The sequence below is a fragment of the Oryx dammah genome, unplaced genomic scaffold, assembly GCF_014754425.2.
Source record: "Oryx dammah isolate SB20612 unplaced genomic scaffold, SCBI_Odam_1.1 HiC_scaffold_2, whole genome shotgun sequence".
NCBI classification, from domain to species: Eukaryota; Metazoa; Chordata; class Mammalia; order Artiodactyla; family Bovidae; genus Oryx; species Oryx dammah.
Window position 1 is genome coordinate 30,147,568 of NW_024070186.1, and position 72,089 is coordinate 30,219,656.

At 43.1% G+C, this 72,089-nt stretch overlaps 1 protein-coding gene across 1 annotated transcript; it reads left to right on the forward strand.

The window, feature by feature from the left end:
• Positions 1–6,263: 6,263 nt before the first annotated feature.
• GRK7 (G protein-coupled receptor kinase 7) lies at positions 6,264–45,910 on the forward strand. Its single transcript, XM_040233975.1, has 4 exons — positions 6,264–6,875; positions 8,440–8,877; positions 34,002–34,276; positions 45,091–45,910. The coding sequence occupies exons 1-4, from the start codon at positions 6,264–6,266 to the stop codon at positions 45,422–45,424; spliced, it is 1,659 nt and encodes a 552-aa protein (XP_040089909.1). The 3' UTR covers positions 45,425–45,910.
• The last annotated feature ends 26,179 nt before the right edge of the window (positions 45,911–72,089 follow it).

Here is a 72,089-nt window from a genome sequence, read left to right on the forward strand (position 1 = left end):
TGTAAGACAAGAAACTATAAAACTCCTAGAGGAAAACATAGGCAAGATACTCTCTGACATAAAGCAGGATTCTCTATGACCCACCTCCCAGAGTAATGGAAATACAAGCAAAAATAAACAAATGGGCCCTAATTAAACTTAAAAGCTTTTGCACAACTAAGGAAACTATAAGCAAGGTGAAAAGGCAGCCTTCAGAATGGGAGAAAATAATAGCAAATGAAGCAACTGGCAAAGAATTAATCTCAAGAGTATACAAGCAGCTCATGCAGCTCAATACCAGAAAAATAAACAACCCAATCAAAAAATGGGCCAAAGAACTAAACAGACATTTCTCCAAAGAAGACATACAGATGGCTAACAAACACATGAAAAGATGCTCAGTATCACTCATTATCAGAGAAATGCAAATCAAAACCACAATGAGGCACCATTTCACGCAGGTCAGAACAGCTGCTATCAAAAAGTCTACAAACAATAAATGCTGGAGAGGGTGCAGAGAAAAGGGAACACTCTTACACTGTTGGTGGGAATGCAAACTAGTACAGCCACTATGAAGAACAGTGTAGAGATTCCTTAAAACACTGGAACTAGAACTGCCATATGACCCAGCAATCTCACTGCTGGGCATACACACTAAGGAAACCAGAAAAAAGACACATGTACCCCAATGTTCATCGAAGCACAGTTTACAATAGCTAGGACATGGAAGAAACCAAGATCTCCATCGGCAGGCAAATGGATAAGAAAGTTATGGTACATATACACGATGGAATATTACTCAGCCATTAAAAAGAACACATTTGAATTAGTTCGGTACATATACACGATGGAATATTACTCAGCCATTAAAAAGAACACATTTGAATCAGTTCTCATGAGGTAGATGAAACTGGAGCCTATTATACAGAGTGAAGTAAGTCAGAAAGAAAAACACCAATACAGTATATTAACCCATATATATGGAATTTAGAAAGATGGTAATGATGACCCTATATGCAAGACAGCAAAAGAGAAACAGATATAAAGAATAATCCTTTGGACTTTGTGGGAGAAGGCGAGGGTGGGATGATTTGAGAGAATAGCAATGAAACATGCATATTACCATATGTAAAATAGATCACCAGTCCAAGTTCGATACTTGAAACAGCGCACTCAAAGCCGGTGCACTGGGACAACCCTGAGGAGGGGATGGGGAGAGAGGTGAGAGTGAGGTTCAGGATGGGGACACACGTACACCCATTGCTGATTCATGTCAATGTATGGCAAAAACCACTACAAAATTGTAAAGTAATTAGCTTTCAATTAAAATAAATAAATTAATTTTTTTTAAAAAGTTAATACCTTTTGATCACTTCTTTTTGCCAGTTCAGTACAGTTCAGTTGCTCAATCATGTCCGACTCTTTGCAACCCCATGGACTGCAGTACGCCAGGTCTCCTTGTCCATCACCAACTCCCAGAGCCTACTCAAACTCATGTCCATCGTGTCGGTGATGCCATCCAACCATCTCATCCTCTGTCATCCCCTTCTCCTCCCACCTTGAATCTTTCCCAGAATCAGGGTCTTTTCAAATGAGTCAGCTCTTCCCATCAGGCGGCCAAAGTATTGGAATTTCAGCTTCACCATCGGTCCTTCCAGTGAATATTCAGGACTGATTTCCTTTAGGATGGACTGATTGGATCCCTTGCATTCCAAGGGACTCTCGAGTCTTCTCCAATACCTCAGTTCAAAAGCATCAATTCTTCAGCACTCAGCTTTCTTTATAGTCCAACTGTCACATCCATACATGACTACTTGAAAAAACATAGCTTTGACTAGATGGAACTTTGTTGGCAAAGTAATGTCTCTGCTTTTTAATATGCTGTCTAGGTTGGTCATAGCTTTTCTTCCAAGGAGCAAGCGTCTTTTAATTTCATGGCTGCAATCACCATCTGCAGTGATTTTTGGAGTCCCCAAAAATAAAGTACATCACTCTTTCCACTGTTTCCCCATCTGCTTGCCATGAAGCGATGGCACCAGATGCCATGATCTTTGTTTTCTGAATGCTGAGTTTTAAGCCAACTTTCACTCTCCTCTTTCACTTTCATCAAGAGGCTCTTTAATTCTTCACTTTCTGCCATAAGGGTGGTGTCATCTGCATATCTGACGTTATTGATATTTCTCCTGGCAATCTTGATTCCAGCTTGTGCTTCATCCAGTCCAGGATTTCTCATGAGGTACTCTGCATGTAAGTTAAATAAGCAGGGTGACAGTATACAGGCTTGACGTACTCCTTTCCCTATTTGGAACCAGTCTGTTGTTCCATGTCCAGTTCTAACTGTTGCTTCCTGACCTGCACACAGATTTCTCAAGAGGCAGGTCAGGTGGTCTGGTATTCTCATCTCTTTAAGAATTTTCCACAGTTTGTTGTGACCCACACAGTCAAAGGCTTTGGCATAGTCAATAAAGCAGAAATAGATGTTTCTCTGGCACTCTTGCTTTTTTGATGATCCAACGGATGTTGGCAATTTGATCTCTGGTTCCTCTGCCTTTTCTAAATCCAGCTTGAACATCTGGAAGTTCATGGTTCACATACTTTTGAAGCCTGGCTTGGAGAATTTTGAGCATTACTTTGCTAGTGTGTGAGATGAGTGCAATTGTGTGGTAGTTTGAGCATTCTTTGGCATTGCCTTTCTTTGGGATTGGAATGAAAACTGACCTTTTCCAGTCCTGAGGCCACTGCTGATTTTTCCAAATTTGCTGACATACTGAGTATACACTTTCAGAGCATCATCTTTTAGGATTTGAAATAGCTCAACTGGAATTCCATCACCTCCACTAGCTTTGTTCATAGTGATACTTCCTAAGGCCCACTTGACTTCACCTTCCAGGATGTCTGGCTCTAGGTGAGTGATCAGGCCATCGTGATTATCTGAATCATGAAAATCTTTTTGTACAGCTCTTCTGTGTATTCTTGCCACTTCTTCTTAATATCTTTTGCTTCTGTTAGGTCCCTACCATTTCTGGAAAAACCAAAGCTTTGAATAGACAGACCTTTGTCGGCAACTTTGTGCCAGTAACTGTTTGGTATTTAATTCTCTCAAGAACTTACTCAAAACTCAACATTGATATAAACGGAGTATTAGTTAGTTAGTTAAGTCGCTCAGTTGTGTCCGACTCTTTGCGACCCCGTGGACTGTAGCCCAACAGGCTCCTCCGTCCATGGGATTCTCCAGGCAAGAATACTGGAGTGGGGTGCCATTTCCTTCTCCAGGGGATCTTCCCGACCCAGAGATCGAACCCAGGTCTCCCGCATTAGAGGCAGACGCTTTAACCTCTGAGCCACCAGGGAAGCCAAAATTGGGAATCATTATATTGTATACCTGCAACATATAATATTGTATACCAACTATAATTTTTTAAAAGGATAAACATAGATCATCTCTCTTTTCTCATAATTAGATTGAGACTCAGAGAAGTTAACTAACTTGTAGAAGGTCACACAGCTAGGACTTGCTAGAACCAGGACTCAGCTCTCCCAAGCTGTGCTGGAGTGCTTATAACCATAGGGCCACATCTCCAGTCCAAGATTTCTGATGATTTTCTCCACTGGTGCAGTGTACCTTGAATGTGCCCAGCACTTGGCTCTGCTTCTAAGCTAAGGATTTAGTGCTGTTCTTTAACTGATCTACAATTACTGTTTCATCAATTTGGGAAAAGCCCAGAATCCTAATTGTTAGTAATCACATCAAGTGTTCTATTTTTAACTAGACCTCTTTTTTGTTTCAAGTGGATAAAATTTTAAAAATAATGGTACTCTTTAAAATTGCAGTAGTTGATGTATAATCATTTTATAAATTCTAAACTTTGTAACATACTATTTAAATTCCATTCTCATCAGTCAGATCATGTTTAATTATTAAGAGAGTTTTTTTACCCAGATGGTCTATAGTATTACTGATTAGAAAAAAAAAATAAGAAAAACTTTCTCTTATTTATGAATGACAAAGCTACATGAAGAAAATTTGTCCATACTGTCCAACAAGGTGGCCACTGACCACACATGGCTACTGACCATTTGAAATGTGACTGACTTGAATTGGTAAGTGTAAAATACAAAGTCAATTCTGCAAATTCAGGACATGAGAAAAGATGTAAAATATCCCATTAGCAATGTTTATATCAATATTCAATATAAGTTGAAATGATATTAATTTGCACATATTGGGCTAAGTAAAATATCTTATTAAGGTTAATTTCACTTGTTTCTTTAATGTGGTTGCTAGAAAATCTGAAATTACATCTGTGGCTTTGCATTTATCTGTGGGACAGTGCAGGGTTAAGTGATCACTCAGTGATTTAAAGTAAGTATCCGTGCCAGTGGAATCAAGCAGCTTATAGCAGATACAGGCATCAGTGAAAAACATCTTTTTTTCAGTGAGGTTTAATAGTGATGTGATGACAACTGTACTATTTGCTCAAAGTTCTGCCCTGTTGGATTGCCACTATATTCATAAGAACCATAGGAAAGACTTCCCTGGTGGTCCAGTGACTAAGATCTCAAGCTCCCAAAGAAGGGGACCCAGGTTTGATTCCTAGTCAGGGAACTAGATCCCACATGCCATGACTAAGACACAACACAGACAAATAAGTAAACATTTAAAATAAATAAAAGATCCTTACCCTAAAAAAAAAAAAAAAAAAAACAGGAAAGTCATTTCCCACTTAGGGGAGAGTCTCCGATTGATTTTTCTCTACTCAGAAATGTGAGCCTGGGATGACCTGTGAAGGACAAAAAAAAAAGTACCAACATTTTTAGTGTGGGTTGCAAAGCAGATGACGTGGTTCCAAACAGTGGTCACTCTTGCAGACCCTCCACCTCTGCACTGGTCCGATGGTTTACAGCGCAGCGGAGCAGAGCCAAAGGGCACCCACGAGTTCATTACATAATTCTTGGTAGCGTGAGGCCAAGCGCATATCTGCTCCGGGGGCCAGGCGGCAGGCTCTGCTCAGGCCGACCGTGGCCATCACAGTGGTGTTTTGACAGAGAGTGTGCTAGAGGTTGTTTGTTTGGAAAAAGACTGACCAGCTCTTTTTTATCCCCCCGTCCTCCTTCCTCTCTCTCTTTTCTTTCCCTTTTAAACACTCTGGCATAATACTGAATGACTTTGTTTTTAAGCTGCCTTAGCCTTGCTTTGTGAAGAAAAAGCCCGAGAATTCTCTCCCTGGAGGACACAAGTGTTATTTTTGGAGCAGAGATTCTTAGCCTGATCTCTGTCTAAACCAATTTCTGTTCTTTGTGAGGTCGTGGTCTGGGGCAGCTCAGAGTCATCTCCGTGGAGGGAAGCTTCCTGGTTTCGTGAGGCAGCCTGGGCTGAGGTGTCCAGGGGCCATGCCTGGAACATCCCTGCTTGGGGTCTCCACACACAGCTCCTTCGCTCTCAGGTCCCCCTCATTAGGCTTGTGCCCTTGGGACAGTCTGGGCCACCTGCCGTGAAGTGGGCGACTTCCCTGCTGATGTCATTTCACGGGATGTTCTGGGTCAAGGTGACCCTCCCCTTTTAACATGGTACTGTAGGTCACAGACTCCTCAGAACTAAGGCAGCCATGTCTTGAGGATCTCCACAGGCACTTGAGGGTGCCACCAGCCATGGGAGAGCCACAGGCCCCCCTGAGAGTCACGACCTGGGCCTCTGGGAACATGTCCAGTGACTCGCAGCTCAGAGCATCCCCTTCTGTAACCTGCTCTGTATCAGGCTGCTAGACCGGGGGAAGGAAAACCTCTCCAGCTTCTCACAGCTCCTCTTCCTGACCTATCACTCCTAGGAGTTTACAGAGCTTGCACTTGCCGAGAAATGTAAAATCAGACACAGTTGAAAACGCTGCTGTCAACAGCAAACAGCGCATCACCGTAGAATGAGTCCTTTCCTTTGGTGACTGGTCACTGTGGATGCAGGAAGCAGGTCTACCTGTTCATCCCCCATGGCCCGGGGATGAACAGGTAGACCCTGCAGGTGTTCCAGGTTGCTGGGTGATCCGTGATGCGCCTGTCCCTGGCAGCTATACATAGCCAGCAAAGCTTCTTACTAGAGAAACCTCTTTCCTCACCCTCCACCAGTCCCATCCTTCACCCCAAAGACTCGCTGTAAATCCCCTTGAAGTTACTGCGTCTCGGATCAGAGAGCCGCCAGCTGGCCCCGGGCCTGACCGCAACCCCACCGCCGCCCCTCTCCATCCTTCCTTGTCTGTACGGGGTGGGGGAGCACGATCGATCGGTGCTCAGCCATGGTCGACATGGGGGGCCTGGACAACCTGATCGCCAACACGGCCTACCTGCAGGCTCGGAAGTCCTCGGACGCCGACAGCAAGGAGCTGCAGCGCCGGCGCCGGAGCCTGATGCTGCCCGGGCCGCAGAGCTGCGAGCAGCTCCGCCAGGCCCTGGCCACCGACTTCCACAGTCTTTGCGAGCAGCAGCCTATTGGCCGCCGCCTCTTCCGGGACTTCCTGGCCACAGTGCCCGCTTACCAGGAGGCCAGGGGCTTTCTGGAGGAGGTGCAGAGCTGGGAGCTGGCCGAAGAGGGCCCCGCCAAGGGCAGCGCGCTGCAGGGGCTGATGACCACTTGTGCCGCCGCCCCTGTCCCGGGGCACCCACACCCCTTCTTCAGCCCAGCTCTGGTCACCAAGTGCCAAGCGGCCACCACCGAGGACGAGCGAGCATCCCTGGTGGAGCTGGCCAAGGCCGAGGTCATGGCCTTCCTGCAGAACCAGCCCTTCCAGGAGTTCCTGGCCAGTCCCTTCTATGACAAGTTTCTGCAGTGGAAAGTCTTCGAGATGCAGCCAGTGTCAGACAAGTACTTCGAAGAGTTCCGGGTGTTGGGGAAAGGTGGTTTCGGGGAGGTAAGTGTCTGCGAGGAGCCAGGCTGAAAGATGAGATAGACGGCATAATAGAGTTCTCTTTGGCTTCTTTTTGTCTTCTTCTTTTTAATCTTAGGGATCTTAGAACTAATTTCAGTGCCACACGTGGAGAAAGCATTCCTAGCTTGCTCTCACCTCTTCTTTCTGGTTGCTGGGTGAAATAAAGTGAGAATGCCATAGGGAAAACAAACAAGATGTAGAACTGGCCAGGAATTGTGATCATGGGGTTTCCCGGAGGCAGGAACACTCTGAAGTGCCCCTTTGGTGAATGATATCAAGATATCAATACAATGGGAGAGTTCCCTTCCCCTTTACTTGTGCTCATGGAGGTAATTTGAGAAAAACTTCAGGTATCTAAGAAAACAATCATCTTGAATTAGAGTCTATAAATCTGTTTTGCACCACTGCTGTGTTCAGCTTTCTTAAGAAGAAAAAAAATTCTTTGAGATGAAATTTGCATAAGATTAGCCATTAACCATTTTCAGGTGTACAATTTAATAGCATTTAATACATTACAATGTTATGCAACCATCAGCTCTAGTTCCATTTTCAATACTCCTGTGCCCATTAACAGCTACTTCCCCACCCCAACCCCCAAGCTCCTGGCAGCCTCTGGGCTACTTTCTGCCTCTGTGGACTTGCCTATTCTGATGTTTCATTTAGATGGAGTCATACAATACGTGAGCTTTTGTCTCTGGATTCTTTCGCTGAAAAGTGTACTTTGCTGAGTAGTGTTTTGGAGGTTCATTCACCTTGTAGCGCGGATCAATACTTCATTCCTTTTTCAGGCTGAGTAACAGTCCATTGTATGGGAATACTACATTTCATGTATTCATTCATCTATTGATGGACAGTTGGGTTGTTTCTGCCTTTTAGCTATTGTGAATAGTGCTGCTGTAAATATTTATGTACAAGTATTTGTTTGAATACCTGCTTTCATTTCTGTTTCATATGTGCCGAGGAGTGGAATTGCTGGGTCTTATCTTAGGGCAATTCTATGTTTAACTTTTTGGGAAATCACCAATTTCTTCATGTTTTAAGTTCCTGCCAGCAATGCATGAGGGCTTCCCTGGTGGCTCAATGGTAAAGAATCCATCTACCAATGCAGGGGACATGGGTTTGATCCCTGGATTGGGAAGATCCCCTGGAGAAGGAAGTGGCACTCCAGTATTCTTGCCTGGAAAATCCCATGGACAGAAGAATCTGGTGAGCTACAGTCCATGGTGTCGCAAAGAATCGGGCACAACTTAGCAACTAAACAACAACAAGCAATGCATGAGTGTTTCAATTTCTCCACATTCTGGCCAACACTTGTTATTTCTTTTTTTTTTTAATGGCCCATTTAGTATGCGTCACATGATACCTCACTGTGGTCGAAGCTCTTTCTCCAAGAACCCTCTCACTCACAGCTTTCCTTTCCTCAGAAGCCTGCCATCTTGCCACCTTGATTGGTTTTGCCCCTCCATCCTCTGTATCCTCCACTCCCTCCCTCTCTCCACTGCTGTCTATTTCTACCTCTTTTTTTCCCTTTCCTTCTCTCCTTAAGGTATGTGCTGTCCAGGTGAAAAACACCGGTAAGATGTATGCCTGTAAGAAACTGGACAAGAAGCGATTGAAGAAGAAAAATGGTGAGAAAATGGCTCTCTTGGAAAAGGAAATCTTGGAGAGGGTCAGCAGCCCGTTCATTGTCTCTCTGGCATATGCCTTTGAAAGCAAGTCCCATCTCTGCCTGGTGATGAGCCTGATGAATGGTGGAGACCTCAAGTTCCACATCTACAGCGTGGGTGAACCAGGCCTGGACATGAGCAGGGTGGTCTTCTACTCAGCCCAGATGACCTGTGGCGTGCTGCACCTCCACTCCCTCGGCATCGTCTATCGGGACATGAAACCCGAGAATGTGCTTCTGGACGACCTCGGCAACTGCAGACTGTCCGACCTGGGGCTGGCCGTGGAGATCCAGGATGGTAAACCCATCACCCAGAGGGTGAGTGAGCCTCCACTGGCCCAAAGGTGGGCCACAGAGTTGGAGAGGAAGGGAGAAAGCTGTTCTTTCCCAGGGCAGACAGAGCCTTGGACTTAATAGTTCTAATTTTCTTGTTCCTAAACCCCTTGTGCTGTCATATGCCTTAAGTGGTGTAAGAGGATTAGCTTAACTGGCTCTTTGAGGTCTACTTTGCTCTCCTCTCATTGGAAGCAGAGGGCAGCCTTCTTTGTGAATTGGAGGTGGTCTGTGCCTTCACCATAGATGGCAAGAGCTGAATCCATAGCCGGGAGCTTGGTATGTCCTGCCCATAACCACCTCCCTGGTGCCATGTTCCTTAGTCAGTAGAGCCTTGATTTCCTCTTTGGGAAAATTTTAGGGGCTGGACCTAAAAGGTAAAATTTAATAGGATAATAAATAGAAGAAACCCCAACACTTAGCACATTAAATAGCTCCCTTTCCTGTTGAGTGCACAATGGAGAAATGTTTTACATTGGACAAAGGTGAAATTTTAAATGAAAAGATATATACAAGTCAACAAAGGCAACTGATGTTTATTTTGATCAGTTTGGTCCAAAGAGACTTGCAGAGAATTCTTTGATTAAAAAAGGGATTATAAGAATTAATCAATTATGTTAAGTGCTCAGTACAAAAATCTCTCGAATTCTGACAGGTCTTTACTGTTGAGTTTCTTTGCACAAAGATGGAAGAAGTCCCAGGAAGATAAAGGCTCAAGTCAGGTTCTTAAATATACACTTAAAACTTTGTTTCTGCACAGTTTCCAGCTTGCAAGGCGGAGAGGACAATCAGGCAAGGAAGTGAGAAAAATCATGGCAAGTATGGGAAACTGCAGGTGATTTTATGTGGCTATAATGGAAGGAATGTTGACAAGATGTGTAGGGCTCAGATCAAGCAAAGGCATTGGAATTCTTTTCTTGTGAGGGACAAGAAGCTATTGAAGGAATTTTTGAAAAGGAACAACATGATCAGATTTGCATTTTTTTAAAACACCAGTTTGATGGTAGATGGGAAGCAGAGGAGCTAGCATATGCAGTGCTGGAGGAAGAAATGATGGCGCCCGTGTAAGACATTAGGATTCACGACATTGACATTGAAGTCGCTCAGTCGTGTCCGACTCTTCGAGACCCCATGGACTGCAGCCTACCAGGCTCCTCCGTCCATGGGATTTTCCAGGCAAGAGTACTGGAGTGGGTTGCCATTTCCTTCTCCAGGAGATCTTCCCGATCCAGAGATCGAACCTGGGTCTCCCACATTGTAGGCAGACGCTTTACCGTCTGAGCCACCGGGGAAGTCAGTAAATCAGAGCTGTTGGAAAGAAACTTGTTGGGATTTCAGGACCAGCTGGGTATGAGGGTGAGGAACAGGGAAGGTCCCTAGCTCCAGTGACTAGAAGGAAGAAAACAGTTATGGGAAAGCTGGAAAGTTGAATTGTGAGTGTAGTATATATAAGGCTCTTCTATGACAGGCAGGTGCTGCGATGAAAGGTCTGAGTTGGACATTGGAATTTGGAGTCATCATGGCTTGGGAAGCAGCAGACACCACTGGGTTGTTTGAGAAACAGTGGAGGAAGAGGACCAAGAAACAGCAACGTGTAGGGGTGTGGAAGAAGAGGGATGTTGAAGAGGTTAAAGAAGTAGGATGAAAATGGCAGAGTCATTGGAGCTGTATCAGTTAAGTGTTGATTTCACTAGCGATAATAGAAAACTCAAAGAACAGTGGATTAAACAACAGAAAGGGTTCTTTTTCTTATGTAACAAGTAGTGTAGAGATAAGGATGACTGATATTAGTTCTGCAGCTATGGGATAATGGCAGAAATCATATCTCTGTGATTTTGTCCTTTTCCATGTGTTGCAAAATGGCTGCTCTAGCCCCAACCATCAAGTCTGGGCAGAGAAAGGAGGAAGGGTCAGGAGTAAATAGGGATGCCCACAGCAACTGAATATATCTCCTTCTAAGGAACTTCCCCTAGAAGGCCCATCTGACAGCCTCCATTTAAATCTCATTGACTAGGACATTTATCTGGCCACCCCACCTGCAGGGGCAGCTGATAAATGACTTTTTTTGTTTTTGCTTTTTTGAGACGGAGAGAGGAATTCTAGTTACTAAGGAAGGAGAGCAAGTAACTACTCAGGGATGTGGAGCAAGTAACTGGCGGCCTCTGCCACAGGAGCCAAAGAAAAAGAGGATTTAAAGGAGGAGTGAGGTCAGCACTGCCAAGTGCTGCTGAGGGGTCACGCAGACTGTAGGGTCTGACAATCTGGAAACCACAGTGTCCTCAGGAAGAGAGACTTTCAAGGTCAAAACGCAGATGAGAGAGGTTGGATTGACCTGGAAGTAAAGAGTGAGATGAAGGAAGGAGCAGGATGGAGTTTTAAGGAGGGAGACTGGAGATTTAGATGCTGAGACTAGAAGCAGAAGAGAGGACTTCCCTGTCAGTCCAGTGGTTAAGACTCTGCACTTCCAAGGACAAGGGGGCCTGGGTTCGATCTCTGGTAAGGGAACTAGGATTCTACATGCCTTATGACCTAAAACAAAAAAATAGTGGGGAAAATAAAAAAGGATCTGGAGAGAAATTGCTGGTCGTGTAGGAAGGAAAGAGGCTGAGCGAAGGTGGAGAAATCGAGAAAGCGGTGGAGAAGGATGGAGAACTTCAGTATCACTATCTCCTAAGTAGAGGTGGAGGAATCAAGAAGATGGGGAGAAAGCAGAGTGTTTGCCTCCTCAGGACTTCACTATGAAAAGAGAAACACCATGAATGCATGTCTGTCAGTGCACAAAAAATTAGAAGTGTATTACTTCAGTATATTATTTTGAATTTGTATTGCTGATTATGCAGAGAGGAAGTGTTCCTTCTGAGCGTCCCATGTGCATACATCATGCTGACTGGTGGCACCATCTCCACCTTGCTGAAGGATGAGGAGACACATAGCTCAGTCTCTTGTAAATCCCTTCTCAGTCTTCCTCCATCTCTGTTCATGGGCCAAGAGAATATTTAAGGACAGTTCCTCCTGCATCCAGCTCTCTGGCTCTTTTGGAACCTGCAGGAAGCTTTTTGTGCCTCTTCAATATTGTCCACTATAACAAAGTCAGTTGGTGGAGTTTAGGGCTTCCCAGGTGGTGTTAGTGGTAAAGAACCTGCCTGCCAGTGCAGGAGACATAAGAGATGTGGGTTCAACCCTGGGTTAGAAAGTTCCCCTGGAGGAGGGCATGAAAACTCCAGTATTCTTGCCAGGAGAATCCCATGGACAGAGGAGCCTGGCAGGCTATGATCCGTAGGGTTGCACAGAGTCAGACACAACTGAAGCAACTTAGCATGTGTGCACACAATGCCTAGAGGCCTCTCACCCTTTTGCCTTTTCTGAGTCCCTCTTTGTCCCAAGAGACCAGACTTCTGGGTTTAGACCACTTGTCCCATTCAAGAAAGTTTATGCCCTGGTCCTTGGACCTACCTCTGAAGCCCAGGGGGATTTTCAGGAAGGATGGAGGGGAAAAGGGGGTCAGAGAGAGGTTTAGAAAGCCACAGAAAAAAAGAAAAAAGAAAAGCATTCCTCCTTCACTGTTTACCCCTCTACATAGCAAAGTGAAGCCTCTCAGTATCCTACTTACTGCAGTTCCCACACAATAACTGGGCCCCCAAGTGGATTTTAAATCATTATACTCACAATCCATTTCACAGAAGAAATGAAAAGGAACATATTTTATACAGCTTCTGTAACTAACTAATGTTTTGACGTCAAGAAACCATATAAAGAATTACTGGGGGAAAAAAAAAAAAAGAATTACTAGGTCTTCCCTGGTAGTGCAGTTGCTAAGACTCTGCACTCCCAATGCAGGGAGCCCAGGTTTGACCCTAGTCAGGGAGCTAGATCGCACATGTCACAGCCGAAGACCCTGCACGCCACAATGAAGATCGATGATGCCGCATGCCCCAACTAGAACGTGGTGCAGCCAAATAAAAACAACATTTTTAAGTACAGATCTCACCATATTGCCAGAGTATGATCAGCTGAATGAAGGTAGAACTGTAAAGAAAAGTCTTGCTAAACTTTTGCATAAATGTAAGGAAACCCACAAGAACATTTCGACACCGATTGAATCCTATCAAAGGAAGGAAAGCATGTATCATTTTGCCTTCCAGGGAAATTGCATTTGTGAGATAATTCTATAACGTGATTTAAAAAGACTTTGAACAACAGTTGTGCAGAGCTGAAGGAGCAAACTCAAATGGCGAGGCATGCAGTGTAAGAAGTGAAGCGAGTGCCGTGGACCTCAGAACAGCATGTGCACTTCCATCTAAGGAGGGAAACCACTCCTCGTGTCCAGTGGCCACACTGTGAGAACAGAGATCCAAAGCTCTGGCTCTTTTTACCTTAATATTTATTCACTCATTTATTTATTTTGGGCTGCACTAGGTCTTTGTTGCTGCACACAGGCTTTCTCTAGTTGCAGCAAGGGGGGCCACTCTCTAGTTGTGGTGCTCAGGCTTCTCATTGCTGTGGCTTTTCTTGTTGGGCAGCAGGGACTCTGGGCTCACAGGCTTCAGTACTCACAGTGCACAGGTTTAGCTGCTCTGCAGCATGTTGGATCCTAGTTCCCAGGCCAGGAATTGAACCTGTGTCCCCTTCATTAGGAGGCGAGTTCTCATCCACTGGGTCACCAGAGAAGTCCCCTGACTTTTTAAAAGAGAAACTGACACCTGTGAATTTTTAAGAAGTGTCTTGCTTTTAAAATGGGGACAATTCATTAAAAAGAATGCATTTGAGTCAGTTCTAATGAGGTGGCTGAAACTGGAGCCTATTATACACAGTGAAGTAAGTCAGAAAGAAAAACACCAATACAGTATACTAACGCATATATATGAAATTTAGAAAGATGGTAATGATGACCCTATATGCGAGACAACAAAAGAGACACAGATGTAAAGAACAGTCTTTTGGACTCTGTGGGAGAAGGCGAGGGTGGGATGATTTGAGAGAATAGCATTGGAACGTTTATACTATCATATGTGAAACAGATCGCCAGTCCAGGTTTGATGCATGAGACAGGGTGCTCAGGGCTGGTGCACTGGGATGACTCAGAGGGATGGGATGGGAAGGGAGGTGGGAGGGAGTTTCAGGATGGGGAACACATGTACACCTGTGGTGCATTCATGTCAATGTATGGCAAAAACTACTACAATATTGTAAAGTAATTAGCCTCCAATTAAAATAATTAATTTAAAAAATAGATAAATAAAATGAGGACAATTAAGCAAAATGAGCCCAAACCATAAACTAACAACAACAACAAAATCCTGGTGAGATTAATCACACTACCCGCCATCTGTATTCATGGAGTTTGTTATCACGCTAACCATGTTGACAGTCTCTGAATATAAAGTTCAATATAGATGCTCTGAAGGCCACTATATCTTACAGGCAAGAAAAGAATGTGATCTGCACTTAGTATTGAAGATTTTTTTCAACAAGAAAATGGCATGACCGGAGTGATTCTTCTTTTTTAAAAAGTTTTATTGAAGTGTATTTGATTTACAATGTTGTGGTAATTTCTGCTATATAGCAAAGATGTGTGTGTGTGTGTGTGTTCTTTTCCATATTCATTTCCAGTGTGGTTTATCATAAGATACTAGTATAGCTCCCTGTGCTATAGTTTATCCATCCTGGATGACCTAATTTGCATCTGGTAATCGCAACTTCCCAATCTTCCTTCCCCCCACCTCACCCTCCTGGCAAACACAAGTCTATTCTCTGTGACTGTGAGTCTGTTTCTGCTTTGTAGAAACATTCATTTATGTCGTATTTTAGATTCCTCATATAAGTGATAGCAAATGCTATGGCATCTATCTTTCTCTTTTTGACCTTTTTCACTTAACATGGTAATCTCTGGGTCCATTCATGTTGCTGCAGGTGGCCTTATTTCATTCTTTTTTATGGCTGAGTAATATTCCATTGTGTATTTCTACCACATCTTTTTTATCCATTCATCTGTCAGTGGGCATTTATGTTTCTTCCATGTCTTGGCTACTGTGAATAATGCTTCTGTGAATATAGGGGCATGTATCTTTTCAACTTATAGTTTTGTCTGGGTATACAGAGAGATTCTTTAAGAAGATGATCAACAGTATATATGATGAATTAAAGTATGATGAATTACTGTAATAATCCCCACATGAGGTAATGAGAATTGAAGTATGGCCCTGGGCTCTGAACAGCCTTACTTCCAGAGTTCAGCTCTCTGGCTTCACCTAAGTTCCATCAAGACCCACATCTGTGTTTATTTCTCTTAAATCATGGCTGTCTTCAGTGGAAGAGGTGGGGTTATTGGGGGAATGCAGCCACTTCTAGAAGGTGATGCCCTTTGTCCAGTGGCTCCCCTTGGTTGCGGGCAGTTGGAAAATGATTCAAGAAAGGAAAGGTGAGGATAGTTCTGCCCGAGTCTGAGAAAGACTGAGGCAGACATACAATGAGAGGCAAGGATGCTTAAGAGCACCGGCTGGAATGCAGAAACCCTGGCTTCCTGTCCCAGACCTATCCCTGACTCACGGAGTCAGCCATCTCAGGCAGGCCCCAGGACATCCTTAATCGATAAGATTTCATGAATCTATGAGATACTCTTTGAATTATTTATAGGAAAAGACTCATGAACTCAGAAGATGAACATATGGCCTACATTTTACTATGACTTACTGGGCTCTCAATCAGGGTTCTTAAGGAACAAAGCGAAGTTACTTAAGAAAATGAAATTAATGGTTTTCATAACTGAGAAGCCTAGCAGTTTGGCCTGATCCAGGGTCTGAGCAGTGTCGCTGAAAGCTCTCCCTCTGTGTCCCAGCTCTGCCCTCCTCGATATTGGCCTCACTTTCACTCTCAGGGGCTCCTACGTGGAGGCCACTGGCAGCTCCACACATATCCTAGCAACCAAACAATCTCATGGAAAGGGAACAGTTCTTTACAAAAGGTCCTTCAAATTCCCAGGGAAGACTCTCAATGGACAACTCAAGTTACATGCCCAATCATCCAAGTCCACCGGCCAGGACTAGGTCTCTGTTCTCAGGAGCCAGGGAGAAGTTCTGTCCTATATAAATATCAGGGACAGAGGAAAGTGTTCTCCAATAGAAAACAGGGAGAGAGGGACTTCCCTGGTGGCCCATTGGTTAAGACTCTATGCTTCCAATGCAGGGACCTTGGGTTTGATCCCTGGTTGGGGAATGGAGATCCCACATGCCGCACCACAAGGCCAAAAGAAAACAAGAAAATAGGGATGGAAGAGAATGGGAATGGAATTCAGATAGACAGAAGCAGTGGATGCCCCTAATAACTGCACGATGGTTTGGAAACTTTCTGACCTCTTAATTAAGTGATGACGGCATCTAGATAGAGCCTTTACAAAAAGATGTTACAAGGTAGGGGCTATTATTAGCTCCATTTTACAGATGGAGAAGTTGAGACTCAGGTTAAGTTACCCATCCAAAGTCACATTGCTCATATGTGAGATGAACCCAGGTATGCCAGATTCAAGAGCACTTACAGTTTTGACTCCACCTTGTCAAATTCACACCCAGGGCAGAATGTTGCCTCTGGTGTATAATGCTGTAAAATACCCTCCACTGAATAAAACTCAGAATGAATGCGTGTGATGACATATAACTTCCTGAGTCTGGTCTGACATGTACACTAATCTCAGGCCTAGTTGAACCTCTGATGGAGTTAAGACTTTGGAAAAGGAGCCCAACCTTTACAGGGAAATGTGTGACTAATGTTTCAGAATCAGCCTCCCGCAGCCCAACACAATATCATTAACCGTGGTCCCAGCCACTGTCAGTATTCACCTATAAGTGTGAGAAGCACTCCAGCCTGCTTTCAGCTGATATTCACATGCACACATTAAAACTAACTCTTGGCAGTTTTAGAGATACGAGGTAAACATAATAGGAAAATCCGGCAGTGGGGCTTATGCTAGGACTTTTCAAGTTCAATGTTCTATGTGGAGAACAATGACCTTCAGATTTTAAGGAACATGAGTCAATCCTTAAAACTTGCTATTTTGTCAGGAATTAGAATGAAATTAGCAAAGTGACCCAAAAGCTCGTGACATGTTTGGTTGCCTTGCCCTACCTCTGATCAGTTCTTCACACTCAGGAGGATGGGTGACAGAGTTCCAGCATTACGTTTATTTTCTGAATATTTATTTATTTGGCTGCATCTTAGTTGCCGCATGTGCGATCTTTATTGAGTCATGTGAGATCTTTCAGAGAAGGCAATGGCACCCCACTCCAGTACTCTTGCCTGGAAAATCCCATGGATGGAGGGAGGAGCCTGGTAGGCTGCAGTCCATGGGGTCGCTAAGAGTTGGACACGACTGAGCGACTTCACTTTCACTTTTCACTTTCATGCCTTGGAGAAGGAAATGGCAACCCACTCCAGTGTTCTTGCCTGGAGAATCCCAGGGACGGGGGAGCCTGGTGGGCTGCTGTCTATGGGGTTGCACAGAATCAGACATGACTGAAGCGACTTAGCAGCAGTGAGATCTTTTGTTCAGGTACATGGACTCTCTAGTTGTGGCATGCAAGCTCAGTAGTTGTGGTGAATGGGCTTAGTTGCTCTGTGGCACATGGGATCTTAGTTCCCCTACCAGGGATCAAACCTGTGTCCCCTGCATTGCAAGCAGTATTCTTAACCACTGGACCACCAGGGAAGTCCCAGCCATCATATATATTTTGAAACTCTTATTGTGTTGAATAAAATGCTAGGGACACACTAAATAAGTGATTTTTAAAAGATCTCTGAGTGTGTTTCAACTACTTGCAACACAGCAACAAAGACCCAGCATTGCTGGGTTGGCAACTACATATGTTACAGCCCTTATGACTCTGCTCCAAGTGTTTTTCTCTTTGAGAATTTACTTCTGAAAACCACACAGGACAGGCATTCTGGTTACTTTATTGTCACATGTTGGTCTCCACCAAAACTCCCTCAAAAAACAATAAAATAAAATAAGGCATAGAGTCATGAGCAAAAAGAGACATGATTTCTTGCCCTCATGGAGCTTACAGTCTAGTGAAGGAGACAGAACTTCATTTCACCCCATGAATGTAACATTTCGGTGATGACAAGTGCTGTGACGATGTGGTACACGAGCTCTTCAGGGAGGATTTGTTAACATGTGAGACTCTGGGGCTTCCCAGGTGGCTCAGTGGTAAAGAACCTGCCTACAATGCGGAAGCCACAGGAGGCACAGTTTCGATCTCTGGGTCGGGAAGATTCTCTGGAGGAGGGCATGGCAACCCACTCCAGTACTTTTGCCTGGAGAATCCCATGGTCAGAGGAGCCTGGCAGGCTACAGTACATAGGGTCACAGAGTCAGACACGACTGAAGTGAGCCCACTGGCATGTGAGACTCTGAGCATCAGCCACAGGGGAAATACAACGTACTGACATCAGAAAGAAAATAGAAATTCACTCCGCAAAGCAGTTTGGGTGGTGTCTTGGTAGGCGTCACTAGAAACTGACTCAGAAACAGATTTCCATGTGGAGGATTTATTTATCTATTTTTCAAAATTTTATTGTTCATTTACAGCAACGCTGGGTCCTCGCTGCTATGAGCGGGCTACTCTCTAGTTGTGGCGTGTGGTCTTCTTATTGTAGCGGTTTCTCCTGTTGCAGAGCACTGGCTCTACGGCGCAGACTGAGTAGTTGTGGCCCACAGGCTTATTGCTCCAAGGCATGTGGAATCTTCCTGGGGTAGGAATCGAACCCGGATCCCCTGCATTGACTTCTCAATCACTGGACCACTAGGGAAGCCCCTGGAAAACCTTTGAAAGTGTTTAACCAAAGCAGGCAAAAAGTTTAGAATTCGTTTTGGAACCAAATCACTCCATCTGAAGTGAAAGCAGATCAGAGGGGATTCATGTGGATTGTGGTTGTTTGCAATCCCGGTGAAAGATGATGGCAGCTCAGCCCACGTGTGTGATGGGGTGGAGAGGGGTGTGAGGGGTGATCAGAGCACAGTGTTTGATTTGGAAAGAGATTCCAGAATGACCTGGCTTCAGTAATGGTTTGGATGTGAGCTAAGGGAGAGAGGGGGTCAAGGTGATTTACTAGGTGAGGTCATGTCACAGGTACTGATTTGGCCCCGAGAACAGACAAATGCCTGTCTTCATGAAGTCCAAGACAGGGAAGAGACCATCAAGCCACAGGGCAGTGACAGTACAGCGGGCAAGCTGTCCCAGTTGGGTGCACAGGAAGGTCACCAGCCCCAGCACGTAGTCAGGAAGGGCTTCCGGGAGGAAATGACAACCCAGGGCAGACTTGCAAGGCAAACAGAAGTGAGCCAGGTGAACTGAAAGGAAAATGGGCTTGGCACAGGGCTCAGCATAGGGTGGTGGTCTGCAACCGAGAGCAGTTTGGGCCCCCAGAGCATTTTGAAAATGTTTGGGGACTTTTTGGTCATGAAGAGGGAACTGCTACTGGCTTCTAGTGGGCAGGCTTCTAGCCTCCAAAGAGGCTGTGAGCATCTTACGATGCACAGGACATCCCCCTCCCCTCCCCGCCCAAAGAGCACCCTCCATGTCCATAGTGCTTCAGTGAACAGCCCTGATCAGAGGCTTAGGGCTCAGCCACAGAACAGACTGACTTTGTAGCTGCCTCGAGTGTGAAGTCACAGGGCGTGAGGGGTGACAACAAGTGCAACTGGAAAATGGGCGTATGTCAGGCCCTAGAGGGCTGGAGGAGTCGGACAAGGGCATTCGAACCCAATGCCAAGGGTACTGGGGAGCCACTAAAGATTTCCAGGCAGAGAAGTGACAAATCAGCCTTGAAAGGACAGTCAGGAAGAGGGAGTTGAAGGTAAAGAATAGGGGAATGCAGTGTTCATCAGTGAAGTCAGTGAAGTCACTCAGTCGTGTCCAACTCTTTGCGACCCCATGGACTGTAGCCTATCAGGCTCCTCCGTCCATGGGATTTTCCAGGCAAGAGTGCTGGAGTGGATTGCCATTTCCTTCTCCAGGGGATCTTCCCGACCCAGGAATTGAACCCGGATCTCCCGCATTGCAGGCAGATGCTTTACCATCTAAGCCATTCTGGAAGCAGTGTTCATAGTAGTACTATTTACAAAAGCCAGGACACAGAAATACCCATCAACAGTCGGTTTAAGAAGTGATGTGTGTGTATATATATATATACACACACACATTTATATATGTATATATACACACATACATTAGAATATTACTTCTTCATACAAAAGAATGAAATCCTGCTTATACGGGGAAAGTAAAAAATTATATGGGCTTCCCTGATATCTCAGACAGTAAAGAATCTGCCTGCAATGTGGGAGACCTGGGTTTGCTCCCTGGGTTGGGAAGATCCCCTGGAGAAGGGAATGGCAACCCACTCCAGTATTCTTGCCTGGAGAATCCCATGGATGGAGGAGCCTGGCAGGCTGCAGTTCATGGGGTCATAAAGAGTGAGATACAGAGAACAACCAGTAGTTACCAAAGGAGAGAGGAAAGAATTTGGCAGTCTGCATGGCTTGGTGTGTAGAGAACAGGTTGGCCCTGGGTCTTCCCTGGGGACTGGGCAGGCTGGCACATTGTCTGTTGAGTTGTGGCTGTGAGGAGAAAGAAGAGCCGTGAGGTCTGCAGCCTGCAGCAGGAGGGGGCTGTCTTGCGAGATGATGCAATCCAGAGAACAACCAGTTGCTGCATCTTCCAATTCAACGTAGACACGGGTTGGAGGCTCAGAGCATCCTTTCAGATGAAGTGCAGCTGATGAAATGCGGTCCACAGGATCAACGAGATGGAAGGACAGTGAGTTTGTCAATCTGGTTCTGCCATTTACTATGGCTGCTGTTTATAGAAGCACAGGCTGCCCTCACACCTGGGGCACCTGGCCGTGGGGACAGTGAGGACAGACAGACAGCCAAGCCAGGCAGACTGCCTTCTAATTGGCCCAGACTTGCCACTTAGGCTGGTCTCAGCCCTGCACTTAACCCCAGGCAAGTCATGCCTCTTCTCTGAGCCTGGTTAATACTGCTCGCCTCTCAGGCTTGATGAGAAGATTAAGGTAGATAAGTGCCTAGCAGAGATAAGCCACTTGGTAGGCGCTCAAAAAATGATTGCTGGGATTATTCTACAAGAAGCCCAGCACCGAACCCTGTGTCGTGATCCCCACTGTTGCACTGTTTCTGCCTCACTGGAAAGGCAATGGAGCTGCTCCAGGGACCTTGGCTGCTGTGCTGCTTCTCTGAGGGACGCAAAGAGCCAGCAGGACTCCAAGGCTGCAGCGGGGCGGGCAGTGGGTGAGGGCACCGCTCGCCTGGAAGCTGAGCCCAGCAGGCACACACCATCATCTTGCTTCCTCATAGCCACGTGGAGCTTTGTGATTTTATTCTGATGCCTAGTGTGAAAGGTGCCAGACTTTGAAAAAGCACTCAGTGTGTCTTATGGTTTTAATCTTCATCACGATCCTATGAGATCAGAGCTGTGAAGCTCAGAGAAGTTGAGTAACTGGCCTGGGGGTGACCAGCTAATAATGAGTAGAGCTGGGATGTGCACTAGAGGATTCGTTCTTGCAGGGACCCCTTTTCTGGATCCCCTCCTCCCAGGGATGTCAGGGAGAGCAGCAAGGCCCCTCCGATGAGGCTCCCGCCCCGGCCCAGGAAGTGGCTAGCAGAAAGCAACAAGGCAGGCGGACGAGGAACAAAAGTTAGGCCGGCGGCGATCTGGAGGCTGCAGCCGGGGGCGCTGAGCACACAGGGCGGGGCCTCGGAGCAAAGTCCCCTGGGGTCCAGGGCCGCATTCCTCCGAGGTCTGCAAAGGCCACCGCTTAAAGGCGCAGAGGAGCAGCTGGGAACGAGAACAAAGCGGCCGGGCCCCCCTCGGAGGAAGGAAGGAGTGAGCCCCAGGAAACAGCTGATAGCGCTAAGCTCAGCTTGTTTTTTTTCCCTCTGCTCAACAGTTCTCCTGCCACGGCAAACAAAAGATGTACATTCTGATTCCCTCTTCTGTTTGGATTGTGCTGTCGAGTGGATCTGGTCTGTGATAAACTGGGGGGAAGAGGATCCGCGGGCGGTTTCTTGCTCCGCTGGCCAGTTTGCTGGGCCATCGCGAGACGCGGAGATAGCTTCTTTGACCGCCTCTTTGTCCCGCGCGACTCAGTAAATCCAAGCCGGCCTGGCCGCACCCGGGGCCCCGCGAGACAGGCATTTCTTTTCCTGATGGAATTGGAGATTGCCAACTTTGCAGGTTCACTGGGAACTGGCAGTGACCTTGACCTTGAAGGACCTGCACGTACACACGGCACCCGTGCTTGGGGGACACACTTTTTTATGGACGTGTAAAACTATTAAGAGAAGAACTATGCCCTCTCAGCCCCTCTGGAAGTCCACTCCCTGTTCTCACCACCGTGGCTGAGGTCACAGTTCACTCCTGCCCAGAGCCACCCTTGGACTACTCAGTGTGCAAATTCCGCCCAGCCTGGACCCAGCCATTTCGCTCTCAGGGGCCCAGGGGTGAGAGTGACAACAGCTGCAGGGTCAGGGGAAGCCAGCATCCAACAGCAAGAGCAAGGCAGGCAGGAGGTGTCCACACAGGTCCCCGCAAGCCGGCTGGGATCCTGATGCTAGCCTGGGGTGTCCACCTTCCTGCAAGTCTGGATACCTGTAGGTGACAGGTGGCCCTGATGGGACTGAGCAACCCACGTGTGATGACAGTGGCAGACGCACCTCCTGCTGCCCGCTCGCAGCTGGGTGGGGATTTGAACCTCCATCTGGCTTCCCTGGTGGCTCAGTGGTAAAGAATCTCCCTGCCAATACAGGAGAAATGGGTTTAACCCCTGGGCGGAAAAGACCTCCTGGAGAAGGAAATGGCAACCCACTGCAGTATTTTTGCCTGGGAAATCCCAAGGACAGAAGAGCCTGATGGGCTACAGTCCATGGGTTCGCAAGAGTAGGACAGGACTTAGCAACTCAAGAACAACTGGCTTCCTAAACCCTATGAGGTCTGATGCTTGATATCCTGAATGCTGGGCATACTGTGTTTTGCCTGACCAGGTGTTGACAGAGTGAACCCATCCAAGGGCACTATAAAACCATAGCAAAACAAAACAAAATGAATCAAAAGAAGTTGGTAAACTATACACAAAAACCTCCACTGAGTCCTGTTGCTGCTGACACTTGGGTGATCCCTGCAGCCCTCGCGATGGCGGTTCTGGTCACACGGACTGAAAAAGATTGTTTTGATGCCATAGAGACTGATGTGCGGGGGCCCTTGGTAACTGCAGGAGTTAAACTGAGCTGCGAGAGGTCAGCGTGGCTGGACCCTGCCCCGTGCTGTTTGGCCCAATCTCTCCTCCCACCCCGTTATGAGGAGGCAGTTCACATGCAGAAGACAAATGGCGTAAAGGGCAGGCAATTAATTTTTTCAGCTGGAGGCTGTGATGGAATTTGGGTGCTTAGACTCTGGCATGCACTGCTAACTCCATTCTTCTCTGTGAAACACCTCCACTCTGCAAGGGGGTGGTGCCCTTCAAAATTCCATCACTGATATTTTCTGCCTTTAGGGCCAAGAGGTAAATTCATTGTTCAATCACTGAGTTGTGTCCGACTCTTTGCGACCCCACGGACTGCAGCACACCAGGCTTCCCTGTCCTTCACTATCTCCTAGAGTTTGCTCAAACTCATGTCCATTGAGTCAGTGATGATATTTTCTGTCTTTAGGGTCAAGAGGTAAATTTAGTGCTGAAAATTATTTGGAATGAGTCTGAGGTTACCCTGCATACTATTAATGCTTCAAAACACCAAGAGGCTATAGTGCCAGCTGGCTGATTCTTCCCTTATTTCCTGGAGAGGGAGCAATGTGGTCCCAGCATGGTTCAAGGTCTGGTTCCCCACACCTAGCAGCCTCTGGTGTGGAGCAGCCCAGCCAACCTGGTGAGCAGAAATGCAGGCAGGGAACAGAGAACTTGCTGGGAAAAGGGGAAGAGAGGTAGCTTAAGCAAGAATGGACTTATGAAGACTTAGTACTTGGCAGATGGGGAGAGGGAAGGAGGATACTCTAGAGGGAAAAAAGAAATCCTGAAGGGAACTTGGAAGAGTAAGAAAAAGTTACCTCAGCCATTTCCACAGAGGCAATGTAATGTAGTCTGTGTGTAAATCTTGGGTGGGTGACCTTGGGCAAGATTTAACCTCTGTGGTTTAGTTTTCCACTCTGCAAAATGGGTGATAAAGTAGTCTCTATCTCATAGGGTTATCATGAAGACTAAATAAGAAATTCACAGAAAGCACTGGAGAAAATATTTAGCATGTAATAAACACTCAATACCTATTTCCCATTATTATTAATATTTCCAATTTTTCTCCCAGCATGCGTCTCACAATCCTTTGTTCAGGACTGGGATATGCTCTCCACTTTTACCGTAAAGCTTCTACCAATCAACTGATGTTTATCCAGTGTCCTGATTAGTGATTTTAATCCTTCAAGTCACTTGCCTCTGAATTCTGTTCATTGGAAGCTTGCCACACACACAGCAAGCTCACAATAAATGTAACCAAGTAGAATTTACCCATCATCACCATCTGAAATGCAGTAGGATGTGGTTTATAGTCTTTTTTTTATGCCTTTCCCACCCCAGCTCAAGAGATTGAACAGAGAGAAGCCTGACCCAGGAACTTATAGCCCAACTCAGAGCTGTAGAGGATGAAATACTACACACAGGGAGACCTTTAGCGGCTTTCCATCTCAGCACCCATAAGGAGGGCAAGCAGACTGACACCTCTCTTGTGGGGTATTAGAGGATCTCCCTCTGGGGACACTGAACAACTAACAAAAAAGGTCTACAGGTGAGATCCTTGCTGACATGGCTTGGCATAATCACCCTACAGTGAAATCCAACAGTTGACAAGCTTTTGTCAGCTTTTTGGTGTCACTGTTAAGCATAAACAAAGATTGTTTGTCACTTGAAAAAAATCATCCAAAATGAAAGACAGTGCCAAAACAAACATAAGAAAGAAACTCGTAGCAAACAGGAACAATTCAGGGAGTAAAAAAGGACATTTTTTAAAACCTACAGTTCTTACCTTTGAGATTTAAGGGAAGATATTGCATCCATGAAACAAGGACAGATGCTGTAAAACAAAGAACATTCAGAGAAGAAAAAGAACATTTGGAAATAAAATATGTGTAAATATGTCTGCAGAACAGCATGGATAAATCTCAAAAAAACATTATGTTTAAAAAAAAGAGAAGTCAAACACAAAGGAGAATCTGTCTTACAATTCCATCTATATGAAATGCAAGACTAATTGACTGCGACATGGTGACAAATCAGGAAGTGGTTGCCTGGGAAGCAGGGAGGAGAAGGAACCAGAAGGGACACAAAGTAGCTTTCTACGTGAATGGAAATGTTCTTTATCTGGTTTGGGTTCTATTTGCGTGGATGTAGTCAATTATCAAAACTTACTGAACCAACAGTATAAGATCCATGCACATTATTCTGTGTTAATTATGTTAATAAAAACATATCTGCAGAAATGAAAAGTTCAGTAGAAGTTTCTAGATCTAGCTATCAACTTACAGGAAACACAAAGAACAGAGGAACATGTTAAATGACATCACAGGAATGCAGTTAGCAAAGTCTGACTGTGGGAAACTCTAGAGTTTAACCAATTTTTTGTTCTAATAAAAACTTGCAAGCGTGGGTGGTGAGAAGAGACAGAAAAAATTAATTGTCACAGAGATTTAAGAGACATATAATCAATCACATTGTGTGAACCTTGTTTGAATCTAAATTTAAACGAACTGTTTAGAGGACAAGTTTACTGAACAATAGGGAAAGTGTAAACATGTCCAGATATTTGATAATGTTCAAGAATTATTGTTAATTTTAAAGTGAGATAATGGTGTTTGTAGTGGTTTGGGTTTGTTTGCTTGTTGTTTTTTTTTTTAAGTGACCTTTGTCTTTTAAAGATTCATAGTGAAATACTTTAAATAATATCTGAGTAGAGTGGAGGGCAATGAGAGTGAGTAAAGACAAAAGAAACAAGACTGATCATGTGTTGATAATTGTTAAAGCTGGGAGTAGAGTACACTGGGTTTATTATTCTAGTGTCTTTTCTTTTGTGTGTGTTTGAAATTTCCCATTAATAAAGTACTTTTAAAAAAATAGAAGAGTTAGAAAAAAAACTGAGGAAGTCTCTCAGATTAAAAAAAGAAGGAAAGAAAAAGACAAAGAGATGGAAAACAGAAGCAAAAGATAAGAAACACAAAGAATAAGTTCAGATTTAAAGAGAGAGAGCAGGAGAGAGAGAAGAAAGAAAATGAAGAAAATGAGCAAAGAAATAATTTTAGCAAATTTCATGATACTGACCACCATTAGTTTCTAGACTGAGAGGCCAGCCAGTAGCCAACACGGGATGAAAAATACCCCACACCAAAGCCCATCATAGAGAAATTTCATGAAGCTGGTGTACTGGCTCACAAACCTCACACACTCTGACAGTCTTCACTGATGCCTCCTTTTTCTGTCTCTCTTGGGCAGTACCCTGTTGGCACCGCTTGTAGGCCAAGTTGCTCCTCCACTTTTAGAACTGGATGAAACATCATACTTTGGTATGATGCAGGACCTGGTTTTCAGGGCAACTGCTAAGGGTCTGGATAACATATCTGGAAATATAGATAAGCTAGCTTCAGTGTAACTGTCTTTTTCTTTCATGCTTTAACAATTCTGTTTTTTGTTATATTTAGTCATTATATAATTTCAAAATACAGTTAAACATTTACATGTCAGAGAAAGAAAAAAAGAAAAAAAGAAAAAAAAAATTTACATGTCAGAGAATTCAAAATAACATTTTCAAATTGAAATATAGTTGGAATTTCCCTCTTGGGCTAGTGGTTAAGAATCCGCCTGCCAATGCAGTGTACACAGGTTTGACCCCTGCTATGGGAACTAAGATCCCACATGCCACAGACTACTGAGTCCTTGGGCTGCAACTAGAGAGTAACCTCTGAGCATCACAACTAGAGAAAGTCCACACACAGCACTAAAGACCTAGCAGAGATTAACATTAAATAAAATTTCTTTTAAAAATGAAATATAGTTGATATACAATATCATGAAAGTTATAGGTGTACAATATAGTGATTTTCCATTTTTAAAGGTTATACTCCATTTATGGACTTCCCTGATGGCACAGATGGTAAAGAATCTGCCTGCAGTGAAGTAGACGAGGGTTCAATCCTGGGTTCGGGAAGACCCCCTTGAGTAGGAAACAGCAACCTACTCCAGTATTCTTGCCTGGAGAATCCCATGACAGAGGAACCTAGCAGGATACAGTCCATGGGGTTGCAAAGAGTTGGACAAGACTAAGCAACTAACAGGTCAGGAAGCAACAGTTAGAACTGGACATGGAACAGACTGGTTCCAAATAGGAAAAGGAGTACGTCAAAGCTGTATATTGTCACCCTGCTTATTTAACTTCTATACAGAGTACATCATGAGAAATGCTGGACCGGAAGAAACACAAGCTGGAATCAAGATTGCCGAGAGAAATCTCAATCACCTCAGATATGCAGATGACACCACCCTTATGGCAGAAAGTGAAGAGGAGCTAAAAAGCCTCTTGATGAAAGTGAAAGAGGAGAGTGAAAAAGCTGGCTAAAGCTCAATTCAGAAAACAAAGATCATGGCATCTGGTCCCATCACTTCATGGGAAATAGGTGGGGAAACAGTGGAAACAGTGTCAGACTTTATTTTTTGGGGTTCCAAAATCACTGCAGATGGTGATTGGAGCCCCGAAATTAGAAGACGCTTACTCCTTGGAAGGAAAGTTATGACCAACCTAGACAGCATATTAAAAAGCAGAGACATCACTTTGCCAACAAAGGTCCGTTTAGTCAAGGCTGTGGTTTTTCCAATGGTCATGTATGGATGTGAGAGTTGGACTGTGAAGAAGGTTGAGCGCCGAAGAATTGATGCCTTTGAACTGTGGTGTTGGAGAAGACTCTTGAGAGTCCCTTGGACTGCAAGGAGATCCAACCAGTCCATTCTGAAGGAGATCAGCCCTGGGTGTTCATTGGAAGGACTGATGTTGAAGCTGAAACTCCAATAGTTTGGCCCCACTTGATGCAAAGAGCTAACTCATTTGAAAAGACCCTGATGCTGGGAAAGATTGAGGGCAGGAGGAGAAGGGGATGACAGAGGATGAGACGGCTGGATGGCATCACTGACTCAATGGACGTGAGTCTGAGTGAACTCCGGGAGTTGGTGATGGACAGGGAGGCCTGGCGTGCTGCGATTCATGGGGTCACAAAGAGTCGGACACGACTGAGCAACTGAACTGAACTAAACTGAAGCAACTAACACATACACACACTCCATTTATAGTTATTATAAAATATTGGCTATAATTCCCAGTGTTGTACAATATATCCTTGTAGCTTATTTTATATTTAATAGTTTGTACCTCTTAATCTATCGCTATATTGCCCCCTGCCACTGGTAACCACTATTTTGTTCTCTATATCTGTGAGTCTGCTTTTTTGTGGTTGCTGTTGTTATAGCCACTGATTTGTTGTATTTTCTTAGATCCCACGTATAAGTTATAGCACACAGGGTTACTATTGACTAATGGCAATGCTAGGCAGACAGATGCCCCTCTCCTGTGGTTCCTCCTTGTGACCTTTCTGGAAGAGTCTCACGTACCCATTAAACTAGCAGCCAGTATGGTAACATCTGACATCACATTCTCCTGCCCCTCTTTCCTTTTTTCCCTGTGCATTCTTTTTTGTCTATATAGTTTTATTTATTTTTGGCTGTGCTGGCTCTTCGTTGCTGTGGGGCTTTTCTCTAGTGGTGGTGAGTGGGTTGGGCTTCTCTTGTGGTAGCTTCTTTTGTGGAGTGCGGGTTCTAGGGCACAGGCTCAGTAATTGTGGCACACGTTTTAGTTGTTCCTCGGCATGCGGAATCTTCCCAAGATCAGGGACTGAACCCGTGTCTCCTGCATTGGCAGGCAGATTCTTTACCACTGGGCCACCAAGGAAGCCCTCTCTGTACATTCTATTATGAAAACTTTCAAACTTAGAGAAGTTGAAAGAATTCACAATGAGCGCCTGTATACCCATTACCTAGATTTTACCATAGACATTTTAAACAGCTTTCAGTTCAGTTCAGTCACTCAGTTGTGTCCAACTCTTTGTGACCCCATGGACTGCAGCACTCCAGGCTTCCTTGTCCATCACCAGTTCCTGGAACTTACTCAAACCCATGTCCATCAAGTCAGCGATGCCATCCAACCATATCATCTTCTGTCGTCCCCTTCTCCTCTCACCTTCAATCCTTCCCAGCATCAGGGTCTTTTCTAGTGAGTCAGTTCTTCGCATCAGGTGGCCAAAGTATTGGAGTTTCAGCTTCAGCATCAGTCCTTCCAATGAATATTCAGGACTGATCTCCTTCAGAGTGGACTGGTTGGATCTCCTTGCAGTCCAAGGGACTCTCAAGAGTCTTCTCCAACACCACAGTTCAAAAGCATCAATTCTTCAGCACTCAGATTCCTTTATAAACAGCTTTATTGAGATATAATTTATTTTTTTAAATAGGCATTTGGCTGCATTGGCTCTTAGTTGCAACATGCGGGATCTTTTGTTGTGGCACGTGGGCTCAGTAGTTGCGGCTCGTGGGCTTACTTGCCCTGTGGCGTGTGCAGTCTTAGTTCCCTGACCAGGGATCAAACCCACGTCCCTGGCAGGTTCTTAACCATTGGACCACTAGGGAAGTCCTGAGATATAATTTAAATACCATAAAATTGACCCATAAAAAGTGTACAATCCAGTGATTTCTAGTATATTCACCGATATGTGAACATTATCACAGTTTTAGAATATTCTCTTCACCCCTAAAAGAAACCACCTGTCAATTAACAGTCACTCTCATTCCCCTTCTCCTAACCTTGCATGCATGCATTCCTGCCCAGTTGCTCAGTCGTGTCTGACTTCTTGCAACCTTATGGACTGTAGCCTGCCAGGCTCCTCTGTCCATGGGATTCACCAGGCAAGAATACTGGAGTGGGTTGCTATGCTCTCCTTCCTGACCCAGAGATCCAATCCTCACCTCCTATGTCTCCAGCATTGCAGGCAGATTCTTTGCCCACTGTGCTACCTGGGAAGCCCTCTCCCAGTCTTAAACAACCACTAATCTATTTTCTGGATCTATTGAATCACCTATTTTAGACACTGCATATCAATGGAGTTGTACAGTAAGTGGTCTTTGGTGACTGGTTTCTTTCACTCAGCATAATGTTTTTAAGGCTTATCCATGTTGTAACATTTATCCATACTTTATTCTTTTTTATATAGTATTTCATTGTATATTATTAACATTTTATATGTGCTTTATCACCTGTGCATCCATCTATCCTTCCCTCTATGGATCCATGAATCCATCTTATATCTTTTATGTATTTCCCTTTTTTAAAGTCTTTCCACAACTCTCATTGCCTTTGCCTTGCACACCTTTCAATACAACTCATATCACATTATCACAAGGCCACGCTGGGAGCTACAGAGGCTGGGAGATGGAGTACTTAGCCTTCAGGCTCTATATAGAGGGACAAAGAGAAAAGGGAGCCTGGGAATGGATTTTTGTTACCTTGGCAGACAGCATTTCTCAATTCCATCCACATCTACCCCTCCAGATTCCCCTCCCACCATTGCATTTCACAGATTTTATATTCTAGAAATCCGAAATTCTTTAAAGTTCCCTGGGCACCCCACATTTTTCTGGACTCCAACTCTTGCACTCATCCTTTACCCGGACAACCTTCTCTGTGTGACAGCTTCTTTCCTTATAATTCAACTCAGCTGTCACTCTTCAGTGAAATATCCCCAACACACAAACACACACACACCCCTCTGGCCTCCCTTTGTTTGTTTTCCACTCCCATTTTGGCATTTACCCTCCTTTATTGAATTAACCTTTTGATCTGTCTCCACCAACCTGTAAATCCTCAAAGGCAGGGGCCAGGCCTTGTATATCTTGGTATCCCTAGAAATCACTGCAGGGGTGGCTCCACAAATATTTGTTGGATATTGAATGGAAAAGGTCTGGTTACCATTGTTACTATTGTTTACCTACCAAACATGTTTTGGGGCATGCAGGAAAGGAGACTTGGGAGTAAATACCTGGTTTGATACAATGATGAGTAAGACTATATCCTGGGCCTCAGAGGACCTCCAGCACCCTTTTGTTCTGGGCAGATGTAACACTGGACAAGATGCCAGGACAACAGATGTAAACTGGGACGGTCCCAGGCAAACCGGAACATAAGGTCACCCAAATTACATGTCCACGTCTATGAAAACAGCAGTGCCACGCTGACTCATGACCAGCCTGTCAGACCAGTCACTTCCAGAATTTTCTTGCATGGGCCAATTACTCCTAATCAGTGCTTGGGTTATTTGTGTTTTAAATTGTTCTTATCCATGTAAAAAAATCACCCATGAAATTTAATATTCCTAAGGTAGTACATACATTGTGCACATAAAAGAAACGTATACTTGGGCTTCCCTGGTGGCCCAGTGGTTATGAATCCGCCTTGCAATGCAGGATACGTGGGTTAGATACCTGGTCCGGGAAGATCCCACATGCCATGGAGAAGCTAAGGCTGTGTGCCACAATGACTGAGCCCACGGCCCCATGAGCTCCGCACACCATGGAGCTCGTGTTCTGCAATAAGAGAAGACGCTGCAACTAGAAGCCCACCCTCCACAACAAGAGAAAGCCCATGCACAGCAATGAAGACCCAATGCGGCCAAAAATACATTGAAAAAAAAAATATATATATACTTATGCAACCAGACAGAAAAAAAATCACCCAATGAACAACAAAAATGTTTTTCAACCTTTTGTGATGTACTGAATTCACATTTACAAACAGTATGCAAAACCCATTACATAAATACACTTCTTGGTATTAACATGTGACTCTGGTCTGTTGTCTTTATTGAAAGGTTTTGGGTGTTTCCAGCCTGTGGCCATAATGGCACTATGAACATCTTGATGTAGATTCCTTTCCCTTTCTTCTGAGTCAATTCTTTGAGCTCCTTGCTCCAAGTGACGTGGTTCTGGAACGAGAACGGTAGATACATCTCATTTACCTATTGCTCTGTGTCTAACCGCTCTCCTGAAAATCTGAGTCAAATCACAGAGCACATCTGTTTCTCATAGCTCTGTCAATAATTGATGTTTTCATGTTTTCTGTATTAATAGGTGCTTATTGTCATTTAGGATGTTGTTAGCATTTTTAAGTGCTGCAGAGGTTTTACATTATACTTTAAACAAAAGCAGCTTCGTTTTTGTGAAAACACATTCTGATGTAAATATATACATTATATATAAGATATGTTGCAGGTATTCGTTAAGTATTTGTTGAATGAATGAGTGAAATTATGCTCAGTTACAAAGAGACAGATGCTGTGTGATTCCACTTATATGAGGTACCTAGAATGGTCAAATTCATAGAGACAGAAAGTAGAAAGGCAGTTGCCAGGGCTTGGGGAGTGGGGCCAATGGGGAGTTGTTTAACGGGTACAGAGTTTCAGCTTTTAAAGATGAAAAGAGTTTAGGAGATTCATTGCACAATGTGAATGTACTTACTAGTTGAACTGAACATTTAAAACGGTAAGATGGTAAATTGTGTATTATGTGTAATATATATGTGTGTGTGCGTGTGTGTGTATGTCTTCATGTGTGCTCAGTTGCTCAGAAATGCCCAGCTCTTTGCAATCCCATAGACTGTAGCCTGCCAGGCTCCTCTGTCCATGGGATTTCTGAGACAAAAATACTGGGATGGGTTGCTATTACCCTCTTCAGGCTATCTTTCTGACCCAGGGATCAAACCTGCATCTCCTGCACTGGCAGGCAAATTTTTTACCACTGAGTCACCTGAGAAGCCTGTTTAAAAAAAAAAAAAAAAAAATATATATATATATATATATATAAACCCAATGATCATTTGGTATATATTATCAGTAGCAGTGTGCCTATAATATATAGTCATTCATGTTAAATGAAGTTTCATGTGTGGAATTTTCTGCTTTAAAATATTTGTATTAATTTTTCAGTGCAGAGACAAATAGGCAAAGATGGCTGATAATAATATCATCACATGCCAAATAGACTAAAAAACTCATATACAGATACTACTATGTGAGCATCCAATATTATCATTAAAGAGCTCTACCTTTTCAAAAATCATGCATCTAATTTTCTATTATCTTTGAATGAAAAGCAAAAGCAGAATTTAGGGGCTCTTAGCAACAGCCATGTGAATTTTTCACCTTAAGGATGAAGCGAGGAGACTAAAAGAGTCTGCTGCTGCTCCTAAGTCGCTCAGTCGTGTCCAACTCTGTGCGACCCCATGGGCTGCTGCCTACCAGGCTCCTCTGTCCATGGGATTTTCCAGGCAAGAGTACTGGAGTGGCGTGCCATTGCCTTCTCAGAAAAGAGTCTAGGTTTGATTTTGATCAAGAGATCAAAATCTCTTGATTTTCCCACTTCAAGAGTCACAATATCTCTCTCCTTAATAATGCACTCCAGCCAAGTCCTCTTAAAGTCTCATTGGCTAAAATGGATTGCGTGACTTGCCCTGACTACACCAGAGGCTATTGGGAAAGTGGGGGAATAGAACAGGTTAGACACATGGCCACTGCAAGTAAATTAGGGTTCCCTCAGTAAGGAAGGAGAAGGCAATGGCACCCCACTCCAGTACTCTTGCCTGGAAAACCCCATGGGCGGAGGAGCCTGGTAGGCTGCAGTCCATGGGGTCACGAAGAGTCGGACACGACTGAGTGACTTCACTTTCACTTTTCACTTTCATGCATTGGAGAAGGAAATGGCAACCCACTCCAGTGTTCTTGCCTGGAGAATCCCAGGGACAGAGGAGCCTAGTGGGCTGCCGTCTATGGGGTCGCACAGATTTGGACATGACTGAAGCGACTTAGCAGCAGCAGCAACAATAAGGAAAGAAAAGGAAAATGGGCATTGGGAAGGCATCAGCCGTGTCTGTTACACTCACATTGGTGTTTTTGTTTTGTTTTTTGCTTGGGGCATTACAGGCTGGAACCAATGGTTATATGGCTCCTGAAATCCTAATGGAAAAAGCGAGTTATTCCTATCCTGTGGACTGGTTTGCAATGGGATGCAGTATTTATGAAATGGTTGCTGGACGAACACCATTCAGAGATTACAAGGAAAAAGTCAGTAAAGAGGATTTAAAGCAAAGAACACTGAAAGAGGAAGTCAGATTCCAACACAGTAACTTCACAGAGGAAGCAAAAGATATTTGCAGACTCTTCTTGGCTAAGACACCAGAGCAACGCTTAGGAAGCAGGTAACTATTATGTAAAGACATGATTAGTGATGTCAGCATTGCCACAGGGATTTGGAGAATACTTTGGATTGATGATAAGGCCTTGGTATTAAATAATAGTAGTATTTTCTTATTATTATTTGCATATTGTGTGGTTAAGTATTTTCAATTCCTTCAAATACTATGAACACTTGATGTCCAACAGTCTCCAAAATACATGTTAAAGTGAAAAGATGAGGTGCAAAGCAGCATACATTAAAAAGAAGAAAAAGAATACATAATTCAAATAGTTGCATAGACTATTTCAAGCAGAGTATACAAGGAATATATAGGATTGATTGAATTTATTTTTATTTTAACTTTTGCCTGCACTGTGTCATCAGTTCAGATCAGTCACTCAGTCCTGTCTGACTCTTTGCGATCCCACAGACTGCAGCACACCAGGCTTCCCTGTCATCACCAATTCCTGGAGCTTGCTTAAACTCATGTCCATCGAGTAGGTGATGCCATCCAACCAACTCCTCTGTCATCTCCTTCTCCTTCCATCTTCAATCTTTCCCAATATCAGGGTCTTTTCCAATGAGTCCGTTCTTCGCATCAGGTGGCCAAAGTATTGGAGTTTCAGTTTCAGCATCAGTCCTTCCAATGAACACCAAGGATAAATATTCGTTAAATATCCTACAATATTTATGACTGATTTCCTTTAGGATGGACTGGTTGGATCTCCTTGCAGTCCAAGGGACCCTCAAGAGTCTTCTCCAACACCACAGTTCAAAAGCATCAATTCTTTGGCACTAAGTTTTCCTTATAGTCTAACTCTCACATCCATACATGACTACTGGAAAAACCATGGTTTGGACCTTTGTCAGCAAAGGAATGTCTCTGCTTTTTAACATGCTGTCGAGGGTGGTCATAGCTTTTCTCCCAAGGAATAAGCACCTTTGAATTTCATGGCTGCAGTCACCATCTGCAGTGATTTTGGAGTCCAAGAAAATAAGGTCTCTCACTGTTTCCATTGTTTCCCCATCTATTTGCCATGAAGTGATGGACTGGATGCCATGATCTTCATTTTTTTAACATTGAGTTTTAAGCCAGTTTTTTCACTCTCCTCTTTCACTTTCATTAAGAGGCTGTTTAGTTCCTCTTCACTTTCTGTTATAAGGGTGGTATCATCTGTGTATCTGAGGTTATTGATATTTCTCCCTGCAATCTTGATTTCAGCTTGTGCTTCATCCAGTCCAGGATTTCTCATGATGTACTCTGCATATAAGTTAAATAAGCAGGGTGACCATATACAGCCTTGATGTACTCCTTTCCCAATTTGGAACCAGTCTCTTGTTCCACGTCCGGTACTAACTGTTGCTTCTTGACCTGCATACAGATTTCTCAGGAGGCAAGTAAGGTGGTCTGGTATTCCCATCTCTTGAAGAATTTTCCACAGTTTGTTGTGATCCACACAGTCAAAGGCTTTGGCGTAGTCAATAAAGAAGTAGAGGTTTTTCTGGAATTCTCTTGCTTTTTCTATGACCCAACAGATGTTGGCAATTTGATCTCTGGTTCCTCTGCCTTGTCTAAATCCCACTTGAACATCTGGAAGTTCATGGTTCACGTACTGTTGAAGACTGGCTTGGAGAATTTTGAGTATTGCTTTGCTAGTGTGTGAGATGAGTGCAATTGTGCGATAGTTTGAACATTCTTTGGCATTGCCCTTTGTGATTGGAATGAAAACTGACCTTTTCTAGTCCTATGGCCACTGCTGAGTTTTCCAAATTTGCTGGCATATTGAGTGCAACTCTTTTACAGCATCATCTTTTAGGATTTGAAATAGCTCCACTGGAATTCCGTCACCTCCACTAGCTTCGTTTGTAGTGATGCTTCCTAAGGCCCACTTGACTTCACATTCCAGGACGTCTGGCTCTAGGTGAGTGATCGCATCATCATGGTTATCTGGGTCATGAATATCTTTTTTGTACAGTTCTTCTGTGTATTCTTGCCACCTCTTCTTAATATCTTCTACTTCTGTTAGGTCCATACCATTTCTGTCCTTTATTGAGCCCATCTTTGCATGAAATGTTCCCTTGGTATCTCTAATTTTCTTGAACAGATCTCTAGTCTTCCCCATACTATTATTTTTCTCTGTTTCTTTGCCTTGATCACTGAGGAAGGCTTTCTTACCTCTCCTTGCTATTCTCTGGAACTCTGTATTCAAATGGGTATATCTTTCCTTTTCTCCCTTGCCTTTAGCATCTCTTCTTTTCTCAGATATTTATAAGACCTCCTCAGACAACCATTTTGTCTTTTTGCATTTCTTTTCTTGAGTCTTGCTCCCTGCCTCCTGTACAATGTCATGAACCTTCATCCTTAGTTCTTCAGGCACTCTGTCTATCAGATCTAATCCCTTGAATCTATTCGTCACTTCCACTGTATAATCGTTAGGGATTTGATTTAGGTCATACCTGAATGGTCTAGTGGTTTTCCCTACTTTCTTCAATTTAAGTCTGAATTTGGCAATAAGGAGTTCATGATCTGAGCCACAGTCAGCTTCCAGTCTTGTTTTTGCTGACTGTATAGAGCTTCTCCATCTTTGGCTGCAAAGAATATAATCAATCTAATTTCAGTATTGACCACCTGGTGGTGTCCATGTGTAGAGTCTTCTCTTATGTTGTTGGAAGAGGGTGCTTGCTATGACTAGTGAGTTCTCGTGGCAAAACTCTGTTAGCCTTTGCCCTGCTTCATTTCGTACTCCAAGGCCAAACTTGCCTATTACTCCAGGTATCTCTTGACTTCCTACTTTTGAATTCCAGTCCCCTGTGAGATGGTGATGGACAGAGAGGCCTTGGCATGCTGCAATTCATGGGGTCGCAAAGAGTCAGACACGACTGAGCGACTGAACGACTGAACTGAACTGAACTGACTGATGATGAAAATGATATTTTTTGGGGGGTGTTAGTTCTAGAAGATCTTGTAGGTCTTCATACAACCATTCAGCTTCAGCTTCTTCAGCATTACTGGTCGGGGCATAGACTTGGTTTTCTGTGATACTGAATGGTTTGCCTTGGAAACAGACAGAGATCATTCTCTCATTTTTGAGATTGCACCCAAGTATTGCATTTTGGACTCTTTTGTTGACTATAAAGGCTACTTCATTTCTTCTAAGGGCTTCTTGCCCACAGTAATAGATATAATGGTCATCTGAATTAAATTCACGCATTCCAGTCCATTTTAGTTCACCGATTCCTAAAATGTTGATGTTCACTCTTGCCGTCTCCTGTTTGACCACTTCTAATTTACCCTGATTCATGGAACTAACATTTCGGGTTCCTACGCAACATTGCTCTTTGCAGCATTGAGCTTTACTTCCATCACCAGTCACATCCACAACTAGGCATTTTTTTCACTTTGGCTCCATCTCTTCATTCTTTCTGGAGTTGTTTCTCCACTCTTCTCCAGCAGCATGTTGGGCACCCACCGACGTGGGGAGTCCATCTTTCAGTGTCATATCTTTTTGCCTTTTCATACTGTTCCTGCGACTCTCAAGGCAAGCATACTGAAGTGGTTTGCCATTGCCTTCTCCGTGTGTCATACGGGATCTTAGTTCCCCAACCAGGGCTCAAACCCATGCCCTCTCCAATGGAGGCACGGAGTCTTAACCACTGGATAGCCAGGGAAGTCCCAGGATTGACTGACTTTAAAAAGAGAGAAATTGAGACAGCTGGTGACAGGGATACAAAATAACAGTTTTCATTAGGTAAACTTATTAATTCTTAAATTTTGAGCTGTGTGAATAAGTTATTACTCAGAAATGAAGAAAAGTAAAACTTAAAAGCCATCAGTACAGATAGCCATAGTTCTTGGAAATTCTGCCCCTTTTAAACATCTCTGTAAAATATCATCAATCAGTCAATAGATATTTAATAAGTATATACAGTGTTCCCAGGTATGTTAAGTACAGTTGAAATTAGTTTTGAGAAAAGTCAAGTTTTATTGCTTACAATGGAATAATAAGATCAAGATATTTTAAAAGAAAAAAATTAGAAAAGCTGATCTATGATAGCACCCTTGGCAGCAAACAATTGTGTTATGTAGGGGGAAAACCAAGATTTTTCGAGTCACAGAGATAGACTCACATCCCAGGTCTGCTACATACTGGTCATTTTACCCCCAGCAATTGAATTATTTTCTCTGAGTCTCAATATCCTAATATATAAAATGAGATTTTTGTGCGTGTGATGGTTAATTTTATGTCTCAACTTGACTAGGCCGCAGTACTCAGATATTTGATCAAACATTATTCTAGATGTTTCTGTGCAGGTATTTTTAGATGAGATTAATATACATACACATGAGTAAAGCAGGTTATTCTTCATTATGTGAATGGGCCTCTTGCTATCCATTTGAAGGCCTTAATAGAAAAGAACTGGCTTCCCTGGGAGCAGAGGGAATTCTGCCAGCAAACCATCTTTAGACTTGAACTGCACCTCTTCCCTGGGTCTCCAGCCACACAGCCTACCTTGCAGAATGTGAACTTGCCAAACCTCCACAGTCACCTGAGCCAGTCTTTAAAATAAACCTCTCTCTCTCTCTTTATCATATACATATTGCTGGGAGAGGAAAGAACTTTTCTTCTACCCTCCTTAGGTTTAGGAATGGAGGCCTGAAAATTAAACTGCCAAAAGATGATTAACAAGAGACAGATTTTTATCTACGTTCATACACGGAGTTCACAGAAAATTGTGGCTAGGAGGCAGTTAGAATTTCAGGCTTACACACCATCCTAATAGGGAAGGTGGATGGGGAGAAGGTTACTTACCAGAAAACAAATGATTTCTTTGAAATGGTAGGGGAAGGGCACTTATGGGAGAGCAGTTGACTTTTAGGAAAGATAAATGGCCCTTAGGAGACTAGATGGGAGATATGATATCTTTGTGACAATGTCTATTTAGGTGTGGTGCTGACTTCTCTCAGTGGTGATAAGAGTCAATCTTTCCTGATTTCAAAACTCTGAAACTCCTGGGGAGAGGCTTTATGAGTTAGGTATTTTTCCAAGGCTCTACTTATCTTAAAGGCAGACAAGGGGACTTCAAAACCTGCATCTGTTGACTCTCAAATACCTACAGTGCAGCTCAGTTGTGTCTGATGCTTTTGACCCCATGGTCTATACAGTCCATGGATTTATCCAGGCCAGAATACTGAAGTGGGGACCTTGGTTGGGTAGCCTTCCCAACCCAGGGATCGAACCCAGGTCTCCCGCATTGCAGGCGGATTCTTCACCAGCTGAGCCACGGGGAAGCTCAAGAATACTGGAGTGGGTAGCCTATCACTTCTCCAGCAGATCTTCCCAACCCAGAAATTGAACCGGGGTCTCCTGCATTATAGCCAGATTCTTTACCAACTGAGCTATCAGGGAAGCCCAGTTTTTATGTCACTGACTTGCATTCCGGATCCCTTCAACATCCTTTTGGTTCTGTTTTTCTAAAGAACCCTAACTCACTCAGTGGGATGTTTTGAGGCTTAGATACAATATATGCAAGGTTAGATTCTTTACCATCTGAGCCAACAGGGAGGTTAGATATAATGTATGTTAGGAATCATTCAACAAGTGATAGCAATTATTAAGTAGTCCTAAGAGTGATATCAGATAATGTTTTAACTCACCTATGAGCTTATGTGTCTTAAATTACTTGGATGGAATTTTCAAAATCTAAAAACATATAACAAATAGAAAGTTACAACCATAAAGTAATATGACTGATTTTTAACATTACCAAAACTTGGGGGGTGAAATTAAAATCCTCTGAGTAGTTGTCATGGAGGCTCTAGCACAAGGCTGCCTTAGCTTACAATGCTTTTGTATGGAAGCAAGCTTTTGATTTTTGACCTGATTTTTAAAATAGTAAAACAAAATGTATTTATAATGACTTTCGAACCATTTCAAAGATAACCAAACTTACAGAGGAGTATTTTGAAATGAGATGAAACCCTACATTGATGTGAAGTAAAATGTGGAAGTGATTTTCTTGTGTAAATTTCAACATGGTTGTATTAGTGTGGTCAGAACAGGCCATGTTGTGATAACAGACAAATCCCAAAGTCTCAGCCGCTTTAAACTGAAGTATTATTTCTCATTCACACAAAGGCCTTTATATGTCCAGTGGTTCTCCAGTGTATTTCCTTTCAGAGCGGTGACTCAAAGCTTCAGGCTACCTCCATCTGGAACTTGTAGTTTTCGGTTGCTATGGCAACACGAGCGCATGTAGAAAACCTGGGAGCTTTGTCCTGCCTCAGACCCACTTCACAGGTCAGTTCAGACACACTTCTGTTAGCCAGAAAGAATCCTTGGGCCCTAAGAGCCAGGAGGCTGTCACGTATTGCCTTCTATCTCCCAGGAAGGAGGAGAAGAGAACTGAATATGGTGACCACTGGTCATCTCTACCATCTTGGATCTCAAGCACATGGGGGGGTAGGGGGGTGGGGCGGAGAGAGGATGTGTCAGCAGTGGCCAAGGCAGTCTCTTTAGATCACCTCCCTGAAGGGAACACGACCCACTTGTTGTGTCTGAATAAAAATCTATCTCAATACTTTATAAGCACACTTTGAGTCTATAAAATGAAACATTGACCAACCTCTTTAGGAAAACGCCACCTTAAAGCACCATAGCATGGCCTGAAGCTGCTCTGTCAAGCGAAACCTTTTTAAAAAGCATCTGTTGTTGTGACTGTTTTGAATAAAAACTGTTTACAACATTAGAGAGAAGGCATATAAAAACCAGCTGTTCAGTGAAAGAGAAAACCTTCCAACATTTTCGTTTCAACTCTTTGTATTTTTTAAACATTCATTCAGACGAGATAACATTTGATTAATGTCGTGGGCATCCTCCAAAGACAGCAAATGCCTAGACAGAGTGTTACACAGCGGAGAGGTCAAGTGCCCCCCTCCCTGTTGCATTCACGAGCATTTGAAAGAAATTAAAAACCCTGCTCTTTAGACATCACTCAAGGGAATCTCCTCTTTTGCCTTTATATGGGGTCTGTGAGTTAATTTTGCAGAGAGGCCAGGAACTTTTTTAATCATCTCACAGGGACTCCACACAAGGTCAACTATGGTGTTTTCCAATAAAATAAAAAGTGAAGACTTAAGTACTTTGTAGGATTTATTCTGATCAGATAGGCAGACAAGGACAAATAACCATGTAAGTCTCTGACTTAAGCGCTTCTCCAAGACACAATTTTAGGCCAATTCAGGTTCTGTTCTTGGCAGACCAAACCCCACGGTGTAGTCCTTGTGTATGGGCAGCTGGTATCTTTTCTTCATTGACTGTTACCAAAAAATCCATTGTAATCTGTGTGGGGTTTGGTAACACAAGAGCCCCTGTCAGTGCTCTGAAATGTATTTAATAAGCAGGAGAAGTCTCCCTGGAGCTGCTGATTTGGCTATTAGAAAAGGTGCTGCTTCCTTCAATAGCTTCTTCTATTGGTCCAAAGGGCACAGCATGATGATGGGTCAAAAGAACCCTGACCATGGACTTCCCTAGTGGCCCAGGGGTTAAGATTCCCACTCCCACTGCAGAGGGCCTGGGTTCAATCCCTGGTAAAGGAACCTGGAGCTCCCATGAGACAACTAAAGATCCCATGTGCTGCAACTAAGACCTGGTGTAACCAAAGAAATAAAACTTTAAAAAATAAAATAAAATTTAAAAGAGCCCTAGAGAAAGCTGCCAGGGAAATGTTTAAGAGTCAAATGACCTTCACACTATTTCTAATGACACAACTGAGGCTAAACATCACTCATGCCAAAGAACCAAATGATGAGCCTCGTGGTGGCCTAGACACAGAGGGAAAGGAGCAGAAGTTGGAGAGCCTAGTCTTCTGTTGTTAGCATCAGCAACCAGAGGCATTTATTGGAAAGGGGCGAAAGGCATGGGCCCTGCCCTCTAAGGGCATCTGGTGGGAGATGTTGAAGAACATGAGGAAAACCTCAACGTGGCCCATCGTTTCCTTGTCTATCTGTGACTAGTTGCAAAAAAGGCAGCCGTTGGTCATTCTTAATGGACAAACCAAGGCCATCTGGGCCTAGTTGAGATGTTAGTTGAGAACTGTGTATTTTGGGGGACTTCCCTGGTGACTCAGTGCCTAAGAATTTGCCTTCCAATGCAGGGGACGCAGGTTTGATCCCTGATCAGGGAATTAAGAGCTCACATGCCATGGGGCAACCAAGCCAGAGCACTCTAGAGCCAGTGCACTGCAACAAAGATTGCCTGTGCCACAAGCAACTAAGAACCAACGTAGCCAAAAAACTAAATAAATAAATATTTTTTAAAGAGAATAAAACAAGAGACAATCATCAATTTAAAAAACTGCATTTTAAAAATTATACATCATTTTAAAAACTATAAATCATTCTATTGATGCATAGTGTTAATGTCTGCTATACAGCAAAGTGATTCAGTTAAGATTAGGTGAAGTCACTCAGTCGTGTCTGACTCTTTGTGACCCCACACACTGTAGCTTAACCAAGCTCCTCCGTCCATGGGATTTTCCAGGCAAGAGTACTGGAGTGGGTTGCCATTTCCTTCTCCAGAGGATCTTCCCGACCCAGGGTTCGAACCCAGGTCTCCCACATTGTAGGCAGACGCTTTACCATCTGAGCCACCAGGGAAGTCAGTTATACATATATAAATATATTCCTTTTCATATTCTTTCCCATGATGGTTTATTACAGGATACTGAATATAGTTCCCTATGTTACCCAATAGGACTATGTTGTTTATCCATTCTATATATAACAATTTGCATCTGCTAATCCCAAACTCCCCATCCACCCCCGCCTCCCCACCGCCACCTCTTGGCAACCAAAAGTCTGTTGTCTAGATTTGTGAGTTTCTTTCTGTTTCCTGCATAAGAAAACTGTGCATCTTGATGTGAAGACTGGCTCGGCAAGTTCCCCATGGTTACTGAGCCTTGGGCGCTCTCCTTTATCCAAGTTAAATCTGCTCAGAGTGACTTTAAAGGTGCCCTCTTGACCTCTGGTACAGTGCGTTCATACCTGCCAGCAGCCATCAAGGTGGTACAAGCTCCTTTCTCATGGCACCTGGTCCCATCCTAACTCCTCTGTTGTCTTCAAGACACACAGACCTGAGGTTCATTCCTGATATACTTGAATAGAATTTAGCTCTAGTCTAGTTCTGACACATTTAAAATCTATCTGATACCAACCCTCATTCCTTGAATATACTTTGATAAAACTGACTGAACAACAACAAAAGAAAAAAAATCGTTTGAACCTGGTACAGCAAAACAGCTCCCCACCTTTTTTAAACATTTCTTGAAAACTTGGACTTAAGAAGAATTAAGAGGGGACTTCCCTGATGGTCCCTCCTCATTCAAAACGCATAGGGCCCAGATTCAATTCCTGGTTGCGGAACTAGATCTCATATACCGCAACTAAAAAAAAATATATGCCATATGCCTCAACTAAAATATGGTGCATCCAAATAAATATCTTTCTTTAAAAAAAAAAAAAAAAGAGAGAGAGAAGTGTATGGTAGACCACCCTTGACATAATCCCCAAAGATCTCCACCTCTTGCCATCCACATCCTTGAGTAACCCTTTCCCTTAAGGATGGCCTAAGCTGACTGACTTGCTTCTAACAAATAGAATAGGGTAGAAGTAATGAGATGTCATTTCCAAGATTAGGTAATAAAAAGAAGAGGCTCACATGGTGAGGGAGGTACTTTCCAGTAACCATGTCAGTGAGCTTGGAAGCAGATTACCCCTATCACTGACCCACTAGTCAAACCTTCAGATGAGACCACAGCCCTGACCAATAGCTTTACTGTGATGTCACTAGAGACCTTGAGCCAGAAGTGCCTGGTTTATCCAAGTCTATGTACTTGCCCCACAGAAACTGTGAGATAATAGCAAATGTTTGCTGTTTTAAGTCACTAAATGTTGAGGCTATCTGTTACACAGCCAAAGATAAATAATAACAAAAGGTTACATGACTAGAAACACACTTTCTCCCCTTATTCTAAGGCAAATACCAGAATAATTTCTAGCACTGGGAAGAAGGGCTTGATAACAAATAATGATAGTCTGAGTACCAAATGTATGTTCATTTCAGTTCAGTTCAGTTCAGTCGCTCAGTCGTGTCCGACTCTTTGCGACCCCATGAATCGCAGCACGCCAGGCCTCCCTGTCCATCACCATCTCCAGGAGTTCACTCAGACTCACGTCCATTGAGTCCACGATGCCATCCATGCTACTAAAAATTGCTAATGGGTTATTTTAAAGTCTTTAAAGATTATTGTGGCAGTTAGGGGAGGTAGGTTGGGTTCTTAGAAATTGTGTCATATGAACAGTAAGGAGATATGACTGCTATCTTTTATTTTTTTTTTATTTTTTATTTTTTTTGCTATCTTTTAAAATGTAAGTGGTGATCAGGTGAGGAAAGACATGCTTAACTTGTTCTCTCTAACCCTGAAGGACAAAGCAAAGGATATGACTGCAAGTTTCAGACAAGCAGGTTCTGACTCCACTGAATTTTGCTGGTGTTTCCATGAAACACCATGAACAAAAGTCATGCCAACTGCTTGACTCTAAAAATTACATCTGAAGTGAAAGTGGTCTACAAACAATGAAAATGCTACTGTATGCATATGGTAGAATTGGGTGATTTTTAAAGATGTTATTTTTCTAAATTATTCTTTTTATATAATCTTTGCAATGAGAATGAACTGTAATGCTAGGAAAAGAATACCACATGCTTTGTATTGCTAGAAGAGTTCCTCTTTGGGTTTGTTACTATGTCTCAGGCTGACCATCTCCTTTCTTCACAGAGAAAAGTCTGATGATCCTAGGAAACACCATTTCTTCAAAACCATCAATTTTCCTCGCCTGGAAGCCGGCCTAGTTGAACCTCCATTTGTGCCAGACCCATCAGTGGTTTATGCCAAAGACATCAATGAAATCGATGATTTCTCTGAGGTTCGAGGAGTTGAATTTGATGATAAAGATAAGCAGTTCTTTCAAAGATTTGCAACAGGTGCTGTCCCCATAGCTTGGCAGGAAGAGATTATAGAAACGGGACTGTTTGCAGAATTGAATGACCCCAACAGGCCCGCAGGTTGTGGGGAGGGTTCATCCAGGTCTGGCGTATGTTTGTTATTATAAGTTGTTATCTCTACCAGACCAGCAGCAGGAGTCTCAGCTGACAGAATCCTCGAATGTTCCTAATACATGAAAATCTGTTGTGGAAGACTGATCAATCAGGAGGGGCACCTCAACTACAGAACAGTTCAAAAGACAAACGAACTCACCACTAGGACATACTTGCTCTCCTTCCTTCCCTCCTTTCCTTCCTTCTTCTTTTCCTCCCTACCTTACTTCTTTATTCTTTCTTTCTTCCTTCACAAAAAAAAAGTACAGTCTCGGTTTTCACTGAGTGCTGGGAAAAGGAGCCCTCAGATTTGCTTTGATAAAGTAAAAGCCTGAGCCTTTACCATCGTGCCCTTGAAAATGACGTCAAGTCCTAGGAACAGAGGATGGAGCTTTGGGGTATGCTCAGAAAAATGAGCATTTGCAATTCTTAGTAAATAATAATTTTAGTTTTTCTTTGTTTATATCTTTTCTTCCTTTCATCTTTCAGTATTTCTTCTGCTTCTGTACTTATGAAAAGGATTTTAAACCTGAAAATAAATATTTCTGATTTCCTTCTCCCCTGTTTTAAAAAAAAAGGAGTGGATTGTAATATTTTGGAAATATTTCAGATCACAAAATAATTTTTAATTTACAGAATGTCTCTTTTTCATATTTTTGAAATATTCTACCATTATAATGTTGAAGCATGTTAAATATAGATACACATGATGTCTGTGGATTAAAGTATTCTGTAAATTGAGTTCTTTAAGTAGTAGTCTACGAATTGCTTACTTGTATCCTTCCATATGCCACCGCTTCCCAATTTTTGCTGAACTTTGGAATCACCCAGAAGTCTTTTAAAATACTAACGTGTTAGCTCCCACTGCTGGATTTTAATCGATCTGGGGTACAACCTGGGCATCTAGATTTTCATAAGCTCTCCAGGTGATACCAGTGTGCAACAAAGTTTGGGATCTGCGGCCATGTAGATTTAAATGTTATTATATATGGATCCTTGTTTGGGTCACTCAAAACCCCAATCAGACATTTTGACAGTAATCTTCCAAATACTCAAAAAAATGCATAACTTAGGCAATTGCACTTAAATGAAGTGAATATAATCTATATTCATCTTGTAGATTTTCTTGCCCAGGCACACTTTAGTTCTTCACACATATCTTCGGAAGTAGATCTCTTGACAGTTTCAAGACCTAAAGGAGAAACATGGGCCCTGAAACTAATTTGAACAAATGGTGGTCTTCAATTCAAGTGGGTGCCCAGCCAACACTCTATAGGAGTATTGTACTTAATCACTCAGTTGTGTCTGATTCTCTGAGGTCCCATGGACTATAGCCTGCCAGGTTTCTCTGTCCATGGAATTTTCCAGGCAAGAACACTGGAACAGGTTGCTATTTCCTTCTTCAGGGGATCTTCCCAACCCAGGGATTAAACCTGTGTCTCTTGCGTCTCCTGCATTGGCAGGTGGATTCTTTACCACTAGTACACCAATTAGCACTTCTCAAAAGCACAGCCAGGATTTCCCTGGTGGTCCAGTTACTAAGACTCCATGATCCCAATGCCCACGTTCAATCCCTGGTCAGGGAACTAGATCCCACATGCCGCAACTAAGATCCCAGTTGAGACCTGGCATAGCCAAATAACTAAATAAAACCAAAAAAATTAAAAAAAAAAAAGCACAGCCAAAGTAAGAATTTTAAGGCTGATATATATATATATATATCAGACACAAATATATCTGGAGTGATTGTGTGTGTGTGTGTGTGTGTGTGTGTATAAGGCAATCTTGTTTGTCCCGAAGGTGAGAAACTTGGCTAAACTTATTTTAAAAGTTTTGTCCCTTGAGTAAGGGAGCCAAAAATTACAAAAACACTGGCAAAAATTCTTTTAGTTAATTGGAATCCACCTAAAAGTAATCCTCAACTACAAGACTCAACTACAACATCAACCATATCGGGAACCAGGAAGAAGAAATCCCCCTGGAGTTGAGTCCTGGGTTAGAACACCTGCCATTCGCCCTCCTGCTCATCCTCTATCTTCACTGAGCTCCCTGAAGCTCCAAACCCTACCCTAGAGACACCACAGAGTCCTGAGTCACCCAAGCGAAATACAGGCGTGTCCACCTAAGGCAAGAAAGTAGATTACAATTTGATAAAATGTCTGTCTGTTTAACAAAAAACGAATCAACAGTTAACAGAAACCTAATTAACCACAGCATTCCAAGAGTAGAGATCTCAAGATTTAGCTTTATAAGCATTTAACATTTTTTTAAAGTGATGTCTACTTGCATTCATTTTGTTCAAGTGAATGCCTACTGGTTTTGATAAACTTCAAAAGCAAATCTGTTTGTTTAGAAGTAACTCAGGAAAATAATTGAGGAAGATAACCATGTTCAGAGAATCTGCCTGCCAATATAGGAGACTCAAAAGAAGCAGGTTTGATCCCTGGGTCAGGAAGATCCCCTGGCAACACACTCCAGCATTCTTCTCTGGAAAATTTCATGGGCAGAGGAGCTTGGTGGGCTACAGTCTATGGGACCACAAAGAATCGGACACAGCTGAGCACAGCAGTACATTTAAACAGTCACCAAGTAAGTATGTGTTGAACTCTAATTACACTGAGCCCTATACTGGGTAGTGTTGGGGACACAGCAGAGAAATAAGACAGCCATCTAAGAAAGGCCATGTGGTGTCATGTAGAATGCAGATTTCTGTGGGTATATTACTCACATTTTAAAAGAGGAAACTGATACTCATAAATGTTTTGTAGCTTTTCCAAGGTCACACAGCTTGACAGGGTTATTGAGAAGACGTGATGTAGAAATAATAGAAACAATGTGCAGGAAGCACATAGCCTGTGTTGCTGTTGTTCAGTCACCCAGTCGTGTCCGACTCTTTGTGACCCCATGGACTGCAGCACATCAGGCCTCTCTGTCCCTCACCATCTCCCAAAGTTTGCCCTAGTTCATGTCCATTGCAGTGGTGATGCCATCCAGCCATCTCTTTCTAACAAACTGAAGATCACGGTCAGGAAGTAGCAGCAGGTCAAATGACTCTAGGTTGAGGAACAAACTCTCAAGAGCTGAACCCACATCTTCAGTAAAAGTTACAGAGGAGATAAGAGAGGCAAGAGAGCTGGTTCCTAGGGAGTGGTTGAGAAGGTAGTTCTTTACACACAAAAGAAGAAAAATCTAACTGCAATAAGTGGAGACACGGCAGCCCATCTTAGGCCTTATGCCTGTCGTATGCCAGGTGGGGATTCACCTGGGCCAAGTCAGAGTGAAGGAGGCTCGTCTTTCCAAGGACAGGGCAGGAGATGGAGAGACCCCATTTCAGAGATTAAATGTTGGAGAGAAATAAGCAAAGGCTAAGCAGTCTGCTCAGGTTGTGGGTGGGATTTAAGACTTAAATAAGATGGGACTTTCCTGGTGGTCCAGTGGCTAAGACTCCATGCTTCCAGTTCCCAATGCAGGGGACCCAGTTTCGATCCCTGGTCTGGGAACTAGATCCCACATTCTACAATTAAGAGTTCACACGCCACAACTAAAGATCAAAAATCCCGCATGCTGCAACTAAGACCCGGCACAGCCAAATAAATAAATATTTAAAACAAACTTAGATACATGCAACCAGATATTTCATCAAAGGAAAGAAATGATTTTTTGAAAAAGGGTGGTACTTGCCTATTCTTAAAAAGTTAAAATGACCTCATGTTTTTAGAGAAAAATTTTATAAACAAAATGAAACATCAGGGGAAACAAAAGCATATATGAGTGAAATATTCATGGAAAGAAGAACCAAGAAGTCATTTTTATTCTTCTAGTTTGTCAGGGATTGTTTGAAATGTTTGTTTCTTAAAGGAGATTAGGACTTGAAGGACTTGGAAGTGCCTTGCAAAGCAGAAGGTATGGATGATGTTTTCACAGAAAACAGTGATGAATGCTTGATCTTAGATGTAATTTTTCTTTTCTTTTCTTTTTCTTTTTGGCCACACTGCACGGCATGCCAGATCTTAGTTCCTCGACCAGGGAACTATGCCCCCTGCCGTGGAAGCACAAAGTCTTCACCACTGCACCACCAGGGAAGTTTCTGATTTTAGAACTGTAAGCAACAAAGTGTTAAAAAGTATTCTCAGAACTTCCCTGGTGGTGCAGTGAGTAAGATTCTGGCTCTTATGCAGGGGACCCCTGCTCAGGGAGTTGGATCCCCACACGTGGCAACGGAAAAATCCACATTTTTGATCTTTAGTTGTGGCATGTGAACTCTTAATTGTGGCAAAAAGATGCTATATGCCACAACTAAGACCCAGCACAGTCATAAATAAATACACAAATATTTAATACATTTTTTAAAAAAGTATTCTCAATTGGTTACTTTGAATACCAAATTTAAGATGTTTCTCATTTACGTGACCAGGCATGAATGTGAAATAATTGAATAATTGAAGCTTTGCTTCTTGGGAATTGCTCATATGAAATCATAGAGGAAATTCCCTGGCAGTCCAGCAGTTAGAATTCAGTGCTTTCACTGCACACAGCAGTGGCCTTGGTTCAATCCCTGGCTGGGTAACTAAGATGCCACAGGCCATGTGGTGCAGCCAAAAAAAAAAAAAGGCAGAAACAGAAAAGAAATCATAGAGAAATCTACATCGATTTTGAAAGATCATTATTATTATATTGTGTTTATCATTGGGGCAATTTAACATACATTAAGTTTTAGACAGTAAAACATGATGAAAATAATGAAAAATATATAATCCTTGTTTCTTAAATGATTGTTCTTGGCAGTTACAAACCTTAAGGAGAAAAAAAAAATCATAAAGGCAAAAAAATAGATCCAAGATTTTGGGGGGTGGCAGAGGGGAGCCTAGAAGACATACCTTATTAGCCATTTTGATTATCAAAAAAGTAAAAAGACTGAATTTTCTTAGATCATCTGGGAAAAATAATTGCAATTGTTTAGGCTTCATTCTTTAAATAAATATTCTTATAATAATGTGCCAGGCCCCATTTCAGTTTGAGGAGATATTCTGGGGTTTGTCCCTTTAAAATTTTTAGATTGGAGGGTGCTTTCATTCACTTTGTATTTCACTAAAACTTTATATCTCTCTGGGGAAAGATGAATTTTGGTTTCTTCATTTTTTCCTAAGTTTTCTGCACTGAACATTTAAACTTAAACTTGAATATTAGAACTTGAAATTAAAACTTCCTTTTAAAAATCAAGAAAAAGTAAGCAAATTATAATTGGACCTGAGTGTGAGCCCAGGCTGGCTCTGGCAATAACCAACCCCTAAGGACCTCCTTTTGCAAAGGAGAAAAGGAAAGATACACCCATTTGAATGCAGAGTTCCAAAGAATAGCAAGGAGAGATAAGAAAGCCTTCTTTAGCGATCAATGCAAAGAAATAGAGGAGAACAATAGAATGGGAAAGACTAGAGATCTCTTCAAGAAAACAAGAGATACCAAGGGAACATTTCATGCAAAGATGGGCTCAATAAAGGACAGAAACGGTATGGACCTAACAGAGGTAGAAGATATTAAGACGAGATGGCAAGAACACAGAACTGTACAAAAAAGATCTTCACGACCCAGATAATCACAATGTATGATCACTCACCTAGAGCCAGACATCCTGGAATGTGAAGTCAAGTGGGCCTTAGGAAGCATCACTACAAACAAAGCTAGTGGAGGTGATGGAATTCCAGTTGAGCTATTTCAAATCCTAAAAGATGATGCTGTGAAAGTGCTACACTCAATATGCCAGCAAATTTGGAAAACTCAGCAGTGGCGACAGGACTGGAAAAGGTCAGTTTTCATTCCAGTCCCAAAGAAAGGCAATGCCAAAGAATGGTCAAACTACTGCACAATTGCACTCATCTCACACGCTAGTAAAGTAATGCTCAAAATTCTCCAAGCCAGGCCTCACCAGTATGCGAACCATGAACTTCCAGATGTTTGAGTTGGTTTTAAGAAAGATAGAGGAACCAGAGATCAAATTGCCAACATCTGCTGGATCATTGAAAAAGCAAGAGAATTCCAGAAAACCATCTATTTCTGCTTTATTGACTATGCCAAAGCCTTTGACTGTGTGGATCACAATAAACTGTGGAAAATTCTGAAAGAGATGGGAATACCACACCACCTGGCCTGCCTCTTGAGAAATCTATATGCAGGTCAGGAAGCAACAGTTAGAACTGGACATGGGAAAATAGACTGGTTTCAAATCGGGAATGGAGAACGTCAAAGCTGTATATTGTCACCCTGCTTATTTAACTTCTATGCAGAGTACATCATGAGAAACGCTGGACTGGAAGAAGCACAAGCTGGAATCAAGATTGCCAGGAGACATATCAATAACCTCAGATATGCAGATGAAACCACTTTTATGGCAGAAAGTGAAGAAGAGCTAAAGAGCCTCTTGATGAAAGTGAAAGAGGAGAGTGAAAAAGTTGGCTTAAAGCTCAATATTCAGAAAACGAAGATCATGGCATCTGGTCCCATCACTTCATGGCAAATAGATTGGGAAACAGTGGAAACAGTGGCTGACTTTATTTTTGGGGGCTCCAAAATCACTGCAGTTGGTGACTGCAGCCATGTTATTAAAAGATGCTTATTCCTTGGAAGGAAAGTTATGACCAACCTAGACAGCATATTTAAAAGCAGAGACATTACTTTGCCAACAAAGGTCCATCTAGTTAAGGCTATGGTTTTTCCAGTGGTCATGTATGGATGTGAGAGTTGGACTGTGAAGAAGGCTGAGAGCCGAAGAATTGATGCTTTTGAAGTGTGGTGTTGGAGAAGACTCTTGAGAGACCCTTGGACTGCAAGGAGATCCAACCAGTCATCCTAAAGGAGATCAGCCCTGGGGGTTCATTGGAAGGACTGATGTTGAAGCTGAAACTCCAATAGTTTGGCCCCACTTGATGCAAAGAGCTAACTCATTTGAAAAGACCCTGATGCTGGGAAAGATTGAGGGCAGGAGGAGAAGGGGATAACAGAAGATGAGATAGTTGGATGGCATCACCAACTCAATGGACACGAGTTTAGGTAAACTCTGGGAGTTGGTGATGGACAGGGAGGCCTGACATTCCGCAGTCCATGGGGTCGCAAAGAGTCGCCCACTACTGAGCAACTGAACGGAACTAAAAGGACTTCCCTGATGGGTCAGTAGGTAAAGAATCTGCCTGCAACATAGGAGACACAGGTGTGCAGGTTCGATCCCTGGGTGGAGAAAATCCCCTGAAGGAGAAAAATGGCAACCCACTCCAATATTCTTGCCTGGAGAACCCCATGGACAGAGGAACCTGGCAGGCTACAGTCCAAGGGCTCACAAAGAGTCGAACACAGCTAACTGACTAAAAGCATACAAGGACCTCTTTCCCTGCCAAAAGGCATAAATTAGCCTGGGTACCAGGATTAAGTCCAGGACTCCTGGTCTGAGGCTGGAGGGTCTTCCTCAACAGAACCAGAAGTTAGTGCCTAAGGTTGGGCCAGATTATTGGTTCCACAATCCAGACCATGAACTGTGGCTAGTTGGTGGCAAAATTTTGACAGAACCTCAAAGAAAAAAACAAAAGGAGAACGTAGTAAGTTTTTCAAGCACTATGCTCTTCAAAATATCTTCTTTTATCAAGTAGCTAAAATGTCTCCTTTTATGAAGTAGTTGATATTTGACAGAAGTAAAAAATGCAGACCAGTGACCAACCCTGAAGTATTTACTTCCCTGGTGGCTCAGACAGTAAAGCGTCTCCCTACAATGCGGGAGACCTGGGTTCGATCCCTGGGTTGGGAGGATCCCCTGGAGAAGGAAATGGCAACCCACTCCAGTACTCTTGCCTGGAAAAATCCCATGGAAGGAGGAGCCTGGTAGGCTACATCACAGGGCTGCAAAGAGTCGGACACAACTGAGCGACTTCACTCACTCATGCTGTTCAAAATATCTTCTTTTATCAAGTAGCTAAAATGTCTCCTTTTATGTAGTTGATATTTGACAGAAGTAAAAAATGCAGACCAGTGACCACCCCTCAAGTATTTTTTGGAAATTTTACTGACACATGAGATTTCAAAATCTGGAACCCCGCTGGACTGGATGACCTTGAAGGGCATCCCAACTATAGGGAAACTATACTTCAGTGCAAAATGATGCATTGTCTAGAGGAAGATCTACAAATTTTTTCTGTAAAAGACATGATAGTAAGTATTTTAGATTTTGTGGATGACAACTGCTTAACTCTGCCTTGTGGTGGCAAAGCAGCTACAGATAAGGGAAAGGAGTAAATATGTCTGTGTGCCAATAAAGCTTTATTTACAAAAGCAGGTGGTGGAACTGGATTCAACCCACAAGCTGTGGTTTACTGATTGTAGTCATAAATGTCTTATTAAACTGACTAGATTGTCTGAATCTAACAGAGCTATTTTACAATTCTATAAATTATAAATAGCTAACTGAGATGTAAATTAATTCTTGATTATCTATGTTCAAATGACCCTTTCCCACTGAACTATTTAGGGCTATGATAACAAAGTACCATAAACTGGGTGGCTTACACAAGGGAAATTTATCTCAGTTCTGAAAGCTAGAAGTCTTAGATCAAGATGTCATTGGGGTTGGTTTCTTTTGAAGCCTCTGTCCTTGCTTGACTTGTAAATGGCCACCTTCTCCTTCTAGCTCAGGGTTCTCCTTCTATGTGGGTCTGTGTCCTAATTTCTTCTCCTTATAAGGACAATAGTCATATTGGATTAAGGCACCCTGATGACCGCATTTTAACTTGATTACCTTTTTAAAGACCTTATCTACAAATACAGTCACAGTTCAAGGTACCTCGGGGTTAGGACTTTAACATTTGGGGAGATACAACTCAGTTTATAACACCCCTGAAGCTAATTTTATGTCCATTTGCTCATTCATTTCAACATTTCTTTACCCCATATAAACCTGTGGGTTTTATTACTTCTTGAATTGGTTGTAAGGCCAGTTTCCTTCTTAAAGAGTTAAAGTCTAACATGTGTTCATTTTTATTTCTGTATGACAGTCATGATTTTAACAGTCCCCCTCTATTTTTTGAGGATTATCCATTAACACAATGCAGAATGTCACAATGCCATTAAGGAACCTGGGGCATATTTTGAAAATTCCACTTCCATAAGCAAAAGTTCTCAACAAGAGCCCTCTCTCTTTTTGTTCTCTTATGAAACACACAGCAGAGAGCAGAGCCCCTAGACAGAGGGCTGGTGGGAGCAGTGGTGAGCCCAGAAAGCTGCTAGCATTTCCCAGGAAGTCTGGTTGAGGTGCAGGGGGCCAGCTGACTATTCCATATTTTTAAGCCTATTCTCTTCATCCTGGCTCTCCCATCTGCATGGCCAGCTGTCAGGCACATTCCTGCCATGCCCGCTGTTCCCGCATGCATGCCGTAGGGGAAGCTTTCAGGAAAGAGGAATAGGGAGGAGAGAGCCAGGGGCCACAAGAATCAAAGACAGCTTCATAAGTTCACCTGCTCTTAGGGCGGGGCGCTGAGCCTGAGGCCACAGTGCAGACATGCATTCCAGAGGCACACCCAGAGGTGGGCCGCATTTCAGAGTCCCTGGACTAAAGATTCCTCTCCGAAGGGTGCCAGTTCAAATGCAGGATGTCCTGTTACATTTGAATTTTAGTTAACAATTAGTTAGTGTTTTTGCTAGTATAAGTATATCCCAAATGTTGTATGGGACATACTTATACTAAAAAGTCTCAAATAAATAAATATTTTTTAAAAGTCTCTTGTCCGCAAGTGTGCAGAATCGACTGAGGATAGACACTGGCCAGGACTAAAGAAAGTGCAGGAAGACTCCCAGCACAGCACCTGGTACATGAGGCTCCACCTGGGTCGCTCAAACTTGTGGCGCCTCTCCTCCTACACAGCTGCTGTGAATTTGTTTTTTTTTTTTTTGACAAGCCCACATGTGTGCTCTAACTATCTCTATCTTTAACTCACCTAAAGAGTTGGCCAGGCAGCATTACCAGCATTGCCAATAATAATAACACCACAAAAACTCCTATGTATTGAGCACCTACAATCTGCCAGGCGCTGCACTTAGCACTTTTTGGGTATTATTCTCAGTGCTCACAATCGCCCAGTGAAGCTGGTATTATCTGCATTTTGTTGAGGAAGCAGGAAAGCTCCAGAATTTAATGGACTTATCCAAGTACAGAGTAAGTGCTGAGTAAACCCAGGTCTACCTGATAGCTCTTGTCTGTGTGGTCACTGGTTTCCCAGGTAGGAACTGCCCCTGTTCTACTCCCTGAAACATCTCCCCTGGGGTTCAGAGCAGAGACAATGGACCAAGCCCAAGGAGGAAATAATTTTTTAAAAGATGTGTTTTATGGGTTCTAAATGGACTAAGAAGTTGGGCCAAGGGGAGAGCTAGGAGTGAGGTGAGTGGGGCAGCTGGAGCACAATATTTAGAACATTTGAACAGCACTCTCTCTCAGGATCATGCCAGTAGGTGCAGCCTGGAAACCTGCACAAGACCGAAACGAGTGCCTCCGCCACAAAACAGAAGAGAGTACCTCAGTCAATTCCGTACCTTAGAACTTTCCTTCTGCCAGCCCTAACTCTGGGCCTGTGGCCTAGCCAGCTCAGGTGCAGAAACATAGAAAAATGCTTTTGAAACATTTCTTGATTTCTTTGCATCTTCAGAAACAATCATTTACATTTATTCATACAACAAATTCTAATTTAGGACTTACCATGTGCTAGGCCTGTTGAGGAGACAGGAATACTACCTAGGATAGACCATACTTGTCCTGAATTTGGCTGGATATCTCTGTTAGGCAATATCAGTCAATAATTTTTTTCCTCCTCCTCTTGTCATGCTTTAGTGGATGTCAAGGACCCAGAGGCACAATGGCCAGGAGGTAGGTAGGTAAGAACAGAAATTCACTTTCCCCTCTTCCTTTCCTCTTCAAAAAATTTCTTGCAAGGACTTCCCTGGTGATCCAGTGGTTACGACCCCAGGCTTCCACCGCAGGAGGTGTGGGTTCAGTTTCTAAGATGCCACAGGCTGCACTGCATGGCCAAAAAATAAAATCTTTTTTTAAATCAATAAATTAAAAAATTTCTCCCAGGTTTATGCTTTAAAATCCTTCTTCTTACAAAGCTGTGAAATTAAGACTTGTAAACTCCTCATTATATCTCCCCTAAAGTGGAAAGTTACAGGCAGACCAAAAGACAGATCCAGATCAGATCTTGGTGAATGTTGTTTTAACAAATGCCAGCGGAATGAAGGGGCGAAGCCTGCCCTGGCACATGTCATAACTGGTAACAAGGCAGACAATGGTGAGACCGCAGCTCAACCAAACAAACATGCGGATGCCCTTGTCTGCGCCTCGCTTCCCAGGGAGCGGGGTGCCCTCCGGCCCTCGCCTCTGCTTGGCTGTGTTCTGGGCCAGGCTCATAAAAACAGCACAGCAGATACCACAGGGCAGAACTGGGCCCAGACATGTGGGGTTTTCATGACTGTGATTACTTTACGACTTTATCAGCCACATTTCCTGTCACGGTTGAGTGTTTAATCAATTCTAAGTCACTTATGATTCCCATGCAGTTTGTAGACTTGAGGCCACCTTGCCTCTCCCTCCTGCAGAGCATTTTGGGGCAATTTGTCACTCACTGTGCCCTACCTTGCTGTATGTAGGGGTGCAGAAAAGAAGAGAAATAAATCCATTCATTTGATTTGGGAACAAGTATTTAAGAAGAAGGCCAAAACCATTCACTGAATTCTGAATTCTCTGTGACATACTGACATGCTCTCTCTGCTCACGTCTCCCACTCCCCTTTCTTTGATGAAAAGATAGCTCAGCTCATTCACATCAGATGTTACATTAAGTTGGAATTTTCTCTTTTTTTAAGATTTACTTATTATGTATTTAGTTATTTTTGGCTACACTTGGGTTCTCAATGCTGTGAGTGGGCTTTCTCTAGTTGTGGCAAGAGGGGGGCTCCTCTTTGTTGCAGTCCACAGGTTTCTCATTGCAGTGGCTTCTCTTGTGAAGCAATGGCTCTAGGGTGCTCAGGCTTCAGTAATTGCCACTCGCAGGCTCTAGAGCGTGAGCTCAGTAGTTGTGGCACACCGGCTTAGTTGCTCCTCAGCGTGTGGGATCTTAATTCCTGGACTAGGGATCAAACCCACGTCTTCTGCATTGGCCAGGCAGATTCATAACCACTGGACCACCAGAGAAGCCCCAGTTGGTGACCATCTTGCCAGTGACTATAAGTCACTATAAAAGTGACTATAAACCAGCATCCCTTCATATAAGGAAGAAGGAGGGACAATGGGAAAGACTAAAAGCAAAATGCAGGACTTCCCTGGTGGTCCAGTGGTTAAGATTCCATCTTCTAATGCAGGGGACAGTGGTTTGATCCTTGGTTAGGGAACTAAGATCCCACCTGCTCTGGGGCAGCTAAAAACCCATGTGTCACAACTAGAGAAAGCCCATCCACTGCAATGAAGACCCAACACAGCTGAAAAAGCAAAATGCAATTCCAAATCAAAGCTTACTTCTAATCATACCCCTGCCTGCCCCAAATACTGACTCAGGGAGATTGTGAGCGCATGGAAGATTTCCATTGGAAAAAATTCCAGAGAGAAATTGTTTGACTCAAGACATGGACTATTAAAATATTGTGTCATGAGGCCGTGTCTGCACTGGCCCTGCAGCATGCTTACCTCTTCCCATCTCTAAGGTCTGGGTGACCTCACTTCTGTAGCTTGGATTAGATCACAGTGGGTGTGTCTGCATCGTGAAAATTGGCAAATCCTACAAAGCAGATTTATTTTTTTCTGAAGAGTTAGTTTTTAAGCATTTACCAGCTCTTCACTGACTTGTCCCTGGTATATACCATGTCTGGTTAAGGTATGACTCTGCCTGGGACCCCACAAGTTCTGCCCCAAGCTTTGCTTCTATTTGCAAGGGGTAGGGCAAGGCTGTAGGGGAGAGATTAGAGTCACAAGCCAGTGCCCAGGGGAGACACTCACCAGGAGCTGAGAAATGGCAAGGAAAACTAGATGTGAGGCTTTGAATATCTGAAAGATGACACTAAGAGAACGTGAAAGAAAGGAAATCACCAAAACCAGAAAGGAAAGGAAGGCAGGGAGAGGAAAATGGGCCAAGTGGTCTGTAAGTTCACTACAAAAATTCTACATAATGTCCTGAGGTGTCCCATGGAATCATCATCACTCCACATGGAGGACTCATTAAAATTGTGATGAAGCTAATGTGCGCATGAGGTTTGATGGAAGTTACTTCATGTTAATGGATCTGCCACCTCTTCCATACACACTTCCATGAGTGAGTGAGTGAAGTCATTCAGTCATGTCCAACTCTTTGTGACCCCATGGACTGAAGCCTACTAGGCTCCTCCATCCACGGGATTTTCCAGTCAAGAGTACGGGAGTGGGTTGCCATTTCCTTCTCCAGAGGATCTTCCCGACCCAAGGATCAAACCCAGGTCTCCTGCATTGTAGGTCGATGCTCTACCAACTGAGCCACCAGGGAAATCACACACTTCCATACACATGTTTAAATCAAGCATGATTCATTCACCCAGAAAAATATAAACACACAGAGTTAAAAGCGTCCCCAACAGGTTCCCAAGAAAGACATCCTTCTGCTAGGCATTCTGGTCCTTCAGGCACAAATCACTACCACAAGCATCAGCCACAGACCTAAACCATAGACCTCAAAACCACAATTTCGAGCAGCTGAGATGTCACTAAGAAAATATTAGAACTCCCTCCTGCCTAGTAAGTTCCCCCTTCTGAAACATTTGAGATTGAAGGATCAGGTATTAGGGTATGTGGTAGGCTGATTAATAGCCCCTAGACATCAGTTCCGTTCAGTCGCTCAGTCGTGTCCGACTCTTTGCGACCCCATGAATCGCAGCACGCCAGGCCTCCCTGTCCATCACCAACTCCCGGAGTTCACTCAGAGTTGTGTCCATCAAGTCAGTGATGCCATCCAGCCATCTCATCCTCAGTTGTCCCCTTCTCCTCCTGCCCCCAATCCCTCCCAGCATCAAAGTCTTCTCCAATGAGTCAACTCTTCGCATGAGGTGGCCAAAGTACTGGAGTTTCAGCTTTAGCATCATTCCTTCCAAAGAAATCCCAGGGTTGATCTCCTTCAGAATGGGCTGGTTGGATCTCCCTGCGGTCCAAGGGACTCTCAAGAGTCTTCTCCAACACCACAGTTCAAAAGCATCAATTCTTCAGCGCTCAGCCTTCTTCACAGTCCAACTCTCACATCCATACATGACTACTGGAAAAACCATAGTCTTGACTAGATGGACCTTAGCAAAGTAATGTCTCTGCTTTTGAATATGCTACCTAGTTTGCTTATAACTTTTCTTCCAAGGAGTAAGCGTCTTTTAATTTCATGGCTGCAATCACCATCTGCAGTGATTTTGGAGTCCCAAAAAATAAAGTCTGACACTGTTTCCACTGTTTCCCCATCTATTTCCCATGGAGTGATGGGACCAGATGCCATGATCTTCGTTTTCTGAATGTTGAGCTTTAAGTCAACTTTTTCACTCTCCTCTTTTACTTTCATCAAGAGGCTTTTTAGTTCCTCTTCACTTTCTGCCGTAAGGGTGGTGTCATCTGCATATCTGAGGTTACTGATATTGTGTTTCTTCCAGTCCAGCATTTCTCATGATGTACACTGCATATAAGTTAAATAAGCAGGATGACAATATACAGCATTGATGTACTCCTTTTCCTATTTGGAACCAGTCTATTGTTCCATGTCCATTTCTAACTGTTGCTTCCTGGCCTGCATACCGATTTCTCAAGAGGCAAGTCAGGTGGTCTGATATTCCCATCTCTTTCAGAATTTTCCACAGCTTACTGTGATCCACACAGTCAAAGGCTTTGGCATAGTCAATAAAGCAGAAATAGTTGTTTTTCTGGAACTCTCTTGCTTTTTCCATGATCCAACGAAGGTTGGCAATTTGATCTCTGGTTCCTCTGCCTTTTCTAAAACCAGCTTGAACATCAGGAAGTTCACGGTTCACATATTGCTAAAGCCTGGCTTGGAGAATTTTGAGCATTACTTTACTAGTGTGTGAGATGAGTGCAATTGTGCGGTAGTTTGAGCATTCTTTGGCATTGCCTTTCTTTGGGATTGGAATGAAAACTGACCTTTTCCAGTCCTGTGGCCACTGCTGAGTTTTTTCAAATTTGCTGACATATTGAGTGCAGCACTTTCACAGCATCATCTTTCAGGATTTGTAATAGCTCAACTGGAATTCCATCACCTCCACTAGCTTTGTTCATAGTGATGCTTTCTAAGGCCCACTTGACTTCACATTCCAAGTTGTCTGGCTCTAGGTGAGTGATCACACCATCGTGATTACCCGGGTGGTGAAGATCCTTTTTGTATAGTTCTTCCGTGTATTCTTGCTACCTCTTCTTAATATCTTCTGCTTCTGTTAGGTCCATACCATTTCTGTCCTTTATCGAGCCCATCTTTGCATGAAATGTTCCCTTGGTATCTCTCATTTTCTTGAAGAGATCTCTAGTCTTTCCTATTCTGTTCTTTTCCTCTATTTCTTTGCATTGATCGCTGAAGAAGGCTTTCTTATCTCTTCTTGCTATTCTTTGGAACTCTGCATTCAGATGCTTATATCTTTCCTTTTCTCCTTGGCTTTTCACCTCTCTTCTTTTCACAGCTATTTGTAAGGCTTCCCCAGACAGCTATTTTGCTTTTTTGCATTTCTTTTCCATGGGGATGGTCTTGATCCCTGTCTCCTGTACAATGTCACAAACCTCATTCCATAGTTCATCAGGCACTCTATCTATCAGATCTAGGCCCAAATGTTAACCTTATATGGCAAAAGGATCTTTGCAGGTATGATTAACGTAAGAAGGACTCAGAGGACTTCTCTGGTGGTTTAGCAGTTAAGACTTAAAATACAGGGGACTTGGGTTCAATTCCTGGTTGGGGAAATAAGATCCCACATGCTGAGGAGGAGCTAAGACCATGTACCACAACTAGAGAGTCCCTGTGCCACAGCAGGAACTCCTGCATGACGCAGTGAAGATTCCACGTGTCACAGCAAAGACTTGTTGCAGCCAAATAAATAAATGTGTTTAAAAAAAAGAATATTGAGTCTGCCTGTGGCTGTTGGGTTCCATTCCAGAGCTACAGTAGTTCTAGCACCATGTGAATGGCTGACTGAGGGCTTTCAGTTTCAGATCTTGGGGACAAGTGAAAATAAAACAAAAAAATGTTGAGAAATGGAGATCATCCTGAATTAACAGTCACATCCCTCCTTCGAAATGACAATCCACTCCACCACTCTTGCCTGGAAAATCCCATGGGCGGAGGAGCCTGATAGGCTACAGTCCACGGGGTCGCAAAGAGTCGGACACGACTGTGCGACTTCACTTTCTTTCTAAGAGGGATGCAGAAGGAGTCAGTGGGAGGAGAAGACTGTGGGATACATGAAAGCCGTTGCTGTTGGTACAGTTAACCCACGTTAAGACAGAGGAAGAGGCCATAAGCCAAGGAATACAGGAAGCCACCAGGAGTTGAGGAAAGCAAGGAAATGGACTCTCCTTGGATTCTCAAGAAGCAACCAGCCCAACCAACACCGTGACTTTTAGCCCAGTGAAACAGATTTTGGATTTTTGGCCTTCAGAGCTGTAAATGAATAAATTTGTGTTAAGTCACCAAGTTTGTGGTAATTTGTTATAGCAGACATAGGAAACTAATACAAGGTCAGATGTATTTTTTTCTGGTCTTGGAATTAGAGAATTTTCTGAGGCTTTAGGAAAATTAGGAAAATACAAAGGTCAATTATTCTGCAAAGAAACAACTATGAATTGCATCAGTTAGCAAACCATGTCCCCTATTCTCCAATCCTGTCCTGGACCTTACCTCAGGGGAGGGCAGGGTTGGGTTTGTTTTTTTTTTTAAGGCTTTTTGGGAGGAAGGACATGAGAGGAAAAGAAAGGCAGCCTACCCAACAGCCATCTTTCCTCCTTCCTTGCACACAGATGCCAAATATTGCTCAGGGAAGCTGCATGCCTTTACCTAGAAGACGAATCTTGATTGGTCTAAGCCCAGCATCCCTTTTACCAATAATTGGTCTAGGCATGGTTATGTGACCTCTCCTTGGCCAAGGAGAAGTAAGCAAATGCCTCTTGAGATGTTTTCTTGGACAGATTTTTTTGGTCCTTGTTTTGAATAAAAAGAACCACAGGAAAAAGAAACCCCTTTGTCCTCTTCTTTTTTAATATTTAAGTGATAAGGGGACAATGATGCTTTGCCCTGAGGTGGCCATCTTGAGACCATAGGGTAGGAACCTGAGGATAAGAGCTAACACATGAAGAGGCAGAGTGGCAAGATGGAAAGGCCTGTATTTTTTTTTTTTTTTTTTGCTGTTTTCCAGGCCCTTGGCAGTAACAGCACAGGGTCCAAACTTCTGGACCACGAGGGAATTCCCGGGGCCTAGGTTCTTGATGATACTACTGAGTTGTCAAACCTACCACCCTCAGACTTCTGAAGAAGATAATAGACTTAAGGTTTAGATTTGCACTGATAGTAGAGGTTCTGATTACTTGCTGCCAAACATACTTAAAGAATAAAAGAAGGAAGGAAAGAAGGAAGAAGAAAAGCCAGAGGGATACACAGCATGCCTTTACAGAAGAAGCTGTCAGAAAACAAATGCACGGAAACAGAGAGTGGAGGAGTGGTTACCAGAGAGAAGTGGCAGGAGGTGGGGAGGAGGGTGAAATGGGTAAATGAGATCAACTGGATGGTGACAGATGGACACTCAATTTTTGGTGGTGAGCTTACTGTAGGCTATCCAGAAGTAGAAATATAATGTTGTACACATGAAACTTGTATAATGTTATAAACCAATATAACTTCAATAAAAATTAAATGCAAAAATTCACCAGTAAGTGTTCAGTTTGATGACATATGTATTAGATATATAATTGTGTAACCACCACCACAATAAATATATTGAACTTGTGAATCACCCTTAAAAAAAAGTGGACCCTCAGTTCTACAGCTGCTGCCAGGACTTCCAAAGTGAGTCCTCAAAGTGGACTGAAGACACCCTGTGGGGGCCTGAGGCACCCAACACACCTTTGGCTGTAGAACTACATCTGCTCTCTCTTTGCTCACTAAAATCCCTTTACAAACCCTGGGACTAGTTATCCAAGTGCAGACAAAGTGCTGCCAGCACCAAAACCATGAGAAAAGCATGCAGTGGAAAAATCAGAGTCATCACAGGAAAAAACTGTGATAAACTTACACAATTTCATATCCTACTTCAGAATTTAGTGTTTTGGATTTGGATTATATATGCTCAGAGGCACTTTTTTTTTTTTTTTTTTTTAACCACACCACATAGCTTATGGGAGTTCTCTGACCAGGGATCGAACCTGGGACCCAGCATGAAAGTGCCAAGTCCTAACCACTGGATTGTCAGGGAATTTCCCAGGGGTGCAATATTTCTGATGCTCAGAATCTCAAGCAGTAGAATCACTGAGGGGTTCATTGCACTGAACCTTGAATCCTGATTCTGTTACTTGCTAGTCATATGACCTTGGGTTTTTTTTAATTTTTTGCCTTTTTTCCCCATCTCTAAAATAGGGTGCTACTGCTAAGTCACTTCAGTCGTGTCCGACTCTGTGCGACCGCAGAGACAGCAGCCCATCAGGCTCCCCCGTCCCTGGGATTCTCCAGGCAAGAACACTGGAGTGGGTTGCCATTTCCTTCTCCAATGTGTGAAAGTGAAAGTGAAGTCACTCAGTCGTGTCCGACTCTTAGCGACCCCATGGACTGCAGCCCACCAGGCTCCTCCGTCCATGGGATTTTCCAGGCAAGAGTACTGGAGTGGGGTGCCATTGCCTTCTAAAATAAGGTAATGATGCTAATACTAGCACCCACCTCTTAGAGTTGTTGTGAGGCTTCAGTTCAGTTCCGTTGCTCAGTCGTGTCCAACTCTTTGCAACCCCATGAACCACAGCACACCAGGCCTCCCTGTTCATCACCAACTCCTGGAGTTCACTCAAACTCATGTCCATCAAGTCGGTGATGCTATCCAGCCATCTCATCTTCTATGGTCCCCTTCTCCTCCTGCCCCCAATCCCTCCCAGCATCAGAGTCTTTTCCAATGAGTCAACTCTTTGCATCAGGTGGCCAAAGTATTGGAGTTTCAGCTTTAGCATCTTTCCTTCCAATGAATACCCAGGACTGATCTCCTTTAGAATGGACTGGTTGGATCTCCTTGCAGTCCAAGGGACCCTCAAGAGTCTTCTCCAACACCACAGTTCAAAAGCATCAGTTCTTCGGCTCTCAGCTTTCTTCACAGTGCAACTCTCACATCCATACATGACCACAGGAAAAACCATAGCCTGAGATGAGTGCATATATTCGCAGTGTTTGGACAATACCTGGCACAGAACAGATACTGTGTGTTTATAAGCTGTTGCTATTATTAATATTATTATAATATTACTGTTACAACCTCTAACTATCTCAATATGGCCCTGGCTCTGTGCCCCCTGGTCACAGAGAAGTGACTTGAGCCAAGGACCATCATACAGAGGCCACTCCCGTTTCTATGGCTGACAGCAGTGGGACTCCCGTTCCCATTGCTGAGAGCCTGTGTGCTGCTCTTCCTGTGATTCTGGTTAGATTAGGCCTGAGGCCCTAGGGACCTTTGCCTCTCCTTCCCCCACCCCCACCCCTACCCCTGTGAGATCCCAAGAGCCAACATCTTCCCACCTTCACTTGGCAGCCCTGAGTTTCTATACTTGTACCAGAAGCCAGTCTTGACTGGGCTGTTTGCCAGGTAAAACACCTGGCCTAGGTCTGTGGCGAACTGCTCCTGATATGATTACAAATGCCGTGCTCTGGGCCACTGTGAACTGTGAACTGATGTCTTTGTTATTTGTCCTGTGTGCTGTATGTGTGCTCAGTCACTCAGTCATGTTCAACTCTTTTCAACCCCGTGTACTGTAGCCCTCCAGGCTCCTCTGTCCTTGGAATTTTCCAGGCACGAATACTGGAGCAGGTTGCCCTTTCCTACTCCAGGGGATCTTCCCCGACCCTGGATTGGCAGGCAGATTCTTTACCACTGTGCCACCTGGGAAGCCCATTATTTGTCCTGTAGTTGGAGTGAAATGAACAGTAATACCTCTTCTAAGATGAGAGTCTTGGAAATTTTTTCCAGTGATGTTTTTCTTCCCTATTAAAAAGTAATATGGGACTTCCCCAGCAGTCCTGTGGTTAAGACTCCAGCTTCCAATGCAGGTAGTGTGGGTTCCACTCCTAGTCAAGGAACTAAGATCACACATGCCTCTTGGCTAAAAAACCAAGACATAAAACAGAAGCAGTATTGTCAATAAAGACTTTAAAAAACTAAAAAGAAACAAAACTTGTTTAGGAAAAAATAATACAAGATGAAGCAAGACTGGTCAGAGATTAATAATTACTGAAATTCAGTGATGGGTAGATGGTGAAGAGGTGGGTTATCACAACTTTTTCTACTTTTTGTTTATGTTTCAATTTTTCCAGAACAAAAAGTCCAGGAAAAAGCACAACATAGTCATTGGATAAAATTAGTTTTTTTTTTTTTAAAAACTAAATACAAAAAAGAACCATTATCTTAAGCTAACCATTTATATTTTGATAGATTCTGGTGGATACATTTAGTGGACTGGTTACATATTTGGTGGATCTGGTAGACTATTTGGTGGGGAGATATATATTGGTTTTTAACTACTCTGGGGTCTTAGTATCTATATTGAGAATGTGTCTTTCATTAAACAATGTATTATAAGCTCTTCTGATATGGAAACATTCCTTGTTACTCATGATAACAACTGCATTTCATTTCATATGGTATATGTACCATAATTTAACCAATCCTCTGTTTGATTATCAATATTTTTTCAGTTCCTTATTAGAAATAATCCTGTAATGAATATCCTTGTAGCTATCTTGCAATATCCTCAATTATTACTTATTCTTGTTCTAGGATAAACTCTGAGAAATGGGATTTAGGGGTATAATTTTGAGACTTTGGATAAGTATTGCCAGGTTGACCTCCAGAAATGTTATACCAGTCTACTCTTATGAACTGCGGGCAATCATCTTCTGATAAGATAATAGGAAACTACTCAACCTGATTGTTGCTAGGCTGCCTTGTATCAGTAACAGGTACTATTGTATGTATGCCTCAGAATTTCCATTAGGAAAATGCAAAGAATGTAAATTGTAAATCAAGACCTTTAAGGTCAGTTCAGACCTTATCTGATCCAACTCTTGAATTTTACAGATGAGAAAATTCAGCCCCAAGGTCAGATAGCTAATTGAAAACTTTCTGGAATTTCTGTAACATCTGCTGAGCACTTTACTCCACGCTTTTCAAGAATTCATGATTTGATCCCTCCCCATTTTACATTTAAGTTAAGAAGACACTTGCCACAGTCACAATAATCTAAAAACTAAACATAGATCAAACTAAAAATTATATACAGGAAGATTGGGGAAATACATATGCATGTGGCTTAAAGGAGCAAATAAATAAGAGGACAAAATCTTTATCCCTTACAAAGATGTTCAATCAGAAAAAAAAATTATAAATGATTTAGCAATATGGATATACTCAAAAAAAAACAGCTAGATGAAAATAGGAATAGAGGGAGAAATGGACCACAAAGCTATGCTTTTTACAAGTGACCTTGAAGAACCATTTGACTTTTAAAAATTGTGGATATGTACTACTTTAATAAAAACAAAAAATGAAGTGACAAAGAAGAGAAAAAGGCACCAGGAGGTGAAATAACTAGACGAAAGACACACAACAAATACATTAAAGATTCCAGGTTTAAATCCAGGTAAATAATGCCCCAAAACTCAATTTAACTGTAGATTATCAGCACATCCCTTATTTTTAATCCCGGAAGTGAAATTGAATCAATTAATTCCTTTCAGGGAACTTCCCTGGTGGTCCAGTGGCTGAGACTCTGTGCTCCAAATGAAGGGGGACTGGGTTCCATCGCTGGTCAGAAAGCTAGATCCCTCATGCTGCAACTAAGAGCCGGCACAACCAAATAAGCAAATACATATTTAAAAAGTAATAATAATAAGTCCTTTCAGGCCAGGCTGGTCCCCACCCAATTTTCCAGGAGCACAGGTGTGACTGGAATCTGTGGCTTTTGTTCCATACCTGCACCCCCCGCTCATGCTCCCGTCACTGCTCATGTCCTCTTAATGGAAGGATTTTTATGGAACTTCATGTTTCTTCAACTTCTTTTCTGATAGTTGATAGGAACTACTATTCTTAAAGCAAACCTTCTCCTGGAATAGCCTGAGAGAACAATGTGTGCGATTTCCCCCTCCTTAATCTAGATAGAGCTGGATGTCCAAACTTTCAGCTCTTCAACAGTACTGGAAACGATGACAGATACCCAGCAATTGTACTTTGTGAATGGTTACTAATTGACAGCTCTTCCTGGGGTCTTCCTGTCAAAAAGAAAAAGTCCTGGCGGCTCCTGGACTATTATTTGCTGAAAACAATGAAAGAGCTCACAATAGCAGAGGAAAAAGTTACTGGACCTGGAAATCAAGTAACCCGCAAACAATCCCCAGGTCTCTCTGGAGCAAACCGAGGCAGAAATTTAAAGTCTCTTTCCTTCTTGTGTCTTCCAAGGTGGCGAAATATAATGAACTACATCACCTGGGTAGATGCAACCATGATTCAATTGTAAGACAGGCAACACAGTTATGTCCACAGTGCTCACAAAGAGGGAAGACAGAGGCAAGAGACCAGATCATAATAAAAGTCCTCGTTTCAACTTTTTCCTCTTTTCCAGACCTAACCTACACGTAGAATTCTGAAGGAGAGCCTAGTCATTAAAGAACAAGACAGCCACCAGCAGATTACAATCTTATAATAATAATTTTTTTTTTGCCAAGAAAGGAGCACCCCACCTTATGAATCATCCAACCACCATTCTTTGGCCTCTTTTCAGCTTGTTTTCTTAGCTCTGTCAATTGCTATTTTTTTTTCTTTTTTTTTTTTAATTGAAGAAAAACCTTACTGGTACCAAAGGTTGCTGCTAAGTCGCTTCAGTCGTGTCCGACTCTGTGCGACCCCATAGAGGGCAGCCCACCAGGCTCCCCCATCCCTGGGATTCTCCAGGCAAGAACACTGGAGTGGGTTGCCATTTCCTTCTCCAATGCATGAAAGTGAAAAGTCAAAGTGAAGTCGCTCAGTCGTGTCCTACTTTTCGCAACCCCATGGACTGCAGCCAACCAGGCTCCTCCGCCCATGGGATTTTCCAGGCAAGAGTACTGGAGTGGGCTGCCATCGCCTTCTCCAGTACCAAAGGTAGAACAGTGGTAAAGAATCCACTTGCCAGTGCAGGAGATGCAAGAGACACAGGTTCGATCCCTGGGATCCCTCCTGGGTTTGCTCCCTGGGTCAGAAAGATCCCCTGGAGAAGGAAATAACAACCCACTGCAGTGTTCTTGCCTGGGAAATCCCATGGACAGAAGAGCCTGGCGGGCTATAGTCCATGAAGTCAGAAAGAGCTGGACATGCCTGAGCATCTGACCTCACACAACACACACACACACACACACACACACACATACACACACACTGGTGCCAAAGCCTGACAGGAGCACAACCCAGATAAGGTATGTCTTTAATCATCTGTAGCAGAAAAGAGCCATGGTTTACAGGTTCTGTGATTTCTGGGACTGTGAGCTGGGGGACAGAGCCTGGACACCTTTCCCTTTCTTTAGGGCACAGCAGCGTCACCTCTGGACTCTGCACAGCTCATGGAGCAGTTGCCAATTCATCTACTCTGGCTGAAGCTCAGAAGGCAATTTAGAAAGGAAGGTTAGGGGGACTTCCTGGTAGTTCAGTGGCTGAGACTCAGAGATCACAAGCAGGAGCCTGAGTTTGATCCCTGGTCTAGGAACTAAGATCCCACATGCCACAACTAAAAATACCATGCCACAGTGAAGACCCAGCACAGGAAAATAAATAAATAAATAAAAGTTAAAAAAATAAAAAAGGTTATAGAGTAGTTTGGGCAAGCAAACTAAATTATCTTTACCTATCCATGTGTACTTGTGGGCTCTGCTGGCATACCTTGATGGATATTAGTTAAACATCTTTATTTCTGTTGAAGTCCACAATGCCGTCTTCAGCATTGCGTGCTACCGGGAATTGTGCCTGTTAACTGTGCTCAGTTGAGGCCCATGATACTCCAACTCTACATCATTCTCAGATTCTTCTGTCTCCATTCTCTTCTCTGCTTCACCATCATCACAGAGCTTCATTTATTCTTACCTGTTTCCCCTCTCCTTTATTTCCCAAAGTTCTTGACCATGGGTCAGCCATTTGCCAACTACAAACTGGCACTTACCATCTACTTCTACAAGGATTAATTCATGCACTGATTTTCAACATCTCCTGAAAGGAGTTCAGGATGGAGAGCAGAAATGAGGCACTCTGTGCTCAGGGCAGGGTTGGGGTGGGGAGGATGACTGGCAGAACAGGTCTTCAGGGAGATATTTTCAGGAAGCCATTTTTAAGAGCCCAATTCTTGTATCTCCTCAAATTTAGAAAAGCACTGAAATCCTCCACGGTGATGACTGCTCCTCATGACTTGCAGAAACCTTCATGAGAGTAGCAGAAACCTTCTGCAAGAAAAATATGTGCTTGATTCCATGTGTTTCCCCTTCACCAAAATCACCTATATACTGACCTTCGCCTCTACCTCTTTGGAGCAGTTTCTCAGAGCTATCTGAGGTTCTGTCTCCTGGGCTGTCCTCATTTTGCCCCAAATAAATCTTAACTCACAATTCTCATGTTGTGCATTATTTTTAGGTCGACACGTTTTTATACCTTTCGAAACTCTCAAAACTTTGAACAAGTAAATAAACATTCGGGAATGCCTCTCAGAAATACCAGTGATGTTCATCTGTATTCTTTGTGTTGCCTTGAATTCAAAATTGGTAATGACTTTACCAATTGGTAATGACTTTAAGAAGCGTAGAGATTCTGGGGTGAATTTGAAAAAGATAAAGTAAATAATCAGTCACTTCCTATAAACGGTTACTGTTATTGATAAATTAACCAGGCTGAAGATTGTGGAGGGACATGGATAAGCACGTGGACTCTAGGATCAGACCTGCCTGGGTTCAAATTCCACCTTGTCCTAGCTATGTAACCTTGGCCAGATTACCTAAGATAGCCCCATCTGTAAAATGGAGGTGAGCAAAGTAGCATATCTTACAGAATTGTTGTGATTATTAACAGTATTTTTATAATTATTAATTTAATAGAAATCACATAAAGTACTTTTAAAAAAGTATCTGACACATACTAAGCACAGAAGAATTGTTAGCTATCAACACTTTGAGAGGATCACAAAATGCCAGGGAGCATGTGGATGATTTTGCTAATGAAGTCAATTCTTTGTTCACAGAGTTTCCATAGAATATGAGCTCAACTTTGAGTAAAGTTGAGTAAAGCACATTTCTGTGGGTAAAAACAGAATACCCTCTGAAATGTGCTGCCAACAGATACTAGACATCCTGGAGTTTGTGTTAACAATTCCATGCTTGAGACTTCCCTGGTGGTCCAGTGGCTAAGACTATGTGATCCCAGACTATGTGGGGGCCTGGGTTCGATTCCTGGTCAGAGAACTATATCCTCCATGCTACAACTAAGAGTTCCCATACTGTAACTAAAGATCCTGAGCACTACAGCTAAGACCCAAGGCAGTCAAATACATAAATGAACAAAAATAATGTATTTTGTTACAAATATATTACATATATTTTACATATGTTTACATATATTTTACATATGTTACATATATTTTCAACAAAATATATGTATTTTAAATACAATGCTTATTAACAATAGATTCTAACTACCAACATCTGGCCTACAGATGGCAAGATCTTAGGTAACCTGACCAAGGTTATATATGTATATATGTGTGTGTGTGTGTGTGTGTGTGTGTGTGTGTGTGTAGGCTTCACTGGATGTGCTAAGTATCTTTCAGGAAATTTCCTTTAGCACCCCGTGCTCCAGGCTTGGGAGTGGTCTCCATAGGGCAAAAGGTGAGGTCATGATTTCTGTTTTTACCCACAGACATGAGCCAAGTTTAAAATTTTCCCTAGAGTATACATGTGCATGCACACACGTGCACACAAGTGTGTGCATATACAGTCTTACATTTGCATAATTCTGAATAATTTATAATGAGCTTTCAAATATGCTCTCCTTCAATCCTTGGAATAACACTTTGAAATAAGCAGGGCAGTTATTCGTTTTTTCTTCTAGCTTTTCACTTTATATTGGATTGTTGTTGATTCACAAGGCAACTCTTACCTTCACCCCCATCTGTGTAGTATTTAACACTTAGAGTAGTTCAGGGACTTAATCACCCACCATTTCCCTGTGATTCTACAAATTGTCATGCCTCCTAGACTGATCTGTGCTCTCTCTTTTGCCTGACATATCCTTCATCTTCTTCAAGGGTCAGTTCAAAAGTTACATCCTCTGTGACAAGGCTTCCCATGTACCTGCTTCCTCCCCTGAGCTCCCAGAGGAAACTTCTATTACAACACAGCCATCAGTGGGAGAGGTTGGG

Excerpts from the sequence above, each read along its gene's own strand:
- GRK7 (XM_040233975.1), top strand. The coding sequence starts at position 6,264 with ATGGTCGACATGGGGGGCCTGGACAACCTGATCGCCAACACGGCCTAC. Across the intron at positions 6,876-8,439 it reads GGAAAGGTGGTTTCGGGGAG|GTATGTGCTGTCCAGGTGAA; the intron begins GTAAGTGTCTGC and ends TCTCTCCTTAAG. Across the intron at positions 34,277-45,090 it reads GAGCAACGCTTAGGAAGCAG|AGAAAAGTCTGATGATCCTA; the intron begins GTAACTATTATG and ends CTTTCTTCACAG.